The 71,091-nt window shown below is 40.6% G+C and overlaps 4 protein-coding genes across 7 annotated transcripts; 2 read left to right on the forward strand and 2 right to left on the reverse strand.

Annotated features, from left to right (window-relative positions):
* The first annotated feature begins 24,429 nt into the window (after positions 1–24,429).
* pif1 (PIF1 5'-to-3' DNA helicase homolog (S. cerevisiae)) lies at positions 24,430–39,477 on the forward strand. Of its 4 annotated transcripts, none has more exons than XM_012854527.3 (13): positions 24,430–24,560; positions 24,718–25,281; positions 26,183–26,306; positions 26,424–26,549; positions 26,922–27,075; positions 31,624–31,738; positions 32,032–32,138; positions 32,785–32,924; positions 33,309–33,415; positions 33,494–33,581; positions 35,880–36,025; positions 38,753–38,944; positions 39,206–39,477. In XM_012854527.3, exons 2-13 carry the CDS (start codon positions 24,730–24,732, stop codon positions 39,248–39,250), a joined length of 1,896 nt encoding a protein of 631 aa, XP_012709981.2. In that variant the 5' UTR covers positions 24,430–24,560; positions 24,718–24,729; the 3' UTR covers positions 39,251–39,477. The 4 variants fall into 4 exon arrangements, with proteins under 4 accessions (XP_012709981.2, XP_035993772.1, XP_035993773.1 ...); XM_036137879.1 differs by having other exon boundaries at positions 24,460–24,560; positions 24,688–25,281; XM_036137880.1 differs by having other exon boundaries at positions 24,477–24,560; positions 24,691–25,281.
* Positions 39,478–41,129: 1,652 nt separating this feature from the next.
* Positions 41,130–44,541, reverse strand: LOC105919243 (cytochrome b-c1 complex subunit 6, mitochondrial). Its single transcript, XM_036137882.1, has 4 exons — positions 44,378–44,541; positions 43,973–44,032; positions 43,001–43,162; positions 41,130–41,485 (listed from the first exon to the last, which is right to left on the reverse strand). Exons 1-4 carry the CDS (start codon positions 44,423–44,425, stop codon positions 41,453–41,455), a joined length of 303 nt encoding a protein of 100 aa, XP_035993775.1. The 5' UTR covers positions 44,426–44,541; the 3' UTR covers positions 41,130–41,452.
* A 106-nt stretch (positions 44,542–44,647) lies between these two features.
* nsun4 (NOP2/Sun RNA methyltransferase 4) lies at positions 44,648–51,183 on the forward strand. The gene is made up of 8 exons (XM_021311688.2): positions 44,648–44,805; positions 45,448–45,661; positions 45,876–46,023; positions 46,112–46,266; positions 46,356–46,516; positions 46,601–46,725; positions 49,505–49,637; positions 49,780–51,183. The coding sequence occupies exons 1-8, from the start codon at positions 44,710–44,712 to the stop codon at positions 49,921–49,923; spliced, it is 1,176 nt and encodes a 391-aa protein (XP_021167363.2). The 5' UTR covers positions 44,648–44,709; the 3' UTR covers positions 49,924–51,183.
* Positions 51,184–63,584: 12,401 nt separating this feature from the next.
* dmbx1a (diencephalon/mesencephalon homeobox 1a) lies at positions 63,585–70,000 on the reverse strand. The gene is made up of 5 exons (XM_021311692.2): positions 69,678–70,000; positions 66,161–66,330; positions 65,119–65,297; positions 64,351–64,735; positions 63,585–64,274 (listed from the first exon to the last, which is right to left on the reverse strand). The coding sequence occupies exons 2-5, from the start codon at positions 66,312–66,314 to the stop codon at positions 63,823–63,825; spliced, it is 1,170 nt and encodes a 389-aa protein (XP_021167367.1). The 5' UTR covers positions 66,315–66,330; positions 69,678–70,000; the 3' UTR covers positions 63,585–63,822.
* Positions 70,001–71,091: the final 1,091 nt, after the last annotated feature.

Below are 71,091 nucleotides of genomic sequence, written 5' to 3' on the forward strand. Positions count from 1 at the left end.
TCTGTTGAATCTCTTTGTGTCAGTCAGTGACCTCTCTCTGAGTTGAACCCTCCCTCAACTCTCGGCTAGCGAGTTAGCCATACGTCATCAGCTAATACCATCTTGTAGTGGCAAAGGAGTAGCCTAAGCTACTAGGTGTGAGCATTACTTTATTATACGGGCCGATGCTATTTCGAGGTCCTTAGCTACAAGCTGTTGTCAAGCCACTTGTTGCTAACAAGCTAGCCATCGACAACCGGTCGCCATCTTGAGGTTCCGAGATACGCTTTAGAGGCTCACTGTTGCATGAACTAACATTGCTAGAAGCTGAACCCTTTCAATGCTACATCACACGAACACCACAAGTGCTGCTATGTTGGTGATTATTCAATGTTAGGTCCAGTAGGATTTAATCGGCTATGAATAAATTACAAATTGCTACCTCTACAATTAATACATTTTTATTGACTTTTATTTTCACTCATTTTCTATTTTTTGTGTTTTATTCAGTAGTGATAGTGTGTTCAAGTAGTGCTATTAAACATAATAATTGCTTTAACAGGGAATTATTGGTTTAATAAATTCTAACTAGCTTAATCGTGGTTGTTTTGTGATTATTTTGAATCAGTAATTGAATGGTCTCTAAGAGTTATCAAATTCTGTTGAGTTAACAACTGAATATACTGAGACATTTTCATTGGCATGTGGTTAATGACTAACGATTATAATTACAATTACTATTGTAATTTAGGTTATCAACGTTTAGTGGCAAGCCTAACTCAGTTCTACAACTGGTTAATAACCGTTCTTCCAGGTTAAATAAAGTTAATAATTGTTCATTAATAAGCCAATTGTTACTGCTAATCATTAAAAGCTGATAGCCCTTGATCACAGCCAATTTCTGTTGTAGCTATCCTTTGATTTTGAATGTCATATTACAAATTATAATTATTAATAGCATTCATAATCTAAAACCATCACAACAAATGGAAGCTGCTATTTTTTTCTTTACAACTCTTTTTGAAAATTATAAATACGGAGCAGTCTGTTCACAAGACATCAAGAACATTAATCAATACACAATCAAGTCAAAGTCAAACGCACTCTAGATTAAGACAAAACAAAAAACATGAATTAAGGTTTTTGAGTGGCCTAGTAAAAGTCTAGACCTAAATTAAATTGGGATGCTGTGTCATGATCATTTTCTGACAGGCATTTTCTGCTGAAAAACCCTCCAGTTTGGCTGAAAAATAATTACAAAAAAGTTGTTAATTTGTCAATTTCTTTCACAGTATTCATAGAGCTGCGTGCAGGTTGGTGGGTGTTTTTTTTTTTTTTTTGCGTCTCTCTCCCCTCCTCTCTGCAGGGTGTGATTGACAGGTCACACCCTGTAGGAAACCTAATGAGAAGCCAGGTTGTTAGCTCTTACAGCATGGGAATCAGGCATGCACTCTCAAGCATTAATTGCTATTGTTATGCTTATTCTTACTCCAGCCTTTTTCTCCTTTACCAGGATCCTGCCCAGGCTCAAGCATGGTGCATTGCACTGTGGATCCAATGAAATAACATCTGTGTAAGTCCCGTCTTTATTCTCTCCTTTGCTCCTGGAATGACCCCCTGAGAACAACTTCTTCCTCCACTCAGCCACTTACCTCCCACTCTCCTGCCTGTTCACCCTGAGACATTACTGCTCCACCACCATCGCTCAGTGTTGACCTGCTGGTGTGGTTGTATGCCCTCTGTTTTGTGTTTGTTTGTTTGGAATCTATTTTGCAACAGCTTGATGGTCAATTAGTGTAATTGATTATGTGTTATTAGATTTACTAGAGGTGGAACCAAGTCACAGACATGCAAGTCAAAGTCAAGACAAAAATTAAGACATGAAAATTCACAATGAATAAATAATAAATAAAGGGAACTTTATTGCATGTTGGCTCAGTTCTTAACACTTTTGCCTTGAAGCCAGAAAGTGCTGGGTTTGCCTAAATGCTCTTTTCCGAAAGGTGTTTGCTACACCGGTTTCCTCCCACACTGCGAAAATGTGAAGGCTAGGTTAATTTTTCACTCTTAAATTGCCCTTAGATATGAGTGTAAGTGCGCTTGGTTGTTTGATTGGTTTGCGTCTGTGTTGCCATGTGTCTCTCCAGGACAGATGATTATTTTAAGAGTTTAATGTCACGGTGAAATTCTTCTGCAATTGTCAGAAGAGTGGACACAGTGCAAAAGTCAAATTCATGAGTGGTCCCTTCACATGCCCACATTACTACAGTTGTTTGTGAATGAATCCTATTCTGGAATAAGGAGTTCAACATCCAAGAGGATGAATTCATTCGTAAACAACCAAATAAAGTAATTGTTTAAAAAAGAAAATCAAATAGCAATGATCAGTTAAACTGATTCTAACTGGTTCTATAGGTAGCTATAATTAAGTATGATACTTTTCACTTAAAGCCTCAATCAGAAGTTGGTTAGCTTACTGTTCACATTCATGTGTTATTTATTATTAGTGAGGAATACCAAACCAAACATATCTCGCACACTATTATATCAATTTCATTAGTTGGAGGAGGATTTTTTTCTAAATAAAAAAAATCACTGCCTATACAAAAAGGACATATTGTATTTTTTCCTTGAAACAATTGTTAATTGGCTAAAAAGCTGCACCATATCTGCATTATAGAGAACATCAGAGAGCAGAATATTCTTTCAGATGCAATTAAAAGTTCTTTGAAACATCTGATTGACGGAACAAGCCGGCGGTTTAAGCGACGCAAAGAGGTCATGCCATAAACAAACTAATTAACTGATAAGAAAGAAATTGCTTATCTGTCTCCGCCCCCACATGGGATCATCATCTCCTCCCCCAAATGTGCCAAGGAGTTATTCCATTTCTCTAATTAAATATTTCTAACTGTGAAAGCATTTAAGACATGAACCGCAGACAGATGACATCCCTGTCTTTACTTAAAGACTTCGTAACACCTTACTCTTGCTCTCCACATTCTTTTTTTATTCCTCTGCCAGAGACTTTACATCCTGTCGGTTTATGAATGCTAGCTCTGTGACTGCCGACTGGAGAGAAGAAAAGATGACAACGAAGCAGTGAAATAAAATTCTGAAGTCACAGTTCTGTGACTTGCCACGATGCCTTCTAAAAGTATTCATATCCTGTAGATACGTTGTCATGTTACCGCCACAACCCTTTAGATGTTTTTGAGATTATTTTGGGATAGACGATCTGGGAGACAATGTCTTACACAGCTATTAAGTGGAAGGAATAGGATCAAAGATTTTCTACTAATAATATATGAGACGCATGATATGCATTTTGCATTAAGCCTCTTTTAATCTGTTCCCCATAAATAAAATCCAGGGCAACCACTTTCCTTCAATGTCATGTACACAGTAAATAGTCCAGCTGTGTATTAACGAGTACCAGTATAAATCCAGCTGTTCTGTTAGTGCCTCAGGGGTGTTTTTAGAGTTCAGCAGTGAACAAACTGCAGACCAAGGAATACAACAGACAGCTCAGAGAAAATAGTTGGGGAGAGGTTCAAAGCAGTGTCAGGATCTAAAACTTAATCCTAAACTTTAACTATCTCACAAGGCTCTGTTGAATCCAACATCTGAAAAATGTAAAGACCGCACAACTGCAAGTCCACCATGGGATGGCTGTTGGCCTAAACTGACTGGTGAGGGAGAGAAGCAAGCAGGAGGTCTATTGTAACTCTGGAGGAGCAGCAGAGATCTACAGCTCAGGTTGAAGATTACATAAACTATTAGCTCACTTCACAAATCTACGCTTATAGTCGTAAGGAGTCCGGTTTAAAGTTTGCCACAAGGCATTTAATGCCGGATTTTTCAGCTGGAGAGTCCCAACTCAAGGAATGGTAGCAGGACTTGTTTTTAGTGGGTTCGGGACCTTTGTCTGGGCAAAAAGGCTTGAGGCTTGTAAAATAAGCAATAGATAGCCTCACCTATTCAGACTTCTTATAGTAGGCCGCAATAATACCCTGTAATGCGTGTTGACTCATTCATATCATAGAAGTCCATAGTTTGTTTCCACATGCTAATTGTTCGCACTGAATGACAGGTAGGATACGCACAGCACAGCGTAATTTCTTCCTGAGAAACAAAGGTAGGACAACTGGAAGCACAATCCCTTTGGAATAAGCACAGAAATTGTCATGTTGCCAAGCAACAAAGACAGTCGTCTGGTGAGGCTGTCATCTAAAGTGGCTTTGTCTCATTAAACCCCTGACTTCTAGGTTCTTATGAACAAAATCTATTCTCAGTTTTCCCATTAATTCCTGCAAATTCAGACATGTGGTGTGCAAGACACGCGCAAGATTCAATTTTTTTTTTATTTGTGAACACTGGCTGGCATTTAAGAAATTTAGTTTTCTAGTGCACTGTTGGTTATAGCTGCAGTTAGAATATAATCTAACGTATCATTTGATTATCAGCTAGAGTGGGCATGGCTACCTAACAAAAAGGGAAAGGCTGGACAAGGAAAACATCAGAGAACCAGTTAAAAGGTAATTCTGGAGGAACTGATGAGAGCCACAGGTCAGGAGGGAGAACCCGTTGACTGGACTAATTAGTTGTGCATTCTACCAACCTGGCCTTGATGGAAAGATTTTTTAATTGTTGAAAAAAATTAGTGAAGTACCAACAAGCCATGTAGGGGACACAGCAAACATCTGAATTAAGGTGCTCTGGTAAAATGAAGTAAATCTTTTGGGCATAATGCAAAACACTATGTGTGGTATAAATGAAAAACTCAAAACAAAAAAAAACAAAAAACAGCATAACCATAGTGAAACGTGGTGCTCCACAATGGATGGTGCCATAGTGCTCTAAACCAAAGCAGGAAATGTACCCTCAAAACTGAACTAAAAGTTTGAGTTCAGAATATTCAGAAAAGGGAAGAGATAACTTCAAAACAGAAAAGCAAAATGTTTGTTATTGCTAGGGCCAAAGACAATATTGTCATGTTTTGTAGACTGAACCCGAACACAACAGAGTTTAGTTTAACAGTTTATTGTAGAGTGAGGATAGTGGAGAAAGGAACCAAGAGTCTGTACTGGGCTGAAGCAGGAGGATGGTGAAGGCAGGAACTGGCAAGCAGGATGGAACCAGAGCATGGAAGCAGCAGGACCAGCAGCACGGCAGAGTAGAGACTTGGAACCAGAACTTTACCAACAGCACGACTAGGTGAATACTTGCTGGAACGGAGTGAGATCAGAACCAGAACCAGAACCAGAACCAGAACCAGAACCAGAACCACAGCAGGCAGGCGGAGATGAAAGGACTTTGGACTGGAAGAGGTGCGCAGCAGTAACAGAAGTTAGCAGAAGTTTAACAGGAGTAAACAGACGATCTGACGAGGAAGGACTGAATGCAGGGAGCTTAAATAGGGAGGAAGACAGGTGTAATAAGTTCTGGCTTGATTAGTGGCTGACAGGTGTAGATGATTACTGAGGTGGAGAGAAGACTGGGATGTATGGAGAGTGAAAAGTGCCAATAATATGTCCATGGTGCAGAAGACAGGGCTGCAGCATGACAGATATTCTGCAACATGAGCATAACAGCACAGGCCATGCTGCTGCTAGCCTAGCCGAAGACACAATGGACGAGGGTGGAGAACCTGTGAGCTGACCCTTATTCTCAGGGAACTAAGATCATTTCGGCATGTCAAGAACCAAAAACGATCCAAGGCAAGGTCACAAAAATGAACTCAAGACTGGACGATATGGAGGCAAGAATCATGAGAACCAAGGAGAAACTGCAAATCATAGACATGATACTGGCAGAAAAGCAAACAGTCAAAGAGTGTTTCCAGGATAAACGTGCGGACCAGAAAGGCCGGTCGAAGAGAGAAAATATGACAACATATGTTACTCTCAAGGGAGTCAAGGATTTCCTTTATTAAGAATCTACTCAGAGGAAACCTCTGCATCCCCCATTCAGAAGACATGTAATTTGAAATGTCTCATCAGGCGGAGACACCGCAACCACTGCCGGGGCCCCAATCCTGATCAATTCTTGTCAGATTTCTGAGTTACAGAATGAAGGAAGAGGTGCTTCTCTTGGAATGGCAGAAGGGTTTCATGTTGGATAATAAGATCAGTTTGGACCATGATTATGCTCAGAGGATCCTCCACAAGAGAAGAAAGTATGAAGCAGGAAGAGTCTTAAAGGAAAACAACATCTGTTTCCAGACCCTGGGTCAAGCACAGAGTGCATTTATATTGCGGCACAACAACCTACTAGACAATAGAGGAGGTAACAGAAGACTTAGCAGAACAGGGGCCTGCTGGCATATCAAATGAAACAAATTAAGAGAAAAAAAACGTTTTGAGATCCAAGCTAATTTCAAAAGCTTCACATTTGAAGACATTAAAGGGACAAAGATTAGCAGATTTACAGGGAAAACTAAAGCAACTTCAGACTAGAGATAGTATCAAAGTAGATCCTAATGTTAAAAAAGAAAATTTTAAAATACCAGGTAAAATTTACACACAGGTAACTCAAGGAAAGACAATCTTTCTGAAACAAACATTTTATGAAATTAGGGGTAAATAGAGAACGGCAAATACCATTTACAAAATAAAAAAAACAGACTAAGGTTGTTGAAACAAAGCTTGAAAAAAATTGAAGAGAGAATGTTTTAGTGAGGCTCTTTAATCCGAGTCCCTGCCCAAGCTAACACTAAAATGAAACTTTACTGTTACCAATAACAAATAAAGAACTGAATCTGGCTAGATCCAAACTAAAAGTGGGAAAATCCCTGGGATCGGATAACCTGACCCTAGCCAAATGAATTTCGCTCCGCCTAGCGCAACTCATCCATCTGGAACAGATCCATAGGAATGGCGTTTCAATAGGCTGGGCCTTATCAAAAATCCTTGCATATGATTGGATAAGCCACTTGTCTGTTATCTTTATCGACGTGCTATTTCAACCACTCACACCGAAGCTAACCCGTGACGCTGATGAGAGCGACGCAGGAAAAAAAAAAACCAAATGCGGTCGGGAGAAGGGGGAAAACATGGTTTCCACCAACAAAAGCCTTCAGAGGCGTTCTCTGATGTTCTTTTACTGAAACAATATTAGGTAGATTGGACAACACGGAAGAAATAGCAGCATCAATGTTAACGCTTGCTTCCTCGATGTGAGCCGTCATTGTTGTCTGAATCAAAACAGTCTCACGTCACGGTCGCTTCTCCACTACGTCACATCTATGAAACTCCAGCCCTGCGTCCTGATTGGCTGGACAATAAAATTGGTTGAAGAAATCACTCTCTATGGAAGAGGTCCCAGATGGATGTGAGTGGAGCTAGGCGGAACGAAATTCATCTGGCTCGTCAGGTTAGGGATCGGACGGTTATACTGCAGAATGGTATAAGGCAGGATTCATGTGCTCTTTTACTGAAAACATTCAATTGGATGTTGCAAAGAAGAGAAATCCCTCCCTCACGGAGAGATGCAGTACTCTCAGTCATCCCAAAAGAGGGAAAGGACTTGAACTCAGGACCTTCTTGCTGCAAGGCAGCAGCACTACCCACTGCGCCACTGTGAAAAGGTTTCCTTCTTCTTTTCTTTGCATGTTCTCTTCTAAAGTTGAATAAGTCTTTTTCTATCAGTGTTTTATATAAGAAAGCATCCGAGCATCAAACACTTCTTGAAATCATGAGGGCTGTTAGCAGGAACTATAGAAGTGAAAATCAAGTCACATGATCCAAGTTAGAGAACTAAAGTTCATCTTAAAGAACGTGAATGAGATCAAATTAGCTTAACTAATTTAGAACAACATTTGGTATTTGTTTCAACCCATTCACAATGCGAATCTTGAGTTAAAGCATTATTTTTAGAAAATAACATTTTAAAGAATGATTTGCTTCATAAAATCAATAACCTGTAGGAAACTTGATTGTATTAATGCAATGAAAGGGGCACTGTAGCGATCGGTCGCTTGATGGGTTAATCTAAAACCTAAAGTTATACAAAACACCATTAAAACAACATTAATGTTCCATATTAATACTGTAATAACGCTCATAGCATCATCGAACGACGGCAGAGCGAAACGAAAACAAGCCTCATAAAAAATGTGTCCTGCTTACATACGGTGTGAACGTCGCTTTGAGCGTACACAAAATCAAAAGTCATATTCTCTATGAGAGAACAGAGGCGATAATTACTTTATTTTGTAATTTATGTTTACTGTGTCTACACTACTATCCTGCAATTTTGAAACCCTCGCTCCCCCTCGTAACAAGCTGTCACTGGAAAATAACATCTTTAGATCAATGAACAACAACTTTTTTTGTATTTAAAGAGCTAAATAAATTTGGATAATGTGAATGAGAATCACAACACAGAGCTCAGCCCTGGGTAAACTCCCAGCATGAAGTTTGCCAGTTGTAAGCCTCTCATATTCCAGATCTCTTCATTTTATCTCTAAAAGTGAGCCCAGTCACACTACATAAGAAGCCCGTTTTAGCAGCTTGTCTCCAGGATTGTTCTCTTTTTCTCATGAACCATACCTCATGACAATAAGTGATAAGTGAATTTTGCATGGTTAATGAAGAGCTTTGCTTATTGGTTGGTTCACCATCCATGACTAACTGGAGCAGTACCAGCCTTAACACAGACAAAACGCCAATACCTCTATCTGTCTTCTGTTCCATTCAACCATCACTTCACTAGCAAGGATCACATCACAAAAATATGAGCTTTAAGAGTTTTTGAAGGAAGGGGCCGAGGGGATGGAGGGATTTGGGTGTAAAGTCATCCGGTGAGGTTTGCTGATTAGGGCTTGGGAGGAGGAAACTCAGTACGGGGGTGCAATCTTCAGGAAATGGCTTTTCCTGAACCCAGTGAGGAGTGTGTGTGTGTGTGTGTGTGTGTGTGTGTGTGTGTGTGTGTGTGTGCGTGCGTGTGTGTGTGTGTGTGTGTGTGTACGATTTTAGTAGTGCTAAACCACAAAGTTCAGGCCATAGTTACATTTTCATAGGATGGATAATGAATTTTCAGCCTATTGGTTATTCCTGGCAGGAGCTGATCTACCTTAAACCCTTTTGTCTTTTTTTTTTTTTTACTCTTTGCAATACAAATTTGTGTATTCATTAGTCTAACTTTAAAGAAGCTCTTCACCACTGAGATGTCTGCATTGAGGAGATGGGTCTCTTGTTTACACTGAGCTCCATCTCTGCCTGTCTCTCACAGCGAAAATTTCCATATAAAGGCCTGACATACCCTGCAGGGAACTGGCAGGAGCGGAACCTGGTGCTGCTGCTACACTATAGGAGGCAGAAACTGCATTAAAATAGGACTCACGAGAACTTTTCTTTTCTTCTGTACATGAGAAAGAAAATCCAAAGCTTAAAAGAACAGAGGGGAAATATTAGTCTAATTATAATGACGGACACCATACTGCGCTCCGTCTGTTGGTAGCTCCAAATTGTCTTTAAGAAAAAAAGTGAACAAGAATGCATATGAAGCTTTTTCACACTGCTTAAAGGGCAAAGAGAAGTCTCAGTTGCCTGCTGTCAGAATGTGGTGGGTGAGAAGAGCTTCAGGTGAATACTGATATCCAGATTCAGTATTGTAAGATGAGATAGGTATTTTCCCTAGTGCTCAATGAAGAACTCCTACTTATATGTAATACTGATATGACTTAGACGTTATTGTCATCCAGTTGCCCGTTCACAATGTACATCTGTGTGAAAGTTTGTTGCAAGAGTCTGACTAAAAACAAAAGACCAAAGAGAAACATTCTAAATGTAAGTGTTTGCCAGGAATGTGACAGCAAGTGATTTGAGAACCTGCTGTAGAGATTTCTAACCTTATCTGAGATGCCTCCAATGGACCTCCTCTGCACTAAGAGTCGGGCCGAGGTTGCAGGGAGCCCTTGGCAGAATTTGATTTGGAGACCCAACTCCAGTTCAGTCCATCTTCTGTAGCACCACTAATGTTTTTTTCTGTGCCTGTCTCTCAGTGCGAAAATGTCCATATAAAGGCCTATTATATTTCCGTTCTCCACAAGTCTTTCTCGAGATATCTAGTAAGCCAACAATGAATTCTCTGCAGTTGTGGAATTTTTAATATATAACCTGTGTGGCAGTAGTACTCCATGTTATTTATGCTGACTCATAATAGGTATAAACTACATAGCCATCTGTGTGTCAGAATAAATGATTAAATTGAACATGGGTAAGGTTAGAAGTGCAATTTTCTTCCACCAAAGTCACACAAAACACAACAATCTCAGATCATTTAAGAGAAATCATGGTTGTGAAATAAACACCTTTGTTGACGCAGATCCACATTTTGTAAAGTATTAAAAAAGCTTGAATAGACTTCAGAATTTAATGCTTAAAAGCAGTCACTGCATTCTCCGTGCTATTCTGCCTAAATAAGCCTTGTGCTGCAAAAATTCAACATAGCGCGCTAAGAATGTACTTGTTTGGTAAAGAAACATCTCACATGGTGGCCAATAAGCAGCCAAGTCACAACAGATCTCTTTAAAAAAAAGGACCCTTATTTAAAAAGTAAGGTTATTTGTTTACCCCTGAGTCTGTTTGTTAAAAAAATCAACATGATGACTGAAGTTGTACTCAGTAATTTCCTGATTCTTCTTGATATTGATCTTTCTTGCCATTTCAAAGGCACATTTAAGGATGCTTTGTTATGAAGCCATAGAGATCCCCTGCTTGTCTCTGGGGGCCTTTCATCCTGATCACCTCCATCCATCCTAATTTACCCTCCTCCTTTCTCTTCTCATGTCTTTTCCTCAAAGGATCTAATTACCAGAGACATTCCTCAGTGTAACTAAAGGATGGTTTTATTATGAACAAGGCTCAGTGTCACAGTGTGGATTTTCGGATTCTGTTATTAATAAGGTGAGTCATGAGCAGCACTGCTCTTATTCTCAAATAACGAGCCATTTTTTTATGTTAAAAGTTCAATAGGGTTCATAACTGGGAGCTCTCTCTCATTATTCCCCTTTATGTTTGAACATTTACAAAAGAAATAAATAGTCTGACAACTTTTGCAAACATTGTGTGTATGTTAAGTATTCAAATACCCCTTAAACATGTTCACCTTTTGTCACATTAAACCCACCATGTAATAAACTTGGATTTCATATGGTACACCAACACGGTATTGTGAAGTCAAAGAAAAATAATACATGGTTTTCAAAATATTTCACACAATAAAAATCTAAAGGTTGACATGGTGTTGTTCACCCCTCTTTAAAGTGATGCCCATAAATAGAATTCTGTAGAAGCATTTCAGTAAATTAATATAGTGTGTACATTTTATCTCAATGTGATTGAAGTAGTTCAACGAAAGCCCCAAATGTTTGTTAGAGAATATTAGCGAACAAACAGCATCATAGAGACCAAGGAACCCAGCAGACAGGCAAAGGAAGATGTTTAACACATGGTTAAAAAGAGGAAACCACACAAAAGACTGGTATAAAACAGAACTATTGTAGCACGTTCACAGCTTCATTTTATCCTTTACCTTGCGTTTTTACTTTTAAACATAAAATAGAAATTGCTACATGTTCGATTACCCAATAGCATTGCCTCTTTGACATAACTCTTGTTCTGCATAAAACAAAATTGAAATTCTTCTGACCACTGGGAGAGCACATCCTAATCCAATGCCAGAGTCTTATTTGGCTGTTTGAAAGCTGTATTCTTTATAAACACCACATTTTCATGGTCCCCCCTCTGGACATCTCCTGCTCTCTAACAGGTTCCATAAATAATGACTGCATGGCTTTTGCAAAATCCTCCAAAAAACAGAAAGGGAAAACAACAGAAATCGTTATATGCCTCAACTCTTGCCACAGGGAGAGATTACGTCTATAGAACAACACTCAGTATGAAAGGACACATTTATATTGTGAGGCATTTTTATTTGGCTCCTAATGTTGTATCAAGTCTGTGTTACAGGGACTGATGACATGCACCAACATTCATCACATGGTGGGTGTTAAAGGGCGAGCTTAAATTGCAAACTATGCCGTCTCGTATGAAAACTGTTCATACCCACAGCGTCAACTTTAATGAAAATGTGCTCTAATGCATCCGGTGCTGAAGAAAAGTAGTCCTGTTAGCTCCAAATGGATCTAAAAAAACGACATTTTGAACTTATTACTTAAAGCTCTTAAATGAGCACATTTAATGCATATTAAATGCATAGCATTCTCATCTGCTGCTTTAAAAGCAGTGACGTTGCAGTTTGTCCTCTGTTTTAAAGAAAAACAAAGTGCTGAAACAGAAAGCCATGGGATGTGTGCTGGATGTGTGGGATGTGAGCACAACACAAGTATTTATGGCTGGATCAGAGGCCAGTGTTTACTATAAATGCCCCATCAGCACAACCAGTTCAAAAGTCTCCACTTCCTGCATGAGAACACAACACCTTAGATTACATCTTTAAATGCTAGCAGTCTGCTGTTATTTTGACAAGGTCGGATGCAGAATGAGTAAATTTCCATAGCCACGTTCATGACTAATCCAGTAAAATAATTAATATATCTTAATGCATGACAAGGCACTCTTGTTCCACTGTGCACATCCTAAATCCCATGGATATTATAAAGCCAACACTTAAGATGTTAAACCACTAATGGTTGAAAACCACTTATTAACATTTTGCCTGGAGTGAGGTCATAACGGTTACATTACAATTCATAACATACCACTTGAGAATAGATCTGTTTAAGTTGTAAGAATCCCTTTGGCTCAGAAGGTATAGCAGGTCAGCCCCTAATGGTTCTGTATTTTATTCTTGTAACACCCACCTCTATGTCAAACTCTTGGCAGCTTCCAATGAATCACTTGTTTGCATGTACATTTAGCTAAAATAAACCCTATAATCTGACAGTGCTGTGTGATTAGATCAAAATACTCGTTATAAATGGTGCCTTGCAAAAATATTCACTGCGGTGGACCTTTTTTGCCGTCAACACGCTGTCAACATGACACATGCCTTCAAGAAATTGTAAAGAATCTGAATCAGAATTAGAACCAGAATCAACTTTACTCTGCAAGTTTGTGGGTACAAAGAAGGAATTTTACTTTGTATCCCAACACTTGCATCATGTAAAAAAACAGGCAGTGTATGTATCCTCAACAAAAATATGTGTATGACTTTTTCTCTCTCACAGAATAGCTGGCTACCCTGGCTGTAAGGTGTTCATCAGAGACACAGCCTGGGAATAGAAACGGCCTCCACAGCGCCGACATGAAGGTAAAAGTCAGAATAACCTGTGACCAGGATGTGTTGAGTTGAAAGCTATGTTAGCTGCCCTTTTACTGGCCCTGGACCTGAACAGGTCACGAATGGAAGAAAAGTCACTCCTGATTATCCCCTCTTCAGTTCTGTTAGTTGCAGTTTGGACCTCAGCCTAACAGAGATGGATGAGGACAAGACCGGTAACAGTGGTGTCATCTATAAACTTCAGTAGTTTTACAGACGGGTCTGCAGATGTGAAGAGGAGAGAGGAAAGAGCACACTATTGGAGGGATGGTGGGGGTGCAGTGTTGATTGTTGTTGGGTGGTAGAAAGGTAAGTCATTGTTAAAAGATAAGACCACCACAAGGAAGTTTTTGGCAGTTTAAAAACGAATCTCTGTGTCAAGCTGAATATCTGGTTCTCCGGTACTAATCATAACAAATGTAACATCAGAATAATAGCTTTTGTATGTAAACAGTTGTAGTCTCTAATCACATACTATGACTTTATGTATTTCTACACCAGGGGTCTGTTCTTCATACGTTGCTTAAAACATCCCAGATCAAATGACACATCCAATATGATTTCATCCGGCTAATCATGATTCGGCTAATTGGGTTCTTTGAACACACCTGTTGTTTACGATTAGTATGGCTGGATTGAGTTATCTGAAATAACTGCGCGTTCATGTCTTTGTTTAAAAGGGGAAATGTATCGATAGTAGAAACAATGATCAGTAGCGCTGCTATTGGCTCTTCAGCATGGCCAAAGAACGCCCACAGTTTTTCTCCCAAGCAGAACAAAAGCTTTTTAATGGAAGGTTATGCCGAATTTGAGTCATTAATTAAAACAACAGGTAACACCTCAAAGTCTGCTAAAGCCAGGAGAGAGGGCTGGCAAAAAGTAGCAGAGAAATTAATGCATAAGTACTGTCCATGGTAGATGTTTCTATCACTTTCTACAGTATGAATTTTTGCTTTTTAATAATATTTACTTTGTTATTTTATGTCAGAGCCACGGGACCCACTAGAACATGGGGACAAGTAAAAGTGAATTACAAGAATATTCTACAAAATGGTAGCCTTTAATTGTTATACTTTATTTTAAAAAGCCACTTATGGCAACAGATCAAATTTCGGTGTCATTCCTTAGACACTGGAAGTAAAGGACACGTGAAAACTGGGAATTTTAACAAAAAATTCTTTATCTATTAAAAAAAAATGAAGTTTTTCCTTTTCCAAGTCATACACAGTTTACACGGTAAAACTGTATTGCTCCGTGTCTAGATAATCCATCCGTGGGTTTTTCCTAATACAATATACGGTTTGACAGGAAGCAAGCCTTTCAAAGTAAAACTAAACTTCACAATAAAATGGCCCGAACAAATCTTCTTACTGAATATGATAAAAATAAAAAGCAAACCATCATACAAATAACTTAAATATTTTCTATTTATGGCTCTAACACAACTTTTTCCTCTTTAAAAGCCAATGTTAAATGATGTGTTTGTCTGTTTATAACAGCCACCAAGAAAATCTTACTACAATTACACTGTCGCGCTGCGCTAAAGGATCCTGTCTATTACGCAATACGCGATTAATTCGAAAAACTTAGCAAATTATTCTTGCACCTTCCGCAACAGGTTGCTGTTGTAAAAATGGACATGGCTACGACAGACTTCCCTATTTCCGCTTATAAAGCTGCGATCTAATCCTGTTTACATGAAATAAGCCTGCTCTCGAGCAGGCTTAAGCTTGCGCACATGTTGCTATGACAACAAGTGCAGGATGTCTTTCGAAGAACCAAACGATCCAAGATCATGCCGAGTCGTCAACAATCAAATCCAGCTATCTGAGTTAGCGACGTACGAAGAACGGACCCCAGTAGTACACCACTCTGGATACATACAAAGGTTTTCCAGTTAAATTGTTGCACCCTGTTGGCTTATTATATTTTATCTCTGTCTTTTACATTTTGTTTTTACTCTATTAGTTAATAAACAAAGGGTTTTAGAGGTATATTCCCCAGAACAAGACCATGTGATCGAAGGTATCATACTGTTCATGCGTGCAATAAGTAAACTAGGAGAAGCAATAGGGCCAAGCAAGTCAGCAACATCCAGCCAAGGTGCAAAAAGATAGTAAATAGCCCTAATCCTGTTGATCTGGTTGGTCTTCAACCACTGTGACCTGTCACTTTATTACGAGGAGTTGCAGGACGGTCTACGGGCTGTTATGGTAGCTGTGTCAATTGTCTCCATCTGGCTTTCTGGTAGTTCCACAGTAATGCAGGCAGATGGTATAACAATTTTTATGTTTGCTGATTGCGCCTGGTGCAAAATTCTTTTCAGTCTCAAAAAGAACTAAGTAAACACTATTGGGATGAACGCTCGGCATATATTGTTTTATTTGAAGATGAATAAATGTTGTTGTTTTTTGTGGGACTTTTTTTTTAAGATCCTAGTACATGACTAGGCCCCTTTAAATGTTCAATAGGTATAAGTCTCAGTAAGAAAGCTCAAGGAGTGAAAACAAAAACATTTAAAACCATACACAAAATAAAACAAGACTGACATACCAAAAAATAAAATAAGAAAAATAAAACAAGAAAATGTTACAAATCTTAATTACAATGTTAGCATTAAATTATTGCTTGGGAGTTACAGATTTTCCAGGACATTTATAATTTGAATTGCCTTGGAGTCTGAACTTGACTTTAAGCAGTCTATACAAATGTTGATAGACTTTAGTGGCAACTTAATGTTGTTTTTTTTTTGTTGCAACTATTTGGAAGTGTGTATATGGTATTTACCCCAGTGAATTGTCAGGTTGACAATTAACAATGTTTTATAGTGTTACCCAGTTCATGTTTTTCAGCAGATTTCTGTTTGTTAGGGAGATTTTTATTTTCATCTCCCTAAAAAAAGTATTTTGGTGTAATAACAGCCAATAGAGAGATTAATTGGTTTCTTTATGAGCCATACAAAACATGCATAATGGGTCCAGTTTCCATTTACATTTTATTTATCAACATCTAAATGGAACCTGGGCCCATTATGCATGTTTCCAGGTCCCATTCATATTTTATTTTTCAAGAAGGTTTTTACAAGATAGCACTTGGATGATTTTAAAATAGACCTCCAATAGATTTTTTTGTTGGATTCAAAACATTTTCGAGTTCATATTTTCAAAATGGTTTACCTGGTAAAATACACAAGATTGTGGGGATACAACAAGTTTTAAGAATATTTTTTATGATTTTATTGGTCACTTTGTAGCTAATAAAAGGACATTCATAATCAATGTAAATGGTGCTCGGGTCAATATACTATGTAGCCAATTTATCTTTAATTGTAGGTGGAGATGACAAAAGTTTTAAAACGCCGCTGGCAATTGCATCAAAAACAATAGCAACTGTACTCTTTGGGAAGTAGAGGAAGATGAAAACATGTCATAAATCGTGAGTATGATAATAATTGACCAGTTGGGTTGAGTAACTGATGGGATAAAGACCTTTTTCAAACAGTTTATTTTTTTAAGAAAACTCTTATCTTTGTATTTGATGTTATTCAAAATAAAATATTTATGAGGGGGAAAGTTATGCTTATACATCAAAAAAGATTGTGAAATAGGGACAAGTTCAATGAGATTTTAGATACATCTAAAATAATATTGGGTCAAAGTGCAATATTTTTTGCCAGTCATCTCAGAAAGTGAAATATTATAAAAAATCATTACATATAGTGTGATATAGTCTAAGCCTTCGTTTCTTTTAATTTTGATGATTATGTCTTACAGATAATGAAAACCCAAAATTTAGTGTCTCAGAAAATTAGAATACTGTGAAAAGGTTCATTATTGTAAACTCATGTCACTCCCTAATCAGCAAATTAACTCAAAACACATGCAAAGGTGATCTCTTCCAGCCCTCGGTGAAGGGCATTTAACAGTAGTATGAACGGCCGCCTAAAAAAAAATCGATTTCTGGACATCGGTTCAGTCAGCAACAGTCTTCCTAATGTCATCAACACCCTTCACAAGGAGGGGAAGCCATTGCAAGGTCATTGCTGACAAAGCTGGATGTCCACAGAGCTCTGTATCCAAGCATATTAACAGAAAATAGTTGAATGAAGAAGTGTGGTAGAAAAAGGTGCACCAGCAGCAGAGAGAACCGCAGCATGAGAGGATTGCCAGATAAAATCCACTCAGGAATTTGTGGGAGCTTCACAAGAAATGGACTGAGGCTGGTGTCCGTGCCTTAAGAGCTGCAATATACAGAGGAATCCTACACAAGTGTCTTACCTGGGCTAAGGAGAAAGGGGACTGGATTGTTGCTCAATGGTCCAAAGTCCTGCCTATACATTATATGAATGTAAATTCTGCCTTTCATTTAGAAATCAAAGTCCCAGAGTCTGGAGTGGAGAGGCATAGAATCCACCATTGCTTGAAGTCCAGAGTGAAGTGTCAGTCAGTGATGGGATATCATGTCCCTCAAGTTATTTATCAGGAATTTCTAGAGCACTTCATACTTCTGAACATCTACACAGTGACACATGGCTGATCGCCTCTATGCCATGGAGCACTGATACAGCCTCAACCAAGTGCATAGAAATTGACATACTTTTCAGAAGCCTGACATCTGTGCTTGAAACATCCTTTTTTGATTGGTTTAAGATGATACTAAAATTTTCTGAGACACAGAAGTTTGTGTTACCTGTAAGTCATAATCATCACAAGTACAGAAGTACAAAAAATAAAAGCTTGAAATATTTTGCTCAATGCGTAATTATCTCTATAAAATAACCTTTACACTTTCTGAAATGACTGGCAAAAATATTGTGCAATTCATACACTATTACACAATATAAAAAATGTTTATTTACCTGTATTGTTGTATCTTAACAAATATGTTTAACCACCAATATTACTTAATAATGCAGGAGATTAGCATAAATGAAATTGGGCTTTTAAGGTTTTTGACGTGTAGCGTTTACGTTTTTCCTATTTCAATCCTATTCATTTGAACATTTTCCTAAGGCAATGACTTTAATTTTTCCAGATGAGGTGATAATCATTTTGTCGACATTTGCACAAAAATGTTTGGGAACATCTCGAGTAATACATCTATATGAGATCTGCAACTCAAGTTAAACTAGTCTGGATAAGCCGTGTACTTTGGCTAATAACGGTTCTCCAAGAGAGCGAGGTCCCTCTGAAGCCTCAAGGAGAAGCTTTGGTCTATTACTTTAAACAAAGGGTTTATGTTTTCTGGTGATCTTGTATCGTGGTCTTTGATAATTCTAATTCCAAGATATTTAAGTTTATTTGTTGTATGAGGCATTTTCTGAAGAGGTTTAAGGTTAATCCGGAAGAGTCAGTTTTAATGATGCCCAGTCCTGTTTTTGTTCTCTAAAACAAGCTGGGAGATTTCTATTTTCTATATAAATTCCTGTGATATTTTTATACATAGTGTGTGATAACGTTTGCATAGCCAAAATAAATAAACAGGGAGAGGCTGGGCAGGCTTGACGGAGAGATGAGGATTCATGTACACCCGTTTTACATTTAAGATGCTTTGCTATTTTTGAAGGTTTTTACGTATATTTCTCCATACACAAACACTTGAAGAGCTGTGAACATAAAAGTGATGTTTAACTGTCAAATGTTTTCAACAAATCTCAGAATTAAACCAAACCACCGCCGTTTATTCGGTCTGAGTAATTCGACAGATTCTGCCAGCATGAAGTAGCAGTACTCTGTGATTTTCGGTTCCTAGTTGGGGTTTCTATGACGCCATTGCTCACAGAGCCACTGATTGGTCTTTACTGCAGTAAGGGGCGTCTCGTCTCTTCTTCTTCTTGTGGAGTTTTATGGCGGTTGGCAACAAACTTTAAGTAGCATTACCGCCACTTACTGGTATGGAGTGTGGTTCTTAATGGTCTATTTTATCTATATATACCTATATATACATATACATATATATATATATATCAATCTATATCTATCTATCTATCTATCTATATGTACCTTAATATTCTACTCATTTATATAATTTACTCCTTCTATAATCAAATTCTATGATATAATTTAGTTTTCTTTAAATATTGAATAACTATTTGTATATGTTTACTCCCCAAATGCTTCCTCAAAATATCTAACAAATTAATCTTTTCCTTAATACATTTCAACTCTTTCTTCATATAAGTTCTCTCTCTTTCATATTTATTACATTCTAATATAACATGTTCTACTGTTTCATATTTTCCACAATAATCACATTTACCGGTATTATGCTTTTGAATTTTATAAAGTGTATAATTAAGTCCCGTATGCCCAAATCTTAATCTTGTTATCACCCTCTCCTCTTTTCTATTTCGTCTTCCATTTCTTTTTCCTCTTACTGTTTTTTGAATTTTATAAAACCATCTACCTGTTTTTTCTTCATCCCATCTTTTTTGCCATTTTTCCATAAGTTTTTCTTTAATCATACTCTTTCCCTCAGATTTACTTGTTTTAATGATAAAATTTATAGGATTTTGTATTGCCCTCTTTGCTAATTTATCTGCCCTCTCATTTCCTTCAACCCCAATATGTGCTGGAACCCACACAAATATAACTATTAAACCCATGTTTTGTATTCTGAATAATGTATGAAATATTTCTAATAAAATGTCCATCCTACTATCTGATTTATTATATTTTAAACTTAATAATGCAGAACTTGAATCTGAACAAATGACTGTTTTTAATGGTTTTATGTCTTCTACCCATTGTAAAGCTAATAATATTGCCAACATTTCTCCTGTGTATACTGATAATCCGTCTGTAATTCGTTTTCCCATTCTTATATTGAATTCTGGTACTACAAATGCTATTCCTATTTTTTCATTTATTTTTGATGCATCTGTATAAATTTGAATATAATGATAATAATTGTTTAAATGTAACTGTACTGAATAACTATCTACAATGTTAGATTTATCTTGTTTCTTTTCCATTATTGTCATATCTACTGTCGCTTCTGGTAAAATCCATGGTGGTATAATTGATATTGGTGTTGTTTGAGTAATTTCTAAATTATTCATTTTAAATTCTTTTATTTTATTTTCAATTGTCCATCCAAAACTCCTCATTTCTTTCTTTTCTTTTTCCCAACATGGATTTAAAATTTCACAAGTTGGATGTTCTAAGTTATTACCTTTTAAATTCAGCCAATAATTTATTTCTAGTTTTGTTCTTCTTAAATCTAATGGCATTTCTCCCATTTCTACTTCTATTGCTGCTGTTGGTGTGGTTTTAAATGCTCCAGTACATAATCTTAATGCCTGATGTTGAATAATGTCTAATTTAGCCAGATGTGTTTTAGCTGCTGAACCGTAAACTATACATCCAAAGTCTATGTTAGATCTAATCATACCTGTATAAATCTGTTTTAGTGATTGCCTATCTGCTCCCCAGTCACTGCCAGCCAAGCATCTCATAATATTTAAGATTTTCTTACATTTATCAACAATCTTTTGAATATGTATATTCCATTTTAGTTTTTCATCAAACCATAATCCTAAAAATTTTACACACTTTACTTGCTCTAATTCTTGTTTATATAATTTTAATTTTATTTCCCTGTTTATTTTTTTCTGATTAAATATTATTACTTTTGTTTTTTCAACTGAAAACTTAAATCCCCATTGCAACGCCCATTTCTCTATTTCAATAATAACCTCTTGTAATTTCTTTACAATGAAATCTAAATTTTTCCCTCTTTTCCAAACAGCTCCATCATCTGCAAAAAGTGAACACCCCATTCCTTTTCCAATATCTTTAAATACATCATTTATCATAATTGAGAACAATAACGGACTTATAATACTCCCCTGCGGGGTTCCATTTTCTACTATATATTTTTCTGATATAACTTCACCAATTCTGACTTGTATTTTCCTATTTGTTAAAAAGTCTTTAATCCATTTAAATATTTTCCCTTTAATACCCAACATGTATAATTTAATTAATAATCCCTCAACCCACATCATATCGTATGCTTTTTCTATATCAAAAAACACTGCCACTACACTTTCTTTATTTACTTGTGCTCTTCTAATTTCATGTTCTAGACATAACGTTGGATCATTAGTGCTCCTCCCTTTTCGAAAACCACTTTGATATTTTGACATAAATCCTTTATTATTTAAATAATATACTAGTCTATTATTAATCATTTTTTCCATTATTTTACATAGATTTGATGTTAACGCTATTGGTCTGTAATTTTGTGGGTTTGAATTATCTTTTCCTGGTTTAGCTATTGGTACTATAATTGATTCCTTCCAGTTAATCGGTAATTTTCCCTCCTCCCAAATTTTATTATATAATTGCAATATTATATCTTTTGATTTTTCACTAAGTTGACTTATCATTCTATACCAAATTTCATCTTTACCTGGTGCTGTATTTTTTGTCTTTCTAAGTGCATCATTCAATTCAACTTTTGTAAACTCGACATTCAATAAATTATTCGTTTCTTCAATACTTTCTAATAAATCTTTATATTTAAGTTTTGTATTTTCTCTTCCTTTTCTTCCCTCTTCACTAATATTATTTGAACTGTGAATTTTACTAAATGTTCTTGCCAATATTTCAACTTTATCTACATCTTTTATTATATTTATATTATCTATTTTTAATATAGGATATTCAAACTCTCTTTTTATGCCATTCATTCTTTTAATTATTTTCCATATTTTTTCTATTTTTGTGTCTCTCCCTATTGTACTACAAAAACTTCTCCAATACTCTCTTTTTGCATTCTTAATAGTTCTCCTTACTATTGCTTGTTTTCTTTTATAATCAGTTAAATTCTTATAAATTGGATTACTTTTAAGTACCTTAAATGCTTTATTTCTTAACTTTATTGCTTCTTTACATTCATTTGTCCACCACGGTACCATTTTCTTATAATTTTTACACCCTGTTTTCTTTATAGAATGACCTGCTGCTTCCATGATTATCTTACAAATGTTTAGATTTATATCATTTATATCCATTCTCATATCTACTTTTTCCAAGTTATTTTGACTCAAGTACCTAAATTTAATCCAGTCTGCCTTATTGAAATTGAGTTTTTTATTGACCTTTATATTCTTATTATTTAAATTTAATCCTACTCTAATTGTTATGGGATAATGATCACTACCTATTGTTGAATTCTTATCAATGAACCACTCACAATTTCCAGCTAAAACATTTGATACTATTGTTAAATCTAAAACTGATTCCATCCCTGTTCTTACATTGATTCTTGTTCCCCTCCCATCATTAATACATACAAGATTTTTCATTTCCATTAATTCTTCTATAACTTGTCCATTTTTATCATTACATTTACCCCATAATGTACTATTTGCATTAAAATCCCCACACCAAATTACTTTCCCTTCCAAATATTCAGTTAACTCCTCCATTATTTCAATTGATAATGTTTTACATGGATTATAAAAATTTATTATTTTAAATTTACCTTCTTGTTCCCATATCTCAATTACTATAAATTCAAGTTCTTTGCCTTTCCCTAATATCTGATATTGTATCCCTTGCTTTATAAATATTCCACATCCTCCTCCCCCTCCCTCCTGTCGATCTCTTCTTATACTATTATATCCTTTAATCACAAAATCTAATGTTGTTTTTAACCATGTTTCCTGAACACAAATAACTTCTGGTTGATCTTCAAGACAGTCAATATAACCTTTAAGTTCCTGTCCGTTAGCAATTAAACTTCTTGCGTTCCACTGTAATATTAACATAAACTACTTTCACCTGATGGTCCTGGTCTCCCATCTCCCTCCAACTTTTTGTTTATATTTTCCCATGATCCTTCTTTAAACCCCAAAAACTTTTCAGCTCCTCTCACTATTATTTTAATCTTCTCAGTTTTATGCTTGGCTTGGTCAGTGCAATTGATTACATAAGCTACAAATAATATTAGTTTTTCTACTGATATTGTGATATTTTCCTCTGAATGTATTTTGGCTTGCAATGGAATTTGACTCGGTGTTTGTTCACTTTTCCTTGTTTTCTGTTCCTTCACATTTTTAACTGCTTCTGCATAGCTTATGTTTTTTGTCATTTTCATCTGTATGATTTCTTTCGCCTTCTTTCTTTCTTCACACCCTCCATATGTAACTCTATGTTGCCCTCCACAATTACAACATTTTTCTTGTACTTCTTTACATTCTTCAAACTTGTGATCTTCCCCACATTTTGGACATCTCTGCTTTCCTTTACAAACTGCTGCTATGTGTCCGTACCTTTGACATTTGAAACAACGAATTGGTGGAGGGATATATGGTCTGACCTGAAAACTGAGATAACCTATTTTAATGTTTTGTGGCAATTCTTTTTCTTCGAATTCAATGAGAATCGATAAACTTCCTACTCTTTCTCCATTTATTGTTCTGGACAATCTTTTCAAGTTGTTCACTTTTGCACCCCCAATACTTCTCTTAAGTTTCTCAAGATCTTCATCTAGAGGGATCCCATAAATCACTCCTCTAATCTTTTTATTTTCTCCCAACACTTTTTTCTCCAACACAGTTTTTTTACAAATATTATCCACATTTAAAGCCTTATTCATTTGTTCTTCGTTTTTACAGACAACCAATAGGTTTCCATCTCGCAAAATCTTTACCATTTCGACATCTCCAATTTTCTTTTTTATTTCTCTTGACACCACAATGGGGCTGATGTTATCCTGTTCCTGTTCATTTTTAAGTTTTAATATTATTTTAAATTCCTCCCTCACAAGTTTCCTCCTAACTATCCTTTCTTCATCCGAACTACTTCCTTCCAGTTCTCGTTTACTGCCTTGAATTCCCTTTCCTTCATCTGTTTTATTTCTTCCACGTCCTCTCCCTCTTCCTCTTCCCACTGGCGTCCACCCTTCTAAATCCATACCTTCCTCTATTTCTACCTCCATTTCCACCAGAACCATTCACATACCAGTTTATGCCAAATCCACCTTTTCCAAATCCGATATATTTTTATGTTTTGTTTTTCCCGCGCAGCTCCAAATCCAACTCTTCCAACCGTACACTTCCGCCTCCGACCAGGTGGTTAGGTTCAAAAGCCGGCGTCTCGTCTCTCATTGGTTCGACGTTTAAACCTCCTCGCCGTGATTGGTCGAAGGCGCCGGTTTCTGATTCGTTGAGTTTACCGTCGTGAAATTTCAAAATGGATAGTTGATTGCCATCCCGTCGTCCAGCTGCTCCACCGTGACAGAAACACAGAGGCCGGTGGCAGACCTTTTTATTAAAATCTGAGGTAAGAGACAAAACGCGCTCTAACGGCAACATGTAACAATACATAGTTTGCTTTGACATAATTACGCCCAGCTGCGGGGATGTTTCATTATTAAAGACGCAGCGTCGCTTTGTTTAAACTGCTCCAGCAGGAACTAATGCCGGCTGCTATTTGTCAGGGAGTCGCTGCGATGTTGGCAGGGGAGGACGGAGCCCAGCTGCAGTGCTGCGTGACGGTGGAGCAGCTGAACGGCTGCGGCCAAGCCACCCGGAGACAGCTCATCCGCAAAGCCTCCGTTATTCTGGGCCGCAACGAGTTCCAGGAGATCGTCCTCCGCGTGCACGACGGCAAAACGGCCCACAGCTACCTCCTGAAAGAGTTCAGGCTCTTCACCAAGTTCGCAAGTGACGGGAAGTGCAGCGTGAAGCTGCTCCCTGAAAACATCCAGGTGCTCATCTCCAACTGTCCTCCTGACCGGCTGAAGCTCTTCCTGAAAACCCTCAGCATCAAGCACCAGGCCTGGCAGAGCAGCAAGCCTCTGACCGGCAGAGAGAAGCTCAAGGCCGGCCTGCCCCGCAGCTTCGAGGCCATCAGCCCCCTGCAGCAGAAAGACATCCAGAAGGTGAATGAGATGCGGAGCAGAGCGGCTCCTGCCGGCCCGACAGACCGCACCAACAAGGGGCCTGCTGCGGGGACGGGCCAGCGGGTCAAACGGCCTCGGAGTGATGCCAGCGGCAGCCCGGTGAGTCACTGAGCACCAGAGGTTGGTAGGTTGGCCAAAACAGACTGTAACATTCCTGCAATATGGTTTTAGATGAGTAGAAGTCAAACGGGAATTAAAAAAGAAAAATAATTTAGTAAGAACAAAAAAATGTATTAGGGTGAGTCTCCTTAATTACTGAGTAACTGATCATAACATCTGATTTCAATTCAAAAATATTTCATTAATCCCAAAAGGAAATTAAATTTGTCAAAATGAAAAATCCAAAGTTATGTGCTAATTCTGGCATTTTAAAGAATAAACTTCTAAACAACCAAGTAGAATCATTAACACAAGGCAGAAGGAAGACCTGTTAGACTGCTAGAGGCCTGAGACGATGCAGAGGTTCACTCTCCAGCAGCGCATTAAACATGCACTATAGCTACAACACAATGTTTTAGTACAATTAATCATAAATCAGTGCACACAATAATCTGTTGACCCAGCCAAAGACCTAAACCCAAATAAGAATATTTGGCAAGACTTAAATTGCTGCTCTGAAGCTTTCCATCCAGTCTGACTGTGCTTGAGTTACTTTGTAGAATAGTGTCACAAATTTACAGCCCACTTCTTAGGTGGGTGTAAAACTTAAGAGACCATATTTGTCTTCATTTCTTCCCACCAGTCACATTAAATCCCAATTAAATGCATTAAAGTTTGTAGCCGTAACATGACAAATTGTCAGGAATTTAAAGGGTATGAAGATTTTTCCAATAAACCGAAAATTGGTTTTTAATTCCCATCTGGGAAACCCTAACTGAAGCTCTTGCATTATTAAAGTTACATAGCTGTCTCTACTTTTTAATTTTATATCAAACTTGCTGATTTCTGCAAACCCATCTGTGTGTCAGAAACTCATTAAAGGTTTTGGTGGTGATTCTAGGTGAAGGGCAACCCAAGTAAGAAAGCCATCTTTTCTCTCCCCGCACGGAAGCTCAGCAAAGAGCAAGCTGCCGTTCTCAGCGCCGTGCTGAGTGGCAGGAACGTCTTCTTTACCGGAAGTGCTGGTAAAATGTTTCATCTCTCCTGGAAGTCCACTGTTTAAAGCTGTACAGTCTTTCTGAATCTCACCTTCTGATTGAGGCCTTGAAAATGTATCTCTGAGGTATTGATTTGATTTCCAGGTACAGGGAAATCTTTTTTGCTGAAGAGAATCATAGGTTCTCTCCCTCCAAAGAGCACCTTTGTGACAGCCAGCACCGGAGTGGCTGCATGCCACATTGGAGGAACAACGCTGCACAGCTTCGCAGGTCGGTCACCACTGGGGCCCAGAAAAATGATTTTCACTTTTAAATAGTGTTTGGAACAGACAGTGTTTTTTTCTCTTTTTCTCTGTGCACATGTATATATGTATGTTCAGTTGTTTTTTTTTTGTTTGTTTGTTTTTTGCCTGTCAATCAAAATGCCCAAGCTGACATTTACCCTGAACTAATGCAACTTTAATGGAAAATCTCATGCGTGTTCCACTTATATACCACTTTATTTCTGTGCTCACATTTTAAAAGTGCAATCTGTTTTAGAGTGAAAGGCGCTGCATGACTGCATTTCTCAGAATGAACACTTTTGAAAGAGGTGTCAGGTGTTTTCACACGAACTGATCCTTGTTCCTGGCTTTATTCCAGGTATTGGCTCAGGCTCCGCCCCCCTTGAGCAGTGTATCGAGCTGGCTCTGCGACCCGGCGTGCTGCAACACTGGACCAGTTGTCGACACCTCATCATTGATGAAGTGTCCATGGTGGATGCCCAGTTCTTTGACAAGCTAGAGTCTGTTGCCAGGTGGGACATAAAACTGGACATTATCAGATTAAGCTTTAGAAAAAGTTTGCTCCATGTTTTAGGAGTAATGGCGAGTTGGAACTGGGAATGTCATGTGGTTTATGCAACTCTCAATTTAATACTTCAGTCACCAAACTGATTTATTTTCCGGAACAGCACAATTTATTTAATTTAAAACTCCTCTGGTGTATTCAACAGAAACTTTGTCTTAAGTGTCCAGTGACGACATGATGAATGCAAACACCAGGAAATTTTTCTTTTTCAGTTCTGTTGGACGTTTCACCAGTCTTGACACTGTTGATCCAGCTTAACTAGTTACATGTTTATTAATGGACTCTGTTTTAGACTGACTCTCATCTTACTCTGCCAGCAGCTTCAGTGCTCATATAAACTACAGCAAATCCGGTTCTATTAATCTAATGTGTGGTGCCCCCAGGGTCTTTTTTTCTTCTTTTTTCTTTTTTTCTCTATTCTTTTTTTCCCTTTTTTTTAACTATGTATTTATGCACTTGAACAGATCAAAAGGTTCTTAGCTGTTTTATGTAGCTGACTGTTATACAACTTTACTGCTTCTTTTAGAATTCTGATTTCCTCAACCTGTCTCAGTTACTACATTGTGACAAGCAAGAAGCTCCTAGGTACATATCCCACCCTGCAGTCTTTCTGCATGCTTCTCTCTGGGCTTTTGATATTCTGTTTCTGGGTGCTCGGTTTCATCTCTGCGTACTCTGGCTTCCTCAACTCAGTCCAGCAACTGTTTGAGATACGCACCAGTGCACCTTGCGCCATGACCTGGCTAGGTAATCGTGTGTACTATAGACAATGTATGGAGAGGGGATTACAAACTGGTTTAAAATATAACTCCCTTCTATTGAACTATGGGGAGAGTTCAGCCAGAGTGTTTGATCATTGCCCAGAAAACACGGTTGCTCTGATCTGGCAACAAATTAGACATTGAACTCTGCTGTCTTGCTTTCAACTAATCAGTGACTAACCTGTGTTTGTCTTAAAGTTTCTAAAATCCACTTTGTCATACTTAATCTTTTGATGAAATCAAACTAGTGAAGGAATTTAACTATAATATTGCAAGCAGAAATTTACCTGCAAAAATTCTTCTGCAAATGTGTGGACCCAGTGACTCTAGCTGATGCAGTCAGCACTAGATAGTCGAGAGGCTTTTAGCCAATCAAGTTCCGCTTTGATCACATGACGCAGAGGATAGTCTCTTAACAGTTAGCTTGCTAGTGGCTAAATGAAGATAAGTGAGGAGGTTTTTGCTGTTAAAATAGATTTCAAAATGCTAGGTACCAATCGACAGCCATTTGAGTTTTTTTTTTAATCTTTTTCCATCTAATTGAACTGGGTGAATTGTTGGACTGATCTGATGGCAGCTAGTGTGCCACCCCTGAGCTTTGTTTTGACTCGAAGGAAGTTTTGTAGTTCTCATTTGCTACCATTTTTTTTTTTCCTTTTTCCTGTTGAGCTAAAAAAAAAAGTAAATCTGATGCATAATTACACAGGTTAAAAATTCAGTGTTTTTTTATAAATTAAATGTCTAGCAAAAGTCTGATTCTAATGAGACAATACCCCTTGGGGGTCGCAAGATTAGTTGATGCTGACGTGCTAAAAAGATTGTGTATTTCTAATACCGGTACCAAAGTATAACTTTACAAGATATTCAACATTCCTTGTTTTATCACAGGAGGAAGGCTGTACTTTTTTTTTTTTTTTTTTGAGTTCTTATAAAAATACTCCTATTCATAATTTGACAAGTGTATGTTCAAATATAAAGTTTGAGAACCCCTGTATTAAGGTGTCATAATTTATTTACACCCTTTCAATAATTACCACAGCATGTCAACTAAATGAGCTTTTCATGACAATACACTCAAAGTTAAACGAAGGTGTTAGGCCACTTCATATTAACATTTTAATTTCCAGTTCCCACATAAAAAAGGTGTTGCGTTAAACAGATTATTTTTTTTCTATTAAGCATTACATAATTGTTTTTTAACCCAACAAACACCTGTTTTGTTTAACTGGAAATAAAACGTTAACATAAAATGGACAACTGCCCTAGTTTACTTTGAGTGGTCCCTCACTGCAATTCCCTATACAGTTTCCATAACAACAAATTAAAAAAATACAAATTAAATCCCGCTCCTCATTTGTCTTGGTGATGGTCTGTCAGCGATGCATCACCTCTGTTTCGAGCAGCTCGTTCAGATGTTATATTGCTGCATGTGCGTTTGGTAGCTCTGATCGGAAATTGTATTTATTTTTAGCGCGCCAATTAGCAACAAATGTCGTCTCAAGGCACTTGACAAAAAAAACAAGTCGATATGTATTTGTATTTTCAACCTTTCTCTTCCTTTACAGCTTTCAGATGAAAATAGATTAGATGTTCTGGTAGCTCTTTTTAACTGAACTGACTATTCTCTTCTGGATGAAACTGAATTTCATCTCTATTGGGAAAATATCTTGTTGGTGCACATCCAATGCAGATTAAATGTTTCATGTCCCTTTAGATTAAAATGTGTTTATTTTCTGTTGGCTTGTACAGATCAAATGTTTAAATATTTCACTACATTTCCCTCTTTTTATTTTTTTTTATATTTATTAAAAGTAGTTTTAGCTGCACACAGTACCATAATATCAAGATTCCAAATAGAATGAGATTAGTTTTTCACTGAATACATTTAAGCTGTTTCTGACATCCTTGCATGATTTAGGCTTAGTTTCCCTTAACCCACCTGAAAAGAAGTCTACACCATATTATTGCCAGGCATTTCTGTGTCTAAATATACAGGATCTCACTAAAGTTGCTACACCTTACATTTTCATGGGAAAGCACTGAAGCTATGACCCTTTGTTACAATGTAAACCAGTCCAGTTAATTATCTAAGTCTTTACAAACATGCTGCTGGTTCCACAGGTTCTTGATCCAATTGAGAATTTTTTTTTTTAAACACACTCATGCTGATTGTACATTTATACTATTGCAGTGTTTTTAATCATTCTGTAATGACTCTTTGCCTCGAACATTTAAACCTTACAGATGCTATGGATTATTTGCGTACTTTGTAGCTTCTCAGGAATCGTAGGTAAATTCAACTTTAACATTTGTCTTGATTTGTCTAAATTCTGTGCTGTTGTCTCGCCAAAATTTCATTATGGTAACATATTGGTAATAAAGTCTATTGACTTTAAAGTACTTGTATAACAGTGTACATTTTCCCTCAAAATAACTCAACATCCAGCCCTTAATGTCTAAACTGCTGCCAACAAAAGTGAGCACACCCATAAGCGAAAATCTCATAATTGGTCCGTATTGGCCATCTTCCCTCCCTGGTGTCATGTGACTTGTTAGTGTTACCAGGTCTAGGGTGTGAAGGGTGTGCAGGTGTTGTGGCTTTCTCTCTTACTGGTCTCTGGAAGTTCAGCGTCGTAGCAGAGAACTCTGAGGATCTGGTGGGTGGAGGAATTGTCGCTCCACATAGATGGCCAGAGCTATAAGGAGATTCCCACCACCATGAAACTGAGCTGTGGCACGGTGGCCATGACCATGCAGTGGTGTAACTGGACAGGTTCCACTCAGAACAGGCCTCATGGTAGACCAAGGAAGTTGAGGGCACACATTCAACATCATATCCAGAGGTGTCTATTGAAAATGAATGCTGCCAGGCTTGCTGAGGGGGGAGGAGGAGGGGGGAGGGGGGGGGGAGAGAATCACCCTGTGTGGTGCTTGGACTGTAAGCCGCTCACTGCATCAGATTAGTCTGCATGGCTGTCGTTCCAGAAGGAAGCCTCTTCTAAAGATGCCGCACAAGAAAGCCCACAAACTGTTTGCTGAAGACGACACACTAAGGTCCTGGCTTACTGGAACTGTGTCCTGTTGTCTGAGATCAAGATAAACTTGAGTTCAGATGGTGCCAAGCGTGTGTGGGCATAGTGGTGAGGAGTGTAGTGACCTGTGTCCTGCCTACAGTAAAGCATAATGTCATAATTTGGAGCTGCATGAGTGCTGCTGGCTGTGGGGAGCTACGGTTCATTTAGGGAACCTTGAATACCGTCATGAGCAAGGTCTCCAATGTCCGCCTGCTCGGTGATGTCATCATGGAGGAGAGGAAGAGGACTCTAGTAGCAACCCGTGAAGCTCTAGTGAACTTCATGTTCAGGAGAGTTAAGGCAGTGCTGGGAAATAATGGTGACCACGCTAAATACTAACACTTCCTGCACAAAGTGGACATTTTCACTTCGGAGTGCACTCGCGTTTGTTGCCAGCGGCTTCGCTGCAATGACTGAGTTATTTTGAGGGGATTACACATTTTTCCAGTTACACAAGCTGCACACCTGCTGGGAGGGGTGTACTCCCATGCAAAACTGTAGTTTGGTCTAAAGTGGGACTACTTTCAAATCGATTCAGAAAACGTAGCAAGCTGCTTTCTGGCAGCATTTTTGCTTTTTCAGTACCTGAATATCTGATTGGTTAGGGCTGTGACTGAATGCATTTGACCCAGTAATGTAGAAGTAATGTTTCCTGGGCAGGTCAGTGCGGAGGTCCACACAGCCGTTTGGAGGGATCCAGCTGATCGTTTGTGGGGACTTCCTTCAACTTCCTCCAGTCTCTAAAGGAAAGGAAAAGGCCAGCTTCTGCTTTCAGGTTGGCCTAAACTGTTTAAACTCTGCAAGTACTTGCTGTCGTGTACTGTACCTTACTTGAGTAACTGGAGATAAAATGACATGTAAAATGGATTCATCAGTGCATTAGTTTTCCTGGTGTGGTAATGAGTAGGCTGAGACTAGTCTGAATAAATATGGGCAGGGCTGTAATGGTTCATGTGCACTCATTGTGCACATTATCTTTAGATGGCACCTTCCTTACACTCTGTCTTCACATTTTCTGGGGGCTGTTGTGGGAATTCATGAAAAACCTTTTGAATCATGAACTTTCAGGCCAGATGTTGGCGGAAGGTCATCCAGGTCAACATGGAGTTGACTGAAGTGAGGAGGCAAACGGACCAGAACTTCATCTCCCTCCTGCAGGCGGTGAGGGTGGGCAGGTGAATAAAAGCACAATTCTTCTGTTTCATTATCCCTTTAAAAACAAAAACACTGACAAAAAACACTTTACTGGGTGAGAGACCATTAGCTGGTCCACAGCTGCTGCTCCCATACATGTAGGAAGGAAGGAAGCAGCAAACAAATGCAGCTGATGATGGGATCAGCTGTTGCCTCCTGTTTAATAGTTTTGACAGGTTGTAACGCTCTTGGCAGCGCTTGGTTGGTGTATTGTATGTGAACACTGCTCTGACTGCAACTGCAGGAATCCCATCATGCAGCTCCAACACACAATCTGTGATATATCTGTGAATATAATCTGGGCTTCTGTGTGAACAGCTCACACTGATCAGTGATCAACACACCTTTGGTTTTCTGTACACCTCTATGGCAGCCTCACTGCATAAAAGTACAAGCCATTTACCATCTACCAAGCTGCGACTAGCTTTTCAGCTTTTGGATCTTTTGTTGTTGTTGTTGTGTGCTTTTTTTTTTTTCCCCCAACAAATTGATTTTTGAATTGAAACAGATCCTTTCTCAACAGAATCAGGGTGAATGTATGTTATGTTCTTTAAATCCTGTTAAACCCAGAGCAGATCAATCGTCTTGAGCTTTTTCTGAGGGAAATGTTCTGTCGCCATAACTCAGGGTGACGGAGGAAGTGACAGCCAAGTTGATGAAAAGCGCCTACCATCAGATAGAGCGGGACGGGATCCTGGCCACCAGGCTGTGCACACACAAGGACGACGTGGAGCTCACGAATGAGAACAAACTCCAGCAGCTGCCAGGTCTGAATACTAACCATCTGATTGGCTCATTTATCCCCCATCCCAACCTGGTGCAGGTATTAAAACCAGTTGAGTTCTGGTCACTCTGCTTGAACTGAACAGTAAAACCGTAGTGTAATTAAGTTGTTTTCCACTTCAGGTGTTTTCTGTGTCTGCTGGATGCAGCTTGGGTTCTGAGTAATGTTTTTTTTTTTTTTTTCAGTTCTGGGAACCTTATTTTTCTAAGACATAATTGCATCAAAAACACTTAGTCCAAAGCAGCAGGATGGAGTTTTTTGGGTGTATAAATGTTTTAATTTTTGTGTAATGTTCTGTGCCAGTAATACTGCAGCCAGGAGCCTCGGCAGTAATGCTCTGATTGAAGCAGTTGTCTTTGTCTTGTAGGACCCCTGCGGGCGTTTGAGGCCCTGGATAGTGACCCGGAGCTGGTGAGGACCATAGATGCTCACAGTCCAGTTGGCAGACTGATCCAGCTGAAAGTCGGAGCCCAGGTAGGCTTCAGCTCCATATTGCTGCTGCTATTGTCTGCAGATATCTACTCTGGATAAAAACGCTTTTGTCTCCTAAAGGTCATGCTGACCAAGAACCTGGATGTTGCTCGAGGTCTGGTGAATGGAGCTCGAGGAGTAGTGGTGGCGTTTGACTCGGGAAAACAAGGTTTGTTTCAATGTTCTTTCATCCTCACAACGCACTGAAAAGGCTTCTTCAATTAGACTTCTCTTTATTTAAACATGAAAAGGTCTCATAGAGTCAGTGGTCTACATCAGGCCTGCATTAACCAGCCTTCAGGCCATGGAGCTGAGAGATTCTGGAGGTCCACAATAAACATCTCTGAATTTGTTGAGCGGGGCGGGCTGGGAATGCGGTCGGCTTGTTTTGCCTGACGGAGCGGAAACATGATTTCGGTTCATCTCTACTACATAAATACGTCTTGTTACGTTATTTTTTATTTTACTCCATGATACACTGACATTTTTTATTGTTTTTATGGTAGCCCCTCAGGCTTCAGCCACAGTAAGCCTGTGCATTATTGCGGGCTTGGTCTACTTAAATGTGTTGACAGAAAAGTTAGTCTTCAGTGAATTTAAAGCCAAATGAAAATGAGCTCTGCTGACAGCTTTCAGTGGAAGATGACAGAAGTGTGCAGAAGGCCGCTGTGATGACAATGAGTAGGCAAAGCCATAATGACAGTGCTGGCATCCTAGCAGGTCAGTTTAATAAACTTTGGAATTTAAATTCTTATTTTTTTGGCACCTTTTCTGGTACAAGTGGCCTTTTATTTGGAGCGTTCAGAGAGACGGTAAAACTGCATTGTTGCCAAACTCAATTTCAAAGTCTCACAACATGGTATTAAGTAGGGATTCTATGTTTTAGTATTGGGTAATAAAGTTTTTCCCCCCCCCCCCCCCCAACAATGTCCTGTGTTCCATCAAACTGAGTATTGCTGTTGCAGTTTGTTAGAATCTCCTCCAACCCTAAGTGGCACCAGAAAACATCAAGCCTGTTTTAATGTGAGAGAATAGAACAGTTCTGGATGAAATGCCACTGATGCATTTAAATCAATTTCCATTTTTAAGTGGCTCTTAACAGCAGCGCTGGCAGAAGCTGGTCCTAGGGACACCGTCAGAAAGTAAAAACCTAAATGTTGAATTGAAAACAGTTTCTTATTGACAATATTTTAGTTTTCTAAGTTTCAGTGAATGCAATGCATTTATTTTTAAAATGTAGATGAATATGGAAGTGTGTGTGGATTCTGAGGTGGGTATGAGCATTTCTGAGCCTTCAGAACTACAGCTATCATTACTTATTTTTTTCATAACTTGCCACTACACAACCAGCACAAATGAGTGCATAATTGTGGGGAAAGGAAAAAGGCGCGCAGCTTTTTATTTTCATTGCATGTTAAACTACAAGGTGGTGTACACATTTGTTGTTCGGACCCTTTTCAGTCTGATATCCTTAAATAAAATCCAGTGCAACCATTTGTAATCCCTGTATGATTAAATAATCTGTCTATAAGTAATTTAATCTTAGTCTGAATCTGGATGCTTTCTGAAGGAAGGTTTGTTAGAGAACATTAGAGAACAAACGGCATCATTAAGAGCAAGAAACATGGTATACGGATCAGGAAGAAAGTGGAGAAGTTTCAAACGGGTTGGATTGTAAAATTATAACCTAAACTTTGAACATCTGGATAAGGCACAACTGCAGACCCAGTAACACGTAACCATCCTCCTCAACTAACAGGCTGGGCAAGGGGAGCCAGCCTGTTGTACATGGCAACTCTGGAGGAGCTGCAGAGCTCCTCAGCTGGTTGGCTGTTGTGACTGCACCTTGTAAACTGGTCTTTTTACTGCGGGATGTATTCAAATGTGTATTTGAGCTGCCGTCTTGGTCTGGTCACTCTTGGAAAAGGTAATAATCTTAATGCGTTTATTACCCTGTTAAATAAAGGAATGTAATCTATCTGGGGTGGGAGAGTCTGTTGGCAGGAAAAACTAGTTTAGCACTGCAAATCTGGTGAATTTTGTCCTCAGGGGTTTTCTTTATAAACTGAGCTGGGGGTGATTTCAGACCGCAACATGTTGACAGGTGCATCTCAACAACTTACAGTATTGTAGAATGGTCCATATATTCTATACCGTGTTTCACTAGTGAATGAGTTGAGTACACACAGGCTATTTTCAAGCATCTGTTTTACAATTTTCCTTACAGCTAAGATTTAGGATTAGAATATTGCATCAGAATAAAACATTTTAATGCAGGACTGTGGGCTTAATGTTATGTTTAATACCCGCTAAAAGGTTATTTTCACAAGGTTTAGATCTGACAAATGAGCCTCATCGTAACATTTCAGTTTGCTGAGATGCACCAGTTTCCTATCAGGAAGAGCACCGTTGTCCAATAGAGATGACCTCCTCCTGATCCAGCCACTGGCTCATTTGTGGTCCTCAGGATTCCCGTGTGTGCGCTTCCTGTGTGGGGTCACAGAGGTGCTGAAGCTGGAGCGCTGGGTGTTTAAGTCCGCTGGAGGCATCTATTTAAGCAGACAGCAGCTGCCGCTGAAGCTGGCCTGGGCCATCTCCATCCACAAGAGCCAGGTGAGTTAACCCTCTGACACGTCGGCTACAGAAACGCATGCTTTCACCTAAACACTGGTGTACTTTCTATCAAAGGCAGCTTTCACTGTGGAGTGCAGGAAAGATGGTTACACTTGAATTCATCTTTTTTTTTTTTTTCTTCTGTTCAGTAGAAGAGGAAATAGGGGAGTTTTATTTCAGCTCGATTGGCCTATTTTTATAACTGCTTCACTTTTGTCCTCGTTTTTATTGAGTGGACGTATCAAAAGAAGTCTCATCTTCTCTCTAATCTTCTTTGATTCTTGTGGTTTAAGGACATCGCTGACCAGCTATGCTCTCGCAGCAAAATGGGCTAGTATGCTGATAATTTTGGTCATTAACCCACTCTGCCGTACAGCCTGAGAGCTGCTGGGCAGGCTGCAGCCTCTAGAAAGCAGCATTTCACACCACTTTGCTTCCTGCTCCATGCTGTGTCTTTACTACAGTCACCAAGCATGTTGACTAGTTTACAGGCCAACACAGGTTTGTTCCCGAGTTAATCAAACTTACTTGTTTTTAAAGGGACACAATGGCACACGATTAGGAGATTTGGCTATTTTCAGGTCTGGTCCACTGTGACGTCTAATTGACCCCTCTCTGTTGATTGTTTTTTAATTTGCAAATGCAACCAGAGATCCCATTGCTGGCTGACAGTCGGCTGAGGTGAGATCAGTGGCAACAACTCAATTTGAAAAGGAAATGACTCTGTGCTGCTTCACCAGCAGCTTCCCCCCCTGCAGCCACTGCCGTCGCTACATCCTGACCCCAGACTCAATAATTGGCTGGAGAAGAGGAAAGAGGGCCCTCTGGATAATTGGGTTCATTGGTTGTAGGCACTGGGAGCAGGTTTTGATCTACAGCAAAGGTGTCTGCAAACAGAGAATGAGTCTTTATCAGAATTTTGCCCCGTTTTAGACTCTAACTGGCCTTGCCTAAATGACTTTTTCTACAGCACATTTCAGTGACAAGACTATTCAAAATGTTCTACATGAGCAGAACATAAAAGAATGACACTCCAAAAAATGCATTGCAGTGGCATGAGAAAGGCAGGCAAATAAAAGCTGGACAACAAACTTAACATAATCTAACAGTTTAAATGGGTTTGAAATAGGGGTGTTTAAAGAGCTTCAAAGCTTTTAGGCTAATATTTAGTTCTTAACAAAAAAAATCAAACATTGCTTATAGGCTTATATTTTTAAGTTTTTCCCTAGGCAGAAAATAAATTCCCTTTTTACTTCAGTGAAATCACCAAACGTTTGGAATGAGAAGTGATGCCGACCGCTGCATCCTGGCAGAAAACAAATCAAACAAATGCAGTTCTGGCCTTGTTTCTATGCAGCCATGGTAAAAAAAAAACTTCAAATAAATGTATGCTTTATAGCGGCAGCAACATAATTGCTCACTATAAAATGTGGAAATAAAAATTCAACTCTTGAGAACATTTATTGTGTGGTTGAAAATAAAAATTCTTACAAAATCCTTATTGAGACGTGTACTGGTACCCCTGCTGTCAATTAGTTCAACCTGCTTCAGCCAACATGACAGTTTTCTTCTCCCTGATGGTCTTTTGTTGGTTTCTGTTCAGCCAAAAGGTGATCTGTAGGATTTTAGAGCTGAGGACCGATATGGTCATTGAAGGAGGTTAATTCTGTATCTAAACCACTGGTATTAAACTGGCCACATGTTTTGGATCATTATGGTGGATCCTCTGGCAGTGAACTACAGTTGGTGGTATCTGGGTTCTCTAGGGATATTTCTATTGAAAATCTCCTGGTTGAGTTGATGACACCATGCAGTCTTTCAGGGTCTTTCATAAACTGGCCCACAGGATCATATACTTAAGTAGCCATGAAGTGCTTTACCACATCAGTTTCATGTTTACTCAGTCAGATCTGTTTCCCTGTTATGAAATTCTTCCTTTGCTTTATGCTCCTAATGCCAATATACAGAATTAATACAGGGTAGGCTTGTCACGATAATCAATAAATCAATTATCGCATGACAATTTATCATGCGATAACTGATAAATTATTGCAAAAAGGGGGGGGGGGGGCTTAACCACCAGGCTTATAATACGGTGCTTGTGTCAGGTAGGCACATGCTCAAAGTTAAAATGAGAGCCAGAGAAACACTAGTTTGAACTTTAAATTGGTGTTAAAGCTGAATACGACCGCTGCAGGGTGGAAGTTTTTTTGTATTTAAACCAAATGACGCCACCCGTTTAATTTGTTTGAGCTGGCAGGTCGAGAGGATATACTTGTTGTTATGCCATTATTATATTGGGTTGAAAAAAGGTCTCTAAGTGACATGATTTATCGCAATAACTTTCTAGAAAAATTATCGTCCAGTAAAATTAGTTGTTGTGACAGGCCTAATACAGGGTGTGTTTTAAACAGTTTTGGTTTTACATAATGGCGATTAGACACTCGCACAGCATGATGCTGCCACCGCCATGCTTAATGGGCTGGGACAACAGTGGCGCAGGAGAAAGTTCTGTGTGTAACCTGTTGGTTGCCAGTTTCATGTCCGTGGAAAAAAAGCAAAATAATGCTCTTTGACAGGAAATTTGATTTGTCTTTCCTTCAAATTTAAAATTCTAATTAGTCTTGATTAGAAAATTGCATCAGATGTCGAAACACTCCACTCTTGTCCTTCACCCTCTCTGTTTCAGATGAGAACCAATAATGTTTGACTCCATTTCTTTTAAAGGGAATGACTCTGGACTGTGTTGAGATCTCTCTGGCCCGGGTGTTTGAGAGTGGCCAGGCCTACGTGGCGCTGTCCCGAGCCCGGAGCCTGGAGGGTCTGAGGGTCATGGACTTTGACCCCCACGTTGTCCGGGCAGATCCAGACGTTCTCCTCTACTATAAGAAGCTGAGGAAGGAGAAGCTGCTCATGCAGGTGAGAGCTTCAGCATACCAGGAGGACAAGCTGATCTTCAGTCAGGTTATCTGAACAGGCTGTGGCTCAAATCTCAGGTTGATTAACAACAACCAGTGGTGCTTTAACACGTAGATTTAAATGATTAAATCCTGAACTGATGTGTTGAGTCTTGTCTAGAAGAACATTTCATGTTGTCACCAGATGTACAGAAAGTGAGACTTTTTAGAGGAATCTGTCCTAAGAATTGATTCAGTAGATTAAACACCGTTTCTCCTGCAGGCCTCCATGGATGACTTTATCTCCAATAACAAAGAAAATGCCTGAGGAACATCTGAGGAACATCTGCATCTCCTGAACCATCATGCACTGTGTGCACCACTTATTTTGTTACATACCTCACGCTTAACTCACTGGCTGAGTTTGACTGCCACCTGCTGTTCATTACTGCAACCTGTTTTGTCGAGACTTTGCTTTTAATCATGGCATGATTTTTTTTAAATTTATTTATTGTAGTTTGTACTGAAATAAAATTCTAGCCCTATAACTTTAAACTTGTTGTCAGACATGGTTTTATGCTGAAAATGAGGAATAACTGAGCATGCAAATTAAGTCAATAACTGGAAATGACTGGATTTACATCAGCAGCTACTTTGGTTTATTTGGTGACTATTTGACCAGTTTTTGCACTTAAAAAAAGCTTAGAATCTCAACAGGAATAGCACAACACCATCTACATTAGAATGAGCAAATAATGTTTTACATGTACAAGGAATTTGCTTTGGTGATGAGGGGCTACACATAGACCTATAGTTGACTTGGTGATTTTTTACATCCAATTTCAGACTATTTTTTTTTTGGGGGGGGGGGGAGACTTAACATGATCTTTAACTCAGATGCATGCTTACCTACAGAAAATAGAGCTACAGCACCTTTCCAGTGCATCCACTATTTAGTGCTTCATGTTTTCCACATTTAGTTACCCTTTAACCAATGATTATACTTTCCCAAAGCTCTACACACTCTTCATAACTTAATTTTTGCAAATGCATAAAAAATAAATGTAGATGAGTACCAAGTGTTTGCATGAAGCTCAGGTAAATCCTGTTTCCAGGACCAAACTTGACGTTTCTGCAGCTTTAGCTGGAGTGGACAATGTGGATTCAGTCTGCCTGAACACATCCTGGCTCATCAACTGAGGCTACGCCTAGTTCTTGTAAATTCTATTGACTTACAGAAAATTAAAACTCATATTTTTAATCTTGTAGAACATTTTAGTACTTCATTTCTTTTCACTCAATACTTGGTTGGGGCTCCTTTAGCATGACTTCCTGCATCAATGCAGCGTGGCATGGAGCCTGTGGTTCTGCTGAGGTGTTCAGGAAGCCCAGGCTGCTTTGGTAGCGGCCTCCAGGTCATCTGCCTTGTTGGATCCAGAGTCTCCTGCCTCTTGAAAATACTGTATAGCTTTCAGGGGGTTCAGGTTAGACCAATCAGTAACACCATGGTCATTGGAGCAGCTTCTGGTACCTTTGTCAGTGTGGGCTGGTACCAAGTCCTGCTAGAAAATCAAATCAGCATCTCTATCAGCAGAGAGGAGCGTGAAGTGCTCTAAAAGGTTCTGGTAGATGACTGAACTTCAGGAAGCCCAGTGGACCAGAACCAGCAGATACCATGGTGCCCCAAACCACCACTGACTGCAAACTTCACTCTGGACTTAAAGCAACGTGGTTCTGTGCCTCTCCACTCTTCCTCCAGACTCTGGGATCTTGGATTTGCAAATGAAATACAAAAATTTCCTCTGAAAAGAGGACATTGAACCAATGGACAGTCCAGTTATTTTTTCCTGCCCATGTGCAGGACTCAGCTCTTGATTTACTGACTCCATTTTCCATCCAACCTGATGGTACTTATGAGGTTTTACTAAAAGGAATCAGCCAAACTGCCCAAAGACAGATGTGCCAAGTTAGTTTATTTCTAATCTAGTTGCACAAAAACAACTCTTCACATTGTCATTATTGGTGTTTAGGGGAAAAATGTAAATCCTCTTGGAATAAGACATGCACGGTTTATCCTTTACATAAACCCTCAAATTGGACTGAAGGGCAGGGATCTAGCAGTTCAACAAAAACCATAAATCAAATATCCAAACTGTTTAAATGCCAGCAGCACGGTGAGGAAATACACTTTCAGACAGACCAGGAACCCAGGAGTAAGAGAAAATATTTATTTCTAAGTTGGAACAGTGAATCCAAGGCCAAACCTGAGGTAAACATTTCTTTCCTGGAACGCCATGTTATCAGAGCCCATTAACTCGTTGCACAAATTTCTAAATCCGCTGCACCAGGGACGGGTAACAGCAGAGCTGGTGAATAGCAATGTTTGTAAGTGCACATGAATACCGAGGACATGCATCCAGTCCGTCGTGATTAAGGGAAGCAGGCAACACAGCGTCTGCTTATCGATGATTGTAGTTAAATAGGATCCTACAGCTGCACTGGGAGAGGACGTGGGTGGGCACTGGGCAGGTCATTTCACGTTATGAAACAGCTTGTGTGCGACCTGAAAACAGAGAAACACAATTAGCACCTTATATGAAGCAAAAAGAGTGCTACACAGCAGCTTCAACATCTGCAGCACATGCAGGTGAAGATGTCTGCATCAGAGATGGAGGAGTGGCTTGTAGCGGTAAATTCAGCTTCTGTCTGATATATGAACCAATAGAGGCAGGTTTAGAACAGGGAGGAGTTTTCACTCAGCAATAAACCCAATTTTAGAACATTTTCAAAGGCCAAAATAATCTAAAGCAGTGGTCCCTGGGGAGGGGGGCATGACTGAAACACAGAAAAACATCACTCTGGGTTAAAAGCCAAAGAGAAAAAGTGTTTTCAGACGAGTTTTAAAGGGTTCTAAGTATTTCAGCTGTTCCTAAGATTGCGCTCTTCTGGACTGATCCGTAAGGATAAAACATCTTAGATAAAACATGTTTGCTTGTGCAGCGTGTGGCGTCCGGTCAGACGGCGAGCTCAACACACCAACAGGTTTCACTCAGGATCGTTCACATGTCAGACGGGAAATCTTGTAAAATCCTCTCAAGATCAAACGTGAGTAAAATAAACATGGACGAACAGGAAGAATAATGCTGATAGTTTGTGGACTGATTTTAATGGATAAAAAAAAAACCTAAAGAGAAAAGGTGTTGGTTGAAGAGGCAGGCGGCCTCTACGCTTGCTGCACTATGAAATGGAGGAGAGTTAAGGTTTTCTCTCCCAGGTTTCCCTCACCTCGCTTTCTGATTGGCTACACGTCACATTCAACAGGCTGCCTGCTAGTTTGTCCTCGGGGGACACCATACACCCTAAGATATCAGGCCAAGACAACCCAACATGTTGATTATCCCTGATTTGAGGACGGAGCGGTCCGGACGATCCACGGCGCGGACCCCATCGCTCTTAACACACCACACAGGGCAGGATAATCTCTTAAGATTATTTTAAGAGACAGAGATAATCGACTCCTTTCAGAAGGGGAAGATCTTGGTGAAAATCGGACTAAAAATCCTGCTGTGTGAACCAGTCGTCACAACCTCCCGTTATCACACCAGACATTTGACTAACAAAAGACAATTCCACCACAACACCCTCCGGTCTGTTCTTAATCTTTTTTAATTAATGGGAGGGTCTACACAACCCTAAATGTGAAATTTCAGATTTTGGTTTCAAACTAATTTAAGTATATTCTAGCATCTAGAGAAAAAACTAAATAAAGAGAACTTAATATTCACAAAAAGTCAACATAAATGGCCACGACAGTCTTATTTTGGAAAGATTAGCTGCCCGTATGTTTCTAGGCTGCTATATTTTCAACATCTTGTTTTAATCACATTTATTTGTGTAGATAACGTGGCTGTCAGAATTTAATTCTAACCATAATTCCGCAGTAACTCAACCCTGTTCTTTAACACTCAATTCAAAGTTCTTTTATTTGAACTAAAAGGTGAAATAGAAAGAATAGTCCTGTGGACTAAACTACGATCAGTTTGAGTGCATTCCTGATTGTCCTGTGGTTTATACTTACACAATGGTCGCGTGCGTGCAGGAAGTCAAAGAGCTCCTCTGTGCACTCCTCCTCAGTGTTGGACCTGGAACTGACTCTGGCCTCACAGATCTCCAGACGCTCCTTGAGGTGCACACAATGTTCGGTCTGCTCACATTTGGCTCGTAATGTTTCCAAGGGGTCCTGAAAGGCACGTGAAATGGAGTTGGAGTACGGTTGGAAGACGTAGATAGGAATCCTAAATTCTTTGTGCTTTCTATGCTCCGTGGCAAAACCAGTGAAGCACGGAGCGTTAACCCCAACCCAGAAACGTTTAATAGAGCTTTGTGTTGAGTTGGCATGAGGTTATGGGTAACTGCACAACAGGACCACCACCTAACACTGTGAAATGACGTGTGTGCGGCTACCTTCACATCCCATTTGGTCCCAACTTTGGGCCTAGGCCTGTCACAATAACAAATTGGCTAGATGATAAATTGTTCAAAATATTATCGTGATAAACCATAATGTTCTCATCGTCAACAAAGCCCACCTGCTTACAGGTGCCACGGCGGCGATGTAGATCAGTGTATCCACGTCCCCCGTCAGTGGTCATAATGTTATGTTTAGATACGTTGTCAGAAATCTATGGTTTGGCAAAGTATTGAATGTTGTGAAGCTTATGGGATGAAGCTCTTAGGATCTATTTTGTGGTAGATGGGCTCAGGTTGCTATGATGACATCAAACACTGTCATGTGTACAGTACGAATTGTTTATATATTGGGAATTATGCCAAGGTTCTAGAAAACACGGATGTACTAAAATAAAAAGAGAACAAAAAAAATCTCAGGCTCAAGTATATATTGAAAGCAAACGTGGGTGGGGGAAAAACGCTAAAGCTCCCATCAGCATCGTGTTTCTGTCCCTGTTCTACAGCTGTTTGCTGCAACATCTGGACATTTTATTCCCCCTCCAACAGTGTCCGTCTTCTTCTAGGGCTTATGGCCACTTACCACCATGTCTTCCTCTTCTTCTTCCTCCTCTTCCTCCTCCTCTGCAGGAGCATCCTCCTCCTGATCGGCGGCAAGAAGAACAACTCCAGTTAGTTTAAAATAAGATAAACCCCAATCCAAGAACTCAGGGTGAAGTAACGCGGAGGTCTAAAAAAAAAAGATCCTTGGTGGCTATCTTCTATCATTTGCTCTTTCTACAACAGAATAAAGCGAAATAAAAACCAGACAAAATCGCAGGTATCGTTATTCTAGGTATAGTTATGTTACAGTTTCGTCGTGTTTAAAGGCTGACCCTTCGCTCCTATGGTCCACCACAGAATAAGCAGCTATTAGGTAACACGACCTGCTAGTGCTACGCTACTTCCATATGACTTCTGCCCACAGATGTTTTGATATTTTCTCTACCTCTTCGTCGGGGTCTCCGTACGTGAGCATTTTCCTCTCGAAAACCATCTCTGCTCGTTTGAAACCAGCCACCGGGTCAGCTAGCCGAAGCCAAGGTGTGCGCTAATGTCCCTGCTCGAGGACGCGAGGTCGGTCACTCACCGGGAAACGACTAGAACGCGTTTTCCGGTTGGAGTTTCCTATTGGCTCAAATGTTTCATCGACGTTTACTTTGTCCAATCAGACGCAGAGTTGTTTTGCGTAAGACCCAGCCGAATGAAAATGTGCGCGCGGAACCGTTTTGCGGCGGATGCGGAAGAAAAGTCGGACGGAAAACGTTGTTGCACGGCGTGATGGCGCTGTTCCTCGAGACCTCCAGAGTGTTAGTGAGGAGTGTTAAAGACCTGAGACCCCTGACGGCAAAACGACACCGAGTGAAAGGGAAATGGGTAGGTAGCAGACACATGACAGAGCTTTTAATGCTCGCTTTGTGAGAAAACCGGTGTTTTAATTTCATGGGGCGCGAGTCCTTGGGTCCGCACCATTTAACACCCGGCGAAGCGTGGACCGGGCAGACGGAGTTTGTACAGTGGGACGCACCATGTTCAGATGCACCGGTGTGAGCGGCGGAAAATCATCTCACATTTGACTGGCATTACAAAAACAGCTATTAGGGGAGACGGAAAAAAGTCTCTAATATGAATAAAGTCAGTGAATATTCAAAATGTGTGTGCAAAATATCAGGTGATTTCTCTTTTTTCAATTTTGCCATCTGCGGGTAGGGTCAGCATAAGACCATCTTATAAGAACATCAGCAGAATACATCTTACTGATGCCTACATGTTTAAAAGAAATAAGTGAAAAAGTATTTTTTTCAACACAGACTCCTCTCCTGACTGTTGTGATAGAGCCAGTTCAATTAGTCTCAGAATAATTGAAAACACACAATACAGGCTTTATATTTCTGTAACATTTTCTTTTCTTTATCTTAATTAGGAAGTCACATTAGAGTCAAACAGATCAGTAAGTTGGGTTGTGATGTAAAGTTAAGGATTGTTACAAAGCTTTGAATCTTCTTTGCTCTCCGACAGGCTGCCACACTCCCCAAACACCCTCCCACCAGGCTGGCTCTGCAGCATTTTGATGCCACCTACGGCGCCCAGCTGGGGCCGCTGTGGCCCTCAGTCCGGGTGGCCCTGCTGTCAGAAAGAAAGTACGGCGCCCTGTTCAATAATTTCTCCCATAACCCACATCTGGAAGAACTCGTAGCTCAGGGATGCAGAGACTTTATTAGCGATGGAGCGGGTAAGTGTGCGTTTATATCCAGCGGTCCCAGTGACACCGGACAAGGAGTCTTTAAAACATAAAGAAATGATTTCATTTTAGATAAAAGCCTCATCTTAGCTCTCCAAATGAATCTCAAAATGTTTCAGGCTCAGAACCCAACATCTGTGTCCCTGCGGACGCTGTTGGTGGCTCCAGTCTAAGGCTAACTGCGCATTCTTCGTCTTTCCTGCAGCCGAGGCGTCCTCCCAGCCCGACTCCAGCGGCGTGTCCACGGCGACTGCTGGTGTTGGTAGTCAGCAGCAGCCTCCTCCACGGCTCAGTCCTAACATAAAGTGCTTCGTTTTTCCAAGAGGAGACGTCACGCGGTTCAAGCCTGCGAGGTGAGCGGAGGTCTGGAACCAAAATCATGGGTTATCAGTGTTCCAGTAAAGCGTTGTTTGAATCCTCGCTCTCTCCTGTCTCCTGAAGACCCGACAAGTTTGGCCTGTTGACTTACTACCTGATGGACGCAGCGTCAGTATTGCCTTGTCTTGCGCTGGACGTTCAGAAGAGTCACGCGGTTCTTGATCTCTGCGCTGCCCCCGGCGGGAAGAGCCTGGCTTTACTCCAGACTCAGTCAGTCAGTGAGTGGGCTCCTCCTAACGGATCCGTCCTGCCGGTTCGTCCCCCAGCTCCTCTGCTAACTCCCCGTCGTGTCGCTTCAATGTCGCAGGGTTTCTGTGCCTCAATGACTCGTCGGCGTCCCGAACGTCTCGATTGAAGAGGGTTCTGCACGGCTACGTTCCCAAAGAGCTTCTGACCGACGACCAGCTGCGCGTCACCTCGTTGGACGGCACCATGTGGGGGGAGGTGGAAAGGAACTCTTTCGACAGAGTAAGCTGATGTCACACAATCGTGTTCATCCGGTGGCACCAATCCCTAATAAGGGCTTCACTACGCTTTTGTTTCTGTGTTCAGGTACTTGTTGACGTTCCCTGCACCACAGACAGACATTCCCTCATGGAGGACGACAACAACATATTCAGCCGGAGCCGGGTCGGGGAAAGGCGGAGCCTACCGCAGCTGCAGGTGGAGCTTCTGCTGTAAGAGTGCCGGCAGCACCAAACCAGACCACACACTGGACACAGCCACTGATGATTAAATCCTAAATATACGATTATAATGTCACATGTGTTAAGGTTCCTTAAAGGTACAGTGGGCCGTTTTTCTGACACGTAGATAAGAAATGCCAAAGTCCCTCATTGAATAACTGCACATGTTCAAAACCTTCTTACCTGCTCTTCCTCTCCTCTGGGGGATCGTGTGAAAAAATCCAAAATCCAATCTGGTCTTCACTGCAAAAACAGAACTAAAAATAAGTAATATTTTCTTTAAATGAGTGTTTTGGTCCTTGATTTGAGCAGGTAAATAAGATGATTTGCCAATGGAATAAGATTTTTGCACTTAAAATAGGAACAAGTCATCTCCATCATCTTATTTCAAGTGCAGGATGTCTAATTATCTTATTTTAGGGGTAAAGATACTCATTCCATTGGGAGATAATCTTATCTACTGGCTCAAATCAAGGACGAATACACTAACTTTAAGAACATTTTATTTGTTTTTAGATCCGTTTTTGCAATGTTGTTTCTTTCTTCTGAGGCCTTCTTCTTCTTCTTCTTCCAGCACTTTGAATCGTCCGGTTACTGAAAAGTGCTTTATAAATAAACTGGCCTTGCCTCTTCTTCTCATAAACTTATAAGACGGCTTGATTCTTGCAACTCTCAGCCGTTTTCAAACAGCGAGAGCAGCGGAGCTACAAAGAACGGCTAACACCGAGGCTCACAGGATACATAAACACTAGAAGTGCACAGCCAGAGGAAACTAACAAGGAACGAGCGCACGTTGGCGTTAGGTGAGCACGTCACAATGACTGGCAGATGAACCCCATCCCAGTCCCCTATAACACTATGAATGTAGTCAATCATATGTTATCCCAGCTAGCTTCAGATACTAATCATCAGGAATGCTTCGCCAGCGGTCTTGAAGCAGTTTCTAGCTGGATTTGTCCATAAATAATGATCAAATTTACTTTAAACATACAGTCATGAAAAGATATGTCTGCATCGCTGGTAAAAATGTTTAAAAAGCCTAAAATAAATTAATCTGTATTCCAGTAGCATAATATTACAGTGAAAGATTTAGTGAAATTCAACCTAATTTGAGTAGGTTAGGACAAGAAGAAGAAATCTGCAGTGGCATGGAATCGCTACACCTAGAACTCCTTTTAAAATAAAGGCTGTGGAGGCATTTTTTATTTATATGGAAAGAAAGGATGAAAATGTGGGAAAGAACCTCCTGCCCACTGGTGGGTATGGTGGAGGATCTGTGACGCTGTGGGACAGATTTGCTTCTAAAGCTGTTGGGAACCTTGTCAGAGTGCATGACGTCATGAACTCTTTGAACTACCAAGACATTAAAATAGTCCGATGAACTCTACCAGTGAACAGAAAATGGCTGATCACGGGGCTTTTCAGCAGGACATCAATCATTGGCTCCATGTGATTTTACTTCATACTAACTCTGTTCTAATAAAAAGCTGCTGCCACAGGGTAGAGCAAGCACCCATGCCTCTGACCACCTCACATAAGGCACATGTCAACTGATGAAACTTATTTATGAGGGGGAGGACTCCATAAATTTTTCTCTCCCTCTTTCTCTTAAACCCAAATTCATGCCTTTGTTGTGTTTACCTGTAGTCTGAATTATAACAGTGTAGATTTTAGGATCATCTGGCTGCAACAAAGCAAGGAAACAGTTTGTAAAGAGGACCAGGGCTAAGATGATCTGCCGCCATCCTTCTAAACCAGCTTGTCATGGAAACCCAATGACCTGATTGATATTTCAGGTTAAGAAGCTGGAAGAGAAAAATTGGTCTCCAGAGATAGATCCTGCTGGTGTTCACATGCTGCAGTCACTGACAATGATCGTCTGAATACTGGCCGTTCACCCCGCCATGCAGGCTCCCGCACAACCGCCCACAGTCCCGTTTATTTTTTTAGCCTGGCATGATGATGATGATGATGATGATGATGATGATGATGATGATGATATTTAATAATAATGATGATAATAATAATAATAATAATAATAATAATAATCAGGTAACCTCAGTTATGTGTGTCAAAAAACAAAAAAGTTCACTAATCCAGACAGGCTCCAATTTATGAGTAGACCAAAAGCAATATTGAAAAAATGTCTCTTAGTTGATTTGAAGTAAAGTCAAACAACTTGGAGGCAGTCTTCTTTCTTCCCTTTCCACAGGATTTTCACCAGTACCACATGGAGGTAGACCCACAGCATGATACTACCACCAGGATTTAACACTGATGGACCGTTAAGGGTTTTAAAGCCTTGCATTGACTCAAACGTTCTTCTCATCAATCTTTGTCTCATCTGGCCACCAAACATCTCTCCAGAAGATATTTGACTTGTCCAAGCGAGCAGCTTGAATGCGTTGATTGTCAGAGTAGCAGCTTCTTTCTTGGTCTTCTCACATAGTACAACCAGCTGTTATTACTTTTTCACTCTGAGCCAGGTTGGTCTGAAACATTTAAATAGGGCAAACAGCAAAAACAGAAGAAGTCAGTAAAGAGGCGGATCCACAGCAATGAATTCAAAGCACTGATGGTGTTTAAAGTGTTTACCATGTTTAGTAATATGGGGAAATGCCTGAATAGATACCAAACCTATCCATAAACTGTGGTCGATCAGTACTGGTCATACCCAACAGACGGAGGGCGTAGAGTTAATGTGTTCATTCATGCATTTCCCATCAGCCCTGTCAGCTAATTGTAACCAAAGTGCCCATCTCCTGTGTAGAGCGGGAATCCTCGCTGCTTGTCCTGGAGGGGAGATCGTGTATTCCACCTGCACCCTCTCTCTCAACCAGAACCTGGGTGTGGTTGAACAAGCTATTCAGCTAGCTGAGGAGAACCACGGCATCCAGCTTCAGGTCAGCGCAACAATCAGACGCCTTCATGTAGATGGAAGCAGAGGACGTTGTGGAAGATGGACTAACTCATTACCCCAAACGTTAATGCAGTTTGTTAATGTTAATGTTTGCTTTCTTCCTTTTCTCCTATATCATGATGCAGGTTGTCAGTCTCCAACCTCTGGTGCAGATGTTTGGCAACACTTTTCACTTTGCTCCTGACCTCCACCTGGGTGAGATGGTCATCCCGCACTTAGCTGCTAACTTTGGACCCATTTACCTGTGCAAGCTGAGGAGAGTCACGTAAACTGTGCTTTGTGGGAATGAAATGCAAAACAGACAATTCCACATGTTCCTGGTGTGCACCGGGAAGACAGTCATTGGCAGACCTGGTGGATAGCATCTGCAGTGCTCTTTTTCTCCTGTAGAGGTCCACAGTGACTAAGGCACACGGTGTCTTCTTTATTCTGTGGCCACCAGAGGGCGCTAATGTGTGCATCTGGGTTAGAAGATCTCAGGACGCCTGTCCTCCTGGACTGTCAGGAAACACATTTGCATCAGCGTCTGACTCCTCAGCGAAGACACTTCTGTCCTCTGGTTATTCGTCAGGAATGATGGCTTTGCCTCATAATGCTGCATGTTTCTCCATGGAAGGAGAAGATAATGAAAAGGCAGGCGAACTTATTTGACCATTTAGCTTCTCACATCTGAATCTGCGCAACTTCCATTACTCCAGCCAGGCTGATTCCATTTTGCATCAGCATCAGTCAGAGGTGAAGCGCTTCCTCTCATCACTGCCTAATGTGAGCGTGCAGGGGCCTCTGCTGCCATCAAACCGCCGATGACCCTGGGTGCTGTCCTGGCCAGGCAATGTAGCGTGAAAAAGGTGCGCGTGTCTGTGTGTGAGAGAATATACATCTAATACTGTATATTTGTGTGTCAGATGAATCCACATCCCATTGTCGTTAAGCTGCTCCGCATGCAGGGACGGGTGGCAGCCATGCGGCTCCCAGATGAACATTAAAGAGGCAGCAGAGAGCTAAAATGGGACAGCTCGCCCTCTCTTGCCCCGCCGCTTTTTTATTCCACAGATGAGTGCAGATAATTTTCTGTGCGATTGTGAGTGATTACTGTATTACTGTGGCAAAAGGGGGATGTACCGGGGAATGCAGAGGGAATTAATGACACATAAAAACTATTTTTGTACCGACTGCGTTCGTCCCCAGGCCCTTGGATGGCTCCTCGCACATCTTGTGATTACCTAAACGTATTGTAAATATGTGTTTCCGATGGGCTCCTCCATAAATTTACATGTTTTAGCACTCAGGAGATGGCAGACTGTTAGAGATGAGTTACTCTCTATTCTGGCTGTCTGAAGACTCGTCTGGCTGCCTGCTTTATTATTGAATTAACCAATGAAGCGCTGTGCATTTGTGTCCATGTGTGTAAGCCTGTGTTAGCGAGACATGCTGTGTATTAAAAAGATGAATATTATGGATTTAACTGCGCAGCCTTGCTTCTGTTATGTTTTCAAATACGATGCTCTCAATAAACATGTAAAACACCCTGATAGTCTGTTTTCATGGAAACAGGCATGGTATGACAGATCTACAGCCAAGTTATGGCACATTATGACTTAACTTTAGAACGGTAAAGCTGAGCTCCCAGGGTGGTCTGCTAAGCAGTTTAATGATTTCAATCATTCAGCAGGATCAGAAAGGTACTGGAACACGTGTCTGGAGTTTGTGCATTCAAGGCAGCGCAGTGTTGCTGCTTGAAGCTCGAAGGTTAAGTATTGGCAGCTGGAGAGAAGATTTCCGCTGTTGGGGGTTAACGGTTTCACACGCTGAGCCCAGCAGGATGAACAGTCATGGCAAACTAAACTGCAAGAACGCCGTGTCTGTTTACCGAGCGAAAAACCAAGGCAGAATGGAGAGAAGTTCATCCTCCCTGGTCTCATGGAATTTAACATGAACTGCACACACCTGGTTAAGGGGGAGCGGTGGCCTAGCTGTTAAAAAGCTGGACGGTTCAAACCCCTTAAACCGTCACTCTGGGTCCCTGAGCAAGACCCTCATCCCCAGAATGCTCCCTGGGCGCTGCACAGTGGCAGCCCACTGCTCCGTAAGGGATGGGGTAAGTGCAGAGGAATCTGTTACACTGACAAAGCTAATTATTACAATTATTATTAATGGAGCTAATTAACTAATCATCAGTGGCGTCGCGATTACCTCTACAAAAGCAGGAGTTTTGGCATTTTGCTGCACCTAAGCATGCTGATGTGTGGTAACGCCATGCTAAGGGGGACATGCCATCTGTAATAACCTGGCCAGGGTTGGAAGGTCATGTCTAAAAACAATGAAATCTATGTTTCTACTGTAAGAAATATTCACATGTTGAACTTAAGACAGTTTTCCTAAATTTCTTCTGTCTGTTGTCTTACAGTAGCTGTCCTAGCAAATTTACTCCAAGCTGCATCTGCAGTGTGAACACAGAGTAGTTGCAGAAGTCTCCAGCGTTGTGTCGCAGACTCTGCTGGCCTCAGCATGTTAAAAGTTAAACCCAGAACTGTTAGAAAAACATTAAAACTTATAACTTGTTTAGATGGGCTGCCAAGAGACAGTCCCTTCTCACTAAACAGGATATAGGACCACAGTATAGGTTAGTTAAGGTGCACCTGGAAAATAGACTTGTGTAACATGTTTGTACTAGGGCCATGTTATAAAAATCCATTTTCCCATTCTGAATCGATTCTCATATTAATTCTTGAGGATGGATTCATATAACCAAAGATTGATTGTTAAAAAATGCGTTTTCCACTGTGAATTTAAATGTGTGACTCACACTCCACTAAGGGAAGTGAATTTTTAAAGTCTTATTTTTTAATAATGCACCAGGTTAGGGTCCAGCAGCTGCAGATATCTCAGGCATCCTCTGTTTTCCACCCTGGATCTGTTTGGGCATTCTGCCCCACAGCATGTTTATGAAAGCAACCGTCTCAACATTCACTAAGAGGCTTCCACCATTACCTACAATTACTTTATTAATTTACTGTTGAATGTTATTATACACTCAACAAAAATATAAATGCAACACTTTTGGTTTTTGCTCCCATTTTTCATGAGATGAACTCAAAGATCTAAAACGTTTTCCACATACATAATATCACCATTTCCCTCAAATATTGTTCACAAACCAGTCTAAATCTGTGACAGTGAGCACTTCTCCTCTGCTGAGATAATCCATCCCACCTCACAGGTGTGCCATATCAAGATGCTGATTAGACCCCATGATTAGTGCACAGGGGTGCCTTAGACTGCCTACAATAAAAGGCCACTCTGAAAGGTGCAGTTTTATCACACAGCACAATGCAACAGATGTCGCAAGATTTGAGGGAGCGTGCAATTGATATGCTGACAGCAGGAATGTCAACCAGAGCTGTTGCTCGTGTATTGAATATTCATTTCTCTACCATAAGCCGTCTCCAAAGGCGTTTCAGAGAATTTGGCAGTACATCCAACCAGCCTCACAACCGCAGACCATGTGTAACCACACCAGCCCAGGATCTCCACATCCAGCATGTTCACCTCCAAGATCGTCTGAGACCAGCCACTCTGACAGCTGCTGAAACTGTTGGTTTACATAACCAAAGAATTTCTGCACAAACCGTCTCAGGGAAGCTAATCTGCATGCTCGTCGTCCTCATCGGAGTCTCCACCTGACAGTTCGTCGTTGTAACCGACTTGACTGGGCAAATGCTCACATTCGCTGGCGTCTGGCACGTTGGAAAGGTGTTCACTTCATTGATGACTCCCGGTTTACACTGTTCAGGGCAGATGGCAGACAGCGTGTGTGGCGCTGAAAAGATGCAATCCAATTTAGGATCAGATCGAAGAGAATTAAGTCTAAAGTTTGAGAATCAGAATTGAATCAATTCTTGACATTTGAATCAATACTCAGCCCTAATTGTTGCAAAAGAAACCAAAGTACTGATGTTGGGCCTTAAGTCCCAGCGCCAAGCTGTCGACAGGTACGTCTAAGAAAATCCCACACAATGTTTTCCAGAGTCCCGGGAACTAGAATATTTGGGTATACTGAGGATCATGGTTGACTTAGTGAGTGCAAAGTTCCCGGGTCACTGGCCCAAATCATCAACCCTCCACTACTGTGCCCGACAGCTAAAATGTCCCAGCATGCTGTTAGTGTTTCTCCAAGCATGGAGCTGTGCATGATGAGTAACTGAGAAATAGCAGGACAAATACAGCAATGGTGACAGCAGCTGGAGTCAGGGGCTCCTTCTTGTAAGCCCAAGTCATGTTGTGATATTCCTTTGAGGAAAAAGTGATCTTTCTTCTACAACCTTTCCAAACAACTGAACATAGACCTATCTTTTTCTAACTGTCTTCCTGAACGGTTAGAAGTTATTTAACATGCTGGGCCATCCACGGCTTGACAAATATCTTAAATGTTCACTTGTGAATAATCAGCAGCTTGTCTGGAAAAGGCCAGAAAGGCTGCTTCCATTGTTTTTGCTCTCACTTTTTCTCCATGGCTGTAGGAGTCCCGTTAAGGTTTCCCAATACACACCAACTTGGTATTTATTTTGCTTTATAATGTTTTCTGAGATATCCCATCATGTTTTCTGTCTCCCAGCAGCTTGAAATGCTTCCAATAAGACCCCAAACCTTCAGCTAACTTTAACTGAATTAAACATGATTTAAATGTTTGCTCTTAAGGCCGACCAACAGATTTTACCGTCTCTGGTTCTGAGCAGGCCCACTCAGTGAGTACCACATTAGGTTCAAGCTGCTGGCAGATTAAGAAAAGAGAAAAATGTGGGTTTTCTCCTCTGTAAGAAGATTACCCAGGGAGGGGTGAGATGGCAGTGGGGCCGTTTAAGAGAGAAAGGACAAGGGGAGAATTGAAGATGAAGCGTAACTAAAGGAGGGTGGCCCTGGACACACAGTTTAGCCACCTGTTGTCTGCCTCTTTATATCACTCGTCTTCTTTGTTCACACCTACTTTTTCTGTCTTTTCTAACACGGTGCAGGGTGATGGTGCCTCCCGCGTTAACATTTTCGAGTAAGAAAAAGAGTTTTTCCATCATTATAGCCTTCGCTTCATTTGCATGTGTGTGTGCAGCTGTGAGCCTGATCGTACTCATGCGTCCCTCTCCTTTAAGTTCCTGCTGCTGGTTTCCAGGAGGGCTTTGATGTGTATCTGAGCAATGCACTATTAGACGGATTTCCCCGGGCCTGACAGCTCAGAGAATATGCTGTGAAATGGCAATGCTGCTGGGCTAAAAGAATGCTGGAAACAGGATTAGGATCATATTCTGGCAGACCCTGTCACTTCCTCAATGGGCCGAGGTTTCCAACGCTGGCTCTTTTCCATTCTTGCTCTGGTTTAAACCTCCAGGAGAACTATGGAGAGGAGGGAGAAAAAGCGCTGATTGAATGGTACACTGTGATTTTTGTGTGGGGCTCTTGATCCAAAGGACGTTTGTGTGCCTGGGGATCTGAGAAAGAGAAAGTCAAATGCAGCAAAAGCACAGCAACTGTGCAAAACATTTTAGTTCACTCTGCAAGGCGCACATCTTTTTACATACTTTGCTGTGAAAAAATACCCACACACCTTGAACTTTTTCACTTTTTGCCAAGTTACCATAGCGAATGTTTTGTGCTGCTTGAGATTTAATTTAAGAGAACACAAAAACTTGCATAATTGTGGAGTGGAAGGAAAATGCAAATGTTTTTTCAAGATGTGTTGCTAAATTTGAAGTGTGTGCATTTACATTCAGACCCCCTTATGTTACCCCCAATAAAATCCAGAGCATCCAGCTGATAAGCACAGTTCACCTTTGTGTAATGATCTCAGTATAAATCCATCTGTTTTGTAAAAGCCTCAGAGAACTAGAAAACATCTGACCAAGACAAGGTCAGAATTGACATTATGGAGAAGTTTAAAGCAGGCTTAGGTGAAATATTCCAAGCTTTGAGCATCTTCTGGAGCTCTTTTCACTCCATCGCCTGGAAATGATAAGAGGATGGTACAACTGCAAACCCATCAAGACATGGTGGTCATCCAAATCTGAGAAGATGATCATTAATCAGAGAAGCAGTCAAGAGCCCAACAATGACCTGGAGGAGATGCAGATATCCACAGCTCAGGTTGGTGAATCTCTTCATTGGATAGCTGTTGGTCATGCAGCCCGCAAATCTGGTCTTTATGGAAGAGTAGCCAAATTAAAACCAGAAGAAGTCCTGTTTGCAGTGTACCACAAGCCATGCAGGGTCAAAGAAAATGTGGCGAAAGGTGCTCTGGTCAGATGAGACTAAATACAAACTGTTTGGTCCTGCATGCACCATGCAAAGTATGGAGGAAACGTAACATCACCCTGAATTTACAATCCCCATGTGGGACCATGGTATTGGCAGCGTTTTGCTGTGGGATTCTTTTTTCATTTTACTTATGTCATGATTTGTTGAGATGAACCCGAACACACACACCACACATGGAGCTTAGTTTTGAGAGTTTTATTCAACAGAGATGAGTTGTGGAGAATGAGAACCAGAGTCTGTTACTGGGCTGGAGCAGGTGGTAGATGAGTACAGGAGCCAAAGGACTGGAGAGAGCTGGAGGACCAGAGAACGCTGGAGATCTGCTGGTGCTGTGCTGCAGAGACTTGAAGCCTTTAGAGCAGGTGAGAGAGTTCTTCGAGCGCTGGAGCAGTAGACGGGCCAGCAGCACAGCAGTGACAGAGTTCTTGAGGTACTGGGGCTGCAGAAGAACCAGCAGTGCAGCTGAGAGACTTCTTGGAGGCGCAGACAGGGACAGACATAGGAAAATCCTCTGACCGGCAAATGTAGGGAAATCTCTTACCGGCAGACATAGGAAACTCTGGCTAGCAGACGTGGGAAGCTCTGACTGACAGACATGGGAAAATCTCTGACAGGCAGACGTGGGAAAATCTCTGACTGGCAGGCGAGGGATGGATGAAGACAGACCGGCAGGGAAGAGCTGACTGAGGAGGGTTTAAGTAGTGAGGCTTGCAGGTGGAAACAGTCCAGGATGATTAGTAGCTGAACAGGTGCAGATGATTAGGCAGAGTGGCGTCAGAGCTGGGCGAGAGGAAGAAGGCGCTGGAAAATGCTCAGGGTGCAGCAGGCAACAACTGCACCCTGACCATTTTTTTTTTCATTATTTTTTTGGAGGGACGGGAAGTTGATTGGAAGATGGATGATGCGAAATACAAGATAATCTTGGGGGAAAAAACTGTTAGATAAAATTGAGCTGTGTTCTAATATGCTGCTAATGGGTTACCGCAAGCGAGCTATTTTTAGAAACACAACGTCACGATGACGTCACATCACGTGGTACGCAGTGGGGCAAACTCCGGAAACCCGCCGCTGTTTTGCTGTAAAAGAGACGTGCGTTAGCCTAGGTTTTACTCGGTAAACGACTGCTTTTTCCAAATCTAAGACCATGGTTTTTAAACATTGTTGCTATGGAACGTGCAACAGCGACTCGAGTTACGCTGATCGGCCGCATATGAAGGATGTTTTCTTCAAGACTGCCAAGGAGAAATGTGTGTGCTTGGAACACCGGGGCGGTCGGCCTACACAACAGTTCAACCCGGAAAAAGTTACCAAATTCAAGTACATATGTAGCAAGCATTTTGTTGAAGGAAAGGGCACAACCGAAGAACATCCTGACCCAATTCCAGTGACATCAAGTCAAGGTAAGAGTATTTTGGTGGCCGACATGTTAATAAAGTAGCGCCTGCTACCATGACAGCATATAGGCTATCATGGTAGCAGGCGCTAACATGATAGCTTGCTACCAGGATAGCTTACTCAAAAACATTTCAAATGAGACAAACATTAAACATATACCCATTCCTGGACGGTGATTGCAAACAACAACAAAAAAAAAAAAAACGGCCATGATCGCCGCGCAGGAAAAAAAAACAAAGCTTACCGTTCATCAACTCGGCCAGTTTTCCAATCTTTTTAAGCCCTCGAACCTCAAGCCATCGTTTGAGCTGAAGGTTGGTGTGATCTTCCACAGTGCGACCAGTAAACCGTGTGCCTGGGACATCGTCTTGGGAAAGTTTAACGGCTGTAAAGTCGGTCATATCGCTGTTTCTGTTGCGCTTGTAATAGCTGGGTTATCCGTGCTTTCTCTCCTGTATGCCCTACCTAAGCGGCAAAAGGGGCGTTGCTCTTGAGACGGTGACGTCACGTGCGCGGTACCGCATTAGGGCTGAATGATTTTGGAAAATAATCTCACTGCGATTTTTTATCTTAATATTGTGATTGCGATTTAATGCAATTTTCTGTTTAATTTATCAAGTCTTTTTAAACATATACAAACAACAAATCATCAGTTTCATCGCTGTGCAGATTAGGGGCTAAAAGACCCACTGCGTCTGAACTCAGAGCAGAAATGATTGTGTTCTGCCTGCGATATATTTCTACCAAAATTGCATTTTGATTTGGACTTTTCTCTGCTTTAACCACAAGCAACAAATATGGCCTCTAGAAAAAGATGTTTGTAAACAAGGACTATTTAAAACAAGAACTTTTAATGTTCTTATTAATCAGAATATTATTCAAGACAACAGCTTTTAATTGATTTGGACATCAATCCTTGATGAACATAAAGTGCAACCAACAAACAAATATGTGTATTAAAAAGATTGACCAGTACTTAATGCTGTGGTGAGATTCCTGAAAGTTTCTGGTAAAACACTATGATTATATAAACTCTAAAACAATAAAATTAGATTATCCCACTACTGCAACTGTCTTCCCTTCCATGTGGAGGCAAACCCACTTTAAACATATTACTGACACCTAAAGGATGCGTCTCATTCACTAATTGTTACATAGCCAAAAATTGCAGATCTCTGCGATTTGCAAATTGCGTTTTTTTTAAATTGAGATTATATTGCGATTAATTGTGCAGCCCTACTGCAAAAGCAACCAAGTGTTAAAAGCTCCAGGGGGGGTATAAATACTCACGTAACACACTGCTTTACTTATTATTTAAAACCAGAATAAAAACCAGTTCGGATTCCCTGCATTTTATTTCATTTGAAAACCATGCGTCCACTGGGTTAAAGTAGGTGGAGAAGCATGTGCAACCACACATAGGTGGTGGAGATGTTAGTGGGAGATTCAGAGGCCTCGGTGTTACAGACTGAAGCATCTGATCCACACTGAGGGCTCAGCACACTTGACCCTGCAGCAGTACAATCACGCAATCCCTGTTCAACCCCTGGGGTGTGTGTGTTTGGGGGATGGGTGTTAAGAATAGAGAGAACATTGTTATGTTCTCTGCTCCAGACCCCCATGGGAGAAAATCCTGCCATGTACCTGAACAGATTCCTCCTCTGGATAACAAGGACACACACTTCACATATATATCCACACTGCAGTCCTATCAGTCACACAATCAAGATGCCCTTGGCTGAGGACACACACACACACACACACACACACACACACACACACACACACACTCTTGTGGTGTAATAAAACACAACAAGGTGAGGGTGAGAAGTTACACCAATGTTAATGCTGCTAATCTGCTGAGATCATTATCCTCTTCTATCCGATTTTTTTGGAAAGGCCTCGTTCATAACAGTCGCTAAAAGTAACCCAGCACAACTGCAGAGGTAAATTAGTCATTTACACACATGCTGAGGGGAAAAAATATGTGCTTAAGGCTGATTAAATTACCAGGAAAACAAGGTCCCCCAGCTGCAATAAGGCACTAATATGAAAAGTTTACTGTCACAGGAGCAAGGGCACTGTTTCAGAGGCTGTAAGGTGCAGTTACCATGTGTGTGTGTGTGTGTGTGTGTGTGTGTGTGTGTGTGTGTGTGTGTGTGTGTGTGTGTGTGTGTGTGTGTGTGTGTGTGTGTGTGTGTGTGTGTGTGTGTGTGTGTGTGATGCGGTGGGCGGTGGTCTGTACATTTTGACAAACCGTGCTGTTAAGGATATAATAGCAGCATAATCACCGCCCCAGGCTGTCATTCTTCAGGATAATGGCCTTCCTATTCATTGGGGATGCATTATGTGGTCACAAGTCCCCCCCCCCCCCCCCCCCCCCCCCCTTCCTGTTTTAATTTCCAAATATTTTAAATCTGAATCCTCTTTTTCTGCCTCTTTTGATCACATGCACTGTTGGGCTGGAAATGTCCCTTCTGGAGCAGTATTGTCTCTTTATTGTCTATCTTACAGATTCCCCAACCAAACTTTGTTTTTCCAGCAGATCTCCAGTTTTGTTTTAGTTTGTGTTGACCAGTCGATACTGATTATAGCCAATTAAATTTTCTCTATACTATAGTTAACACTCTTATTAACAGAAATATTGTCAAGCGTTTTTGTCACAAGTGGTCAATGTTTTTTTTAGAGACAAAATGATTGTGCAGTTGACTTTTTTAAATTTTTAAATTCTGAAAATGTTAAATTTCAGATTAGCCTGTTTAGCTGGCAGTTAAGTGAATGTGTTTATTCTCTAGAGAGCACAGACAGTTCAACCCTAAAAGGTAGAAAAAGCTGCCAACATGGAATCCATCAGACTGATCAGACAGACCAGGGTTGACAGCTCAAAGAGATCAAACTGAGCAAATTTGCTGTTCTCTGATGAGCCTTCCTGTTTTACGGTCTTCTTAAGACTGACAGCAAACGCATCTCCATGTAAGATGTCATTCAGTTGGCCTTTATAGTCCTGTGTGCTGATTCTATTCATATACACTGATAATGAATATAGTTCATTTTGTTTTTCCACCTTGGATAGAGTAAAATCATCCATACTAAAGAGTGTGGTTGTCAGTAAGACCTGTTGGTTCTTAGCTATGGTGTGTTCACTGAGTTAAAAAAAAAAAAAAGATTTTTGAATTTTCTGCTGCCCAGGCATCTGCCAGGGTAAATCAAGCTAAAAAATCTCTAAAAATTTCTCTGTGGATCTCTAATATTTCTCACCTTTGTCTTTTTCCTTTACTGTCTTAATGCTTGAATGTATTATTTAGGAAACTTAACAACACTAAGATAGATTGTAATTTTTTACTGCTGCACTTCTAAAGTTAGAAACAGCCCAATATCAAAGGGCCACACGACTGAGTTTTAAATTCAGCTGCATTTCTAAAATGCTGCTTCTGGTTGGCTGTTGTCAGACTGCAGCTGGAACCACCAAGCCCATGTAGAGGCAAAACAACCTCGCTTCATACAGACCTCCAAGCAAAGCTTTTATTTGCAGTTACTTTACAACAACACTAGTTCAAGTCTACATTATCGGGAGAAGCAAGGGAGACATCTTTACAGATGATGCTGTCGCTCTCTTCTCCGCCATCAGAAATCTACTCATCACTTCAACCAACAAGATTGACAGAAACAGTCAGGAGAACGGCATTAAAAACAACCAGAGAACCCAGAGTCAAAACGGGGTACACAAGGGGGCACGGGTTTTTTCTTCAGTGAAACATGATATATACCTATATGTGTTTGTTCATCTGCTTCCTTCATTCCCAGAAGCAAAGGTTTGTATAATCATCATTTAAAAGCTCAGCAAACATTACCTTAAAAAGTGGCAGCTAAAGTCCACCGTCAATTATACATCATGATAGGGAGCTTTACATTACCTTACAAGTAAACATTAATATATAGACTTTTTATGTATATCATATTTAAAAAATAATGTGCTTTTTTTTATTACATTTGAACACAAAATCTTGCAGTACACGTGAACAGAAGATGGAAGAAAGGTGGGAGCCTCCTATTCAAGTGCTACCAGTGCGCGGGACTCTCCGGGAGATGCAGCTTCAACACAAGGTGAAGCGGGGAGGAGTTTTGTCTTCATTTGCACGGGGTATTGCTGAAGTGATGGCAAAAAGACCTCTGAGGTTTCCAGAATGCAGGTTGTTTAAAATGGTGTGCATGCTCATGATGGCATTTGCCGCAGCTCCCTCAGCCCTGGGCCAAGTGTAATTAAAAGCTCTTAAAATGTACTCACTGAAATCATTTTCTCATTATCAAGCCGGCCTCTGCAGGAAGCTGCACATCGGCGCCCATTTAACTGGGAAATGAGTCGCTTTGAATGATGTTGCTGAGCGCAGCAGAGCCTGGGTTTATGTTTATTATTGTGTTATGCTGCACAACACAACTTTCTCAAAGTTGCTCTGGCGATTTGTGAGTCCCTCCAAAGTGCCTCATTTATTCACAGTATTCTTGTAAACATCATCTGCATTGTCACAGAAACTGAGCGCATTCATCATCCGCTGCTCACATCATTTGGGCTCTGATGGGCTTTTGAATCGTTCAGGATGTTCACATTTCCACTGACCACGCCGTATGTCAGTGAGAAAGGTGTTTATTGTCATCTGAGCCCTGACAACCTCTTTGACCGTTGCCCCCTAGTGCAGCGTGTTCAGTAATATAAAGGTTGTTGTATTATTATTATTCGTTTTACAGAAGGATTTACTGTACTTGACTGTAAGCTGCACTGTGACCTGTGAGGAGTTGAACAGCCCATCAAAAAGTTCTGTTAAAAGGTTAGAAGCAGTTAATATCTCACCTGTAGTAGGAAACCCTCTTGGCAACGTTCAATCTGTCCCTATTTGAAGGGCCTTGAGGTGACATTTATTGTGAATTTATGCTACATTATTAAACCAAATTAAACTGAACCTATTGCAGAAATCCAGATTAGCTGGTAGAGGAGGCTGAAGTCAACGGCTAGTCTGGCGGGAGCCAAGATCAAGGCGGACCTCTGCAGTCTGAAGACACGTCACAGAGGTTTATACCAATGCTTTTCTTTTCCTTTAAAAAAGCAAAAACTGTAACAAATTAGAGGTAGTAGTGTTCAGTGGGACTTCTGTGTTTCATGAAGTCTGTGAAACACATTCTGCAATGAAAGCTTTCCATCTAGATATCAAGCTCTGGTTCAAAGGAACAAAAAATTATCATCCTTTTTAGTATAATTGTTTAAGTATTATTTTATAAACAAAATGGAGTCAGCATCTTTTAACGTGCATATATTTATTGAAACGCAACACAATTCCTGGGGCAAAGAAAGAATGGATTCACTTTTTAGTTTAGGATTATCTTTTTTTCTTGTGAACACGGTTGTTTTAACCTTGGAGACTATTTAGGCTGTAAGAGGAGGCAGGAGGCGGTGTGCCACCAATGATGCTCCTGTGAGAAACATGCAACGAGAAACAATTCTGGTCAAAGTCATCAAGGGAAAGCAGTGTTAAAAGCTAACATTTTATTTCTGTAATGAAAGCGAACGCTGTTTTATGGATTTTATAAGTTCTGTCTTTATTTTCTGTTGGGTAGGTATTTCTAAGCAGAGACGGTTACTTCTTCAATTTTTTTTCAATTTTTATTTTATTTATATAGCGCCAAATCATGAAACATGTCATCTCAAGGCACTTTACAAAGTCAAGTTCAATCATATTATACAGATTGGGTCAGATTATAGAGATACTTCTTCTGTTCTCAGTCTCACAGGATGATCACTGGTCGCACACCACTTCCTATTTCCACTTCCCATGTAAATAATTGTTGTTTTCTGTATAAATAGCCGCCTGATGTGAATGTGACAATAGTTTAAGTGTTCATAAATTAGGGTTTACTTAAACAGCTTTGTGACAGGGGCTATTTTAAGATACTAGAAATCTGCTTTGGTCCCCCTCGGGCTAGCTGTTAGCCCCAGCCTCTGGGACCCACTAATCTGGATTTATACTAAATGAAGACGCCAAGAGAGAAGAGATGCCCTGAAAAGGTTGTTCCTAGCTGACAGGGATTTCTGGTTTGCTTTCAGGTCCTAATTGTGATTTTGACTGATTACATTTTTTCTTTAAGCCTATTTTTAAATAGTGCTGCAGAGTACATGTTGTGAATTAATGCTTTCAAAAATCAAAAAAGACCCTTGGGACTCCTTACTTTTCATGTGATATATATATATTACCTGCTTAGATTATTTTAACAGAACCTTGATTCAAACATCCTGAAACCTCTCTAAGTGTGATATATCTAGGTCCAAACCCTCTTGGCAGGCGTTGTCCTGTTCACATCTGTCCTACATCTGTTCATCCCTGGGTGCTGGAAAATCATGACCATCACAAAGACATATAGCATGATGTAAAGGTGTCGTGAAGGTTGAGGCTCCCTCCCTATATACACTGTCCTCCACAGTCTCAGTTAGACAGCGTGTCTAGTCCCAGCGAGGCAGCGTGCTGCTTGGCTCTCAGACGCAGGTTCTCGATGCTGGTGGTTTTGCTGTTGTGGCTGCTGAGTCCCCCTGCAGTGGAGGCCTGCAGCAGCGGGCTGTTCCACACCTGCTGGGCATGATGGGACAGGGACTGGTAGTAGGACTGGCAGGGCAGGGAGCCCAGCGGTGCAGGGGGCATGTTCACATTCATTCCGAGGTAAGGGAGCGAGGATGGGGCGGTGAGGTCAAAAGCCGCCGGGTAGGGTACCAGGTTGTTGGTGGCAGCCATGTGCTGGCGGAACTGCTCCTGCAGGCGAAACAGGCTGAGGGGAGAGGACGAGTAAGAGTGGCTCTGAGAGAGAGCAGCTGTGTTAGCCAGGCTGTTGCTGCTGCTGCTGGAGGAGGAGGGCGTTACTGATGGAGAGACCAGCGGAGAATCTGGACGGAGAAAGAGGTTTTCATCAGTTTATCTGTTAGTTGCTGCTGAGCTAGTTTCTGTCTTTGTAAATCTTACCCGGTTTGGGGCTGAGCCTTTTGCAAGCTGGGGAGGGATCCCCTGGGGTCTCACACTTCCTCTCCTCTCTGTTAGCCTCGTCTTCCTTGTCGGTGGCATTGTCCTCTGTTGCCGAGTCGCTGCCTGAATGCTCCGCTGAGGTCACGTTCAGCTCCATGTCCAGAGGAACGTGACGGACCATAGGAACCTCTGTTTCCAAGGAAGAGGAGGAAGGGGAGGAGGATGAAGGAGGGAGCTGGGTGTCAGGAAGGATGGTGGCTGAGGGAGGCACTTCCTCCTTCTCGCTTCCTCCTTCTCCCGACACATCCTTCTGCTTCTGAAGCTGCTCCTTCTGCAGGCTGCGCTGCTTCTTGCGGAACTTTGCTCTGCGGTTTTTGAACCACACCTGAAGGCAAAGAGGACAGCAGAAGATTTGGGACAAGGTCAGCACAATGAGAAACGCCAATTTCAAAGATCCTTTTATTTGACAAACATTTTTCAACAGGTTTTTGATTCATGATTAATGTATTCTATCTTTTAATTTTTAAAGGTTTTTTTTTTCCCTTAAAAAATGTCTCAAACAGCTTTTATTTAATTTTCATAATGCTCCCTGTTGTGATACAATTTTTCATGTCTAAAGAATTTACCAGCATTTGCATAAAATTCTTATTAAAGAAACCCTCACATAAATGAGCAGTAAAATACTTTAACATTTTCAGTTCCATAATTTAAGTTTAATCGGCCATTTGTTATTTACATTTTTCTGAAGAGCTATCTGGACATGCCTACCTGCACCCGGGCCTCAGGCAGGTTGGTGCACATGGCGAGCCGCTCCCTCATCACAACGTCGGGGTAGTGGGTCTTCTGGAAGGTCTTCTCCAGCGCCTCCAGCTGCTGGGCGGTGAAAGCCGTGCGGCTCCGGCGCTGTTTGCGGTGCTGGGAGCCATAGCGAGCCTCCAAGATGATGTCTTGAAATGTGCAGCCGTTGGAAGAGAAAAGAAACGGGGCAAGTTTTATTTTACTGTACTCAGATGAAAAACAGTGTCGTTTAGTCCCAATAAATCTTCTAGATTAGAGCCCCAAATAATTCAAGAAATCAAAGCAATATAGGTAATACCGGCCTCAAACTGTTGGCACTAAAAGGGCTACAACTGATGAAATACATCAATTAGTTTAACAAATATTTCAAAGTATCCCTAATCTGTACAATTAGGATTAAAGACGTAAACAATTACAAAAATATTCATACAAATGATTTAGTATTAAATTAGATATTATTAGTCCAATGCTGGATGTATTTATTATCTGAATACCCATCAGATTCAGTAGGCTGGCCTAACATTGCACTAAACAAGATAATAAAATGGATTAAAAGTGATTTGCTATGAGAGAGCAGATGTCAGGGTCTGTTGATGAGTCACAGGGAGAGATTACATAAATTCTTGGTGCAATGTAGCACACGATCCATGAAGTAATTACATAAATACATTTTGTTTTTGTTTTTTTGTTTTTACATAGAAATATTTACTTTTCTTAATCATGAATTTCAAACGTAATACTTTCATTAAAATGTAATTAATTACTGTAAGATCAAAATCCAAAAGTGTAAATGTATTAATTTTAACAATGTATTTTCTCAAGTTGAACGTCCATCAGGGTGACGTCATATGTTGCCTTTATTTTGGACCGTGGCCCTTGTGGCTCCGCATAGGGACCACATTAAGACATGTTAACTATAGCACAGACAGGCCAAGCTGGGGTTAAAACGGACTGTGTGAGGTAACTGAAAGTGCGTGTGTTTGTGTTTGTGTTTGAGCATGCGCTCAATTACCAGCTAGTCTCTCGGCCAGTGTGAGCGCGTGCACGGAGGGCCGGTAGTCGGGCGCGTGCTGCGCCTGTTGAGCGGCCTGCTGGTGCAGGTTGTACATGGCGCTCAGGGAGTTCATGGCGTGCAGAGAGTAGCCGTTCACCCCGTAGTGCTGCATGATGAGAGGTCGGCACCTGCGGGGCGCAGCAGAACAGAACCGGGCGGTTGTGAGTCTTCCTGATTCCCTCATTCATGGCCACGCTGCGGTTGTTCCGGTGAGGGGGAACACGGGCGTTAACTGCGCAAGCATTTTATTATAGTTAAATGACAGCATGGAGCTCCAGGGGCCAGGAGATTTTATTGCGCGCACTCAGACTAAAATGTTATCCATTAACATCCAATTATCGCTCTGCTCAATTCATTAATTATACAAAAGAGTTTTAATTGGGGTAATTATAGCTCGTTCCCGTAATGAACCGTGACGGATGCTTTATTCATGAACGTATTCAGCTCTCGGAGAGCCCAAATCCCCACTGAAAGCGTTACACTGACAGATCAAAGCAGCGATGAAATGTGTTGGAAAAAATATAAGCTGATTTGTTCCGCGTCTCGGCTGTAAAACGCGGTAACCAAATCATTTCATATCAACCGTTCTGTCCTTTGCTCTCTATCAGTCTTTATCATTTTATAAAATTTAATTCCTGGGGCAATGTTCTTATTCCTAAAACAAAATATTAGTTAAAAACATTTTTTTTAAGTGTTTTGTGGTTCCCCTTCAGGAGTTTTCATGTATGTATTTTGTTTTATTCTTTTTAGGGGGACACGATCGGACAGGCTCTTTCTACGGACCAAATTATACCTAATATAATAAAGAGACCAGCATATACGTTTTCCCCGGTGTGTTGCCTATCATGGGAACTTGTCTTTAAACAATAAAAAATTACAAAGGTCAAAAAAATATACAGCGTTAATTTTTTATTGAAGCATTAACCTTATTTGTCCATAACTACTCGTTTTGGTTAAAAAAGTGAAATGACAGATAAGCCTTTCAAATAAAAAAAAATAATAATTTTTTACACGTTTTTTTTAAGGTTTTTAGAATAAATTTTAGGTGAATTCAAACAAAAGACTGGCCTTATTTTGACTTCTTAACTCACTGTTGCTCGTGTTTAAAAACACGAAGTTCTGATCAATTCAAACAAATATGTTACAAAAGATTTATCTGTTGTCAATTCTCCTCAAACTGGACCGAACAGAACTATATGGTAATAAATGTTTACTTGCGCTGGTTTGGAATTATACCCGACTTTCATTGTGGATAGGCCAAAAATATAAATAAAATTAACTAAAATACTACTACTACTACTACTACTACTACTACTACTACTACTAATAATAATAATAATAATAATAATAATAATAATAATAATAATAATAATAATAATAATAATAATATGTAATAATAATTCCGTTGCGTTAAATCTAAATTTCAACATGAGACATTGGTTTTCGGACAATTTCCTAAGTTTTAGTAGCTGTATCCACGTGTGCGCGCCTGCGTGCGTGTGCATGAGTTGCCCGCAGTGCCATTCCCAGCCTATTAAGTGGCCGCGGCGGCTGATGAATGTGATCAGAGGGCAGTGGGGAATAGTTTAATTCGCCGGGACAGAAGGTGCTTCGCTAAACATTTACTTTGCTCCCTGAAGTATTCCAGCTGAATGCCCGCACCCCCTCCTTCCCCCGCCCCCTCCCACCGCTCTCTGGCGGCCTCTTATCCCACCGCCCTGGGGCAACGTTTTGGCTGAGATGTATGGCTTCTCCGCGGGTAAAAAAAAATATGCATGTTGATCCCCATTTGGCTCTCCGTCTAATGGAAGTGCAAATAGGTTTCGACTGCGGGGCCCTCCATTTATCATCAACGTTGACGCGGACGGACTGCGCGCGCTGCGCAGGGAGAGCGCGCGTGCGTTCCTCGTGCAGGGTTTGGGTGACGGGCACGCACTTTCGCCGCAGTTGCTTTTATTTACTTCTTGACATCAAGCAAAATCACGCACAATTAAAAAAATAATAATACATCCTTACATGCGGGACACACGTTTTTGTTTTCACCTGCTCAGCGTTCAGGAAGACACACGCCATCATACAAAACTAAGAGACTTTTTGCTGCTTTTTTTCTTTTTAAATTATTTTTAACTGTCCCATCATCATTGCCAGCATTGCTCATCCAAAACAAATTCTGCACAAAAGCTGTCGTGGCCGTGGTTGTCATTCATAACCCGCTCTGAGCTTCAGGCTCTAAATCAGGCCCCGCTCCCGGCTGGCTTTTTGAACGCTTCCATTATCAAACCTTCATTATGGAAATGTGCCTTGTACAGTGATGCTCTTTGATCCGACTAAATTAGGAAAAATGTTAGTTGCTCTCTCCCCCTCGGGGCCACGAGGCGACCCAACGATCTGTTTATCCGTTACGTCATGCAGCGTGAACTGTCAGAGCGCGAGGGATTCCGCTTTTATTTGAACAGTGAAGCTGCGATGGTTGCAAACATGTTGTTGTGGCGGATGCGTTTCACCCTGAGACCAGATTGGTTTAAGGTTGTTGTGATGTCAGCATTTGTCGGGCTCATCAAACAAAGTGAAAGTAAAGGCGAGCGTCTCTTTGAGACCTGAACAGACAGTAGGTCTCCTATGTGACCTGCGACAACTTTACAGAGACAGGGACAACTGGTCGGTAATCAACACGCTTTAGAGCCGAAATGTTCGATGCATGGCTGCACAATTTATCACTAATAGTCAGTCTTTGAATTATTGACGACACTGTTTTTAGTGTTAATTTTCAGATCAATTTGACTTTTTTTCCCCCCAGAATAAAACCAAACAATAATAATAATAATTTTTAAAAAATCATCAAATAAATAGGCCACATGTGACTTTTATCTCACAGGATACATGAGCTAAAAGGATAGAGGAGTTGTAACTGAAACAAGAGAATGCATTAAAAAGTCATCCAATTGGGAGTCATTTATTTTTCTATTAATTAAAAAAAAAAAAAAAACGCCAATTTACGACCGATAAATGTGGTCTAAAGACACTTTTCAGCCCAAACAGGTTCAAATCCGACAGTCAAAATAAATAATCGAAGTCACATAAATGTATTCAACCCAAAAAGACAGTTCGCAGATTCAGTTATATACAGCACAGTCCGGTCATAATTATAATAGCAAGAATACACTATAAATTGAGTTAATTGGTGAAAGAAAATTCTAGGATTCTTTCTGTGGCTGTAGCCTAATATCCATTTCAGTATTTGTATCCATCCATTAACTTTCTTGTCTTTTTTATAAGAATTGATCAAAATATAATTATTTAAAAAACAAACAAAAAAAGCCTTTAAAGTGTCTGCATATAGGCTAAGCGTCATGCTTTTTAAAGCTACATCAGCAACTTTACAAACAAACTGAGTATCGAATAAAAAGTGTATGCAAACATTAAATGATGTGGAATGAATCAAAACTGATAAAAAGGTCATTTTTCAGTTAGCTACCTGTGATCCAGAAGGGTTCGTCTTTCCCGTCCCCTTCTCCGTCGGACAGACAGCCCGGGCTCCGGAACTCGGTGTTTCTGCGCTTTATCTACCGCCCGCGTGTCGGTTCCTACAACCGGGTCAGACTCCGCTCTGCTGCTCCACCTCAAGTCCAACTCGCTCGCGCGCTCCTCGGTGCTTTCATTCAGCGTCTCGCGCTAGTGGTGGGAAACCGCCATCTGCTGGTGCGCGAGACATCCCCGCGGAGGCATTCTTAAGGAGAGCTCCACGGGGGTCGTTCGGGCTTTTGATTGGCTCTGTGTTCCGCCAGTCGCACGTAGCTGACGTCCTCGGTTATTTTCAAACATGATAGGTTTTGGCACATTATCTTTACTAACCCCCCCTCCTCCCCCTTATCTGTTAAGTCATGTTTTTTTTTCTGTTTGTAAAGTTGATAGACAACTCTGCGTTGCGTTTGAGAAAATATATGTAGGCTACATTCATTTTCTTGGCTATTAATTCTGAATAAAAGTGATTATTTGATTGATATGATCATTTGATATGATTTATTTAAGCTAAATTATAAATAATTGGTGGAAAGATATTTTATTTTATTTTTTAAATCCCCTCAGGTTTGCCCTGATAAACTATTCCCATGAAGAGTCCACCCTCTGTCTCGGAGGAGAAAAACGAGCTCCTTATATCTGTTTGCTCTTCGGCTTTCCCCTCCATGCCTCTGGAGGAGACAGGCGGAGATGGCCCAGAGATGCCAGGGTGCTGCCTTTAGAGCCTCTCCCGGGCCTGGAAGGATTTGGGGAAGGGATAGGAAAGACAAGACGCCATCTCAGCCTCCAAAAAAAAAAAAAAAAAAAAAAAACCTCTGTCTTGAAATGACTGCGGGTAAGAGGATTAGGGCAATAATGCCCTTCTCTTCTTGAAGGGTTTTTTAGAGAGGATTTCTTCTCCCGGAGCAAAACCGTTTAGGTAGGGAATTAAGGGCAGCGCAATAGCCTTTCAATGTAAAGCTTGCATATTTTGTTGGGAGCTTCCCTGAGAACGTGCACGGCCTATAGCTTTTACGTTTTCGTATGGGCACAATGTTCAATGAATCTGAACAGTAGGTAAAATATTTACTGGAATAATGACAATTAAAGAAAATCCCCTGCGTTCTTGTACTAATTGAAGCCAGAGTGCTTCTATGTAGGCTTTGCAATGCGCATTTATCATAAAGTTTGAGTTACTTTTATTTAGTTTGTGTATTACAAAATAAATCTGGGAACGAGATGGGGGATTGCTTTTTTTGGTCGCAATTTGGAATAAAATGAATAATCTTTACTCAGGAGCGATCAGATATTTGTGATCGTTATACTTAAAGTTTAGCATGTTTTTTTTAAATTCTTTGTTTAAAGTTTTTGATTTATCAAATTGAACTAAT

Source organism: Fundulus heteroclitus, chromosome 6 (genome assembly GCF_011125445.2).
Source record: "Fundulus heteroclitus isolate FHET01 chromosome 6, MU-UCD_Fhet_4.1, whole genome shotgun sequence".
Taxonomy (NCBI): Eukaryota; Metazoa; Chordata; class Actinopteri; order Cyprinodontiformes; family Fundulidae; genus Fundulus; species Fundulus heteroclitus.

Coding starts and splice junctions, on each gene's coding strand:
- nsun4 (XM_021311688.2), top strand. CDS start 44,710: ATGGCGCTGTTCCTCGAGACCTCCAGAGTGTTAGTGAGGAGTGTTAAA. Junction 46,024..46,111: donor ACGCGGTTCAAGCCTGCGAG/GTGAGCGGAGGT, acceptor TGTCTCCTGAAG/ACCCGACAAGTTTGGCCTGT. Junction 46,517..46,600: donor AAAGGAACTCTTTCGACAGA/GTAAGCTGATGT, acceptor TTCTGTGTTCAG/GTACTTGTTGACGTTCCCTG.
- pif1 (XM_036137879.1), top strand. CDS start 24,697: ATGCCGGCTGCTATTTGTCAGGGAGTCGCTGCGATGTTGGCAGGGGAG. Junction 31,739..32,031: donor AGGCCAGCTTCTGCTTTCAG/GTTGGCCTAAAC, acceptor ATGAACTTTCAG/GCCAGATGTTGGCGGAAGGT. Junction 33,416..33,493: donor AGCTGAAAGTCGGAGCCCAG/GTAGGCTTCAGC, acceptor TGTCTCCTAAAG/GTCATGCTGACCAAGAACCT.
- LOC105919243 (XM_036137882.1), bottom strand. CDS start 44,425: ATGGTTTTCGAGAGGAAAATGCTCACGTACGGAGACCCCGACGAAGAG. Junction 44,033..44,377: donor ACGGAGACCCCGACGAAGAG/GTAGAGAAAATA, acceptor GCCGCCGATCAG/GAGGAGGATGCTCCTGCAGA. Junction 41,486..43,000: donor TGCACGCACGCGACCATTGT/GTAAGTATAAAC, acceptor CTCTGTTTTCAG/GTCGCACACAAGCTGTTTCA.
- dmbx1a (XM_021311692.2), bottom strand. CDS start 66,314: ATGCAGCACTACGGGGTGAACGGCTACTCTCTGCACGCCATGAACTCC. Junction 64,736..65,118: donor TGCCTGAGGCCCGGGTGCAG/GTAGGCATGTCC, acceptor CTTTGCCTTCAG/GTGTGGTTCAAAAACCGCAG. Junction 64,275..64,350: donor AAGGCTCAGCCCCAAACCGG/GTAAGATTTACA, acceptor TTCTCCGTCCAG/ATTCTCCGCTGGTCTCTCCA.